Below are 72089 nucleotides of genomic sequence, written 5' to 3' on the forward strand. Positions count from 1 at the left end.
TAAAAAAGGTCCCTGTTTCAACAAAAATTATAGTGTACATGTAATCTAAAATTACGCTGATAATCCTCTGTACTTAAAAGTTATAAGTACAAGACCCACGCATTGGCTTGAATGATTTATTCCTCGTGAACCGAACATATATTATATTTTAGTAAACATTATACGCATAATTAAGTTATATTTGATGGCAATTACATCTGAAGTATAATAAACATAAATTATTAAAAACATCGTTTTGATTTTGCAAAATTTCAAAGAAGTCAAATGACAATGCTAAAACTTTATTTTTCAAGTAAATTTTCTTCTCTATGTTCACAAGATTTTCGGTTCCAGAACACAGAGCATTGACAAATGTTAAACAAAACAAGCTCTTAACAATTAGTAATTAATTTGATGATGGACTAAACGGAGTTTTGATTTCATCTCACTTATTATTATTAAATAAATTCCTAAAAAAAAGCGCACACTCATTTTATTTTGAGGCAAATATTGAATATTATAGCTGCGATGTTATCTGCAGAGGTTACCTAGCTTGGCCCAGTCAAATGGTAACAGCTTTACGTCGCTTTATCTGTACTGGACATTACTTTTCTGGCTGCGATGGCTCCCTAAATAAATAGCTTGTGTGATTTAACTAGCATATCAGGAACCTTAAATGACAATAATCAATATAAATAACATCATCAGCATCGATCTTAAAATGTCCTTGTGGCTTTCATTCCTTTCCCGTCGGTTTTTGTCTATTGAATAGAAATGCTTTATAACTTAAATGTTACTTTTATGATAATATCAATATTATTACACTGTATTTGTATATTTGGGTTACAGTCAATTGAGTGTGAAATTATATTTCAGGCCAAGGATATTTTGTATGCATTTGCACAAGCATCGGTATATCTTCTTTCCATTTAGATCGTTTATCCCACCCTACATTGATAATAGTTTTTGATAACAGATTTTATAAAGAAGGAATTGATTGATTGTTGTGTGCTTAACGCCGCATCAGAGCAATTAGTCTTTATCGCGGCGAATACAAAGAAAGAACAGCTGATGATACATGTAGTTACATAGAAAAGTATCTTTGTTGAATTGTTACTTGGTAAAGAAAGAAAGTAGACATGACAAAAAATCCAGTGAAATATAGTAAGTAAAAAACTGTAAAAGGAACACGTGCATTTATTGATGTTCGTCATATGGACAGTTGCTGGAGGGTGTGCAGTGATATAAAAAAGACGTTTTTCGTTGGACCATTGGGTATTTTTTTTGTATATACTTCTATTTCGTTAGATAATTTTTAGTTCAAATGGTTAATTAGTTTGTGTACACCATATTTTTAGTACGATGCCACAGCCCTTACCGTTTTATTCTGTATGACCGCTAATGTTGTAACACGACCCCAAATTAAAAAAAATGTATGAGAGTTACTCTTGTTGTTATACCATTGCTCTCTTCCGAAACCAGAACCAAATCACCAGGTCATGTGTGTGTTATCGTTTCTAGAGTTTCAGGAATGTTACAGTAGAGTGATTTCGTGGAATGATGCATTGTTGATCGTTATGAATTACTTTGAACGAATTTTTATTTGTATATTTTCACGATTTATTATTCATATTGACCTTAGATTTCAAAGTTAAGTTTAATTTGTTATCTTGTTTGGTAGTTCGCGTTGTCACCTTTTTTGTGAGGTGTATCTTATTTGTGGTTATGTTAATTGCCTTTGGTTATTGTTGTTTTTGTGTGAGGTTTTTCGCTTCTCTTTGTAATAAGTTTTTAGGGACACATTGTTTTAGGCAGGTTCATTACATAAAAGACTGATTTATCAAGATTTTTATTAACTTAGGGTCTTGTGCGTTGCATTGGAAATAACCATTTTTGTTTGTATATTTGTTTGGTAGTTTTAGTAGCTTATATTTGTTGGTATGGGTTTCTAGCTATTTGAAGGGCAACCATGATCAATTATCTAAGCGAATTCATGACGCAGACTACTGGCTTGCCCTCTGTATAATGTAGTATACACTGAAAATAACTCCTGCAAAAGGGGATGAGTTTAACAGTGTAGGATGTTGTTAGGACTGAAAATTTGACAATATTTTTACCCTAGTGATTTTATTTATTTCTTTAAGATAAGGGTTAATTAATACCTGCACAACTGTTTATGAAGTGAACGAACTTTACTGACTAATATGTCTGACTTATAGTTTTATACTAGAGCTTTCCCATAGCCATTGACAGAACTTTCCGGTTTTATAATTACAAAACAATTGAACTTTATAGTTGAAGGAATGTAACCCCCAGTGGTGCTAACTTATATATGCAGTGACAGAATACATTAATTTATATAACTTTTGTTGATAGAAGACCAAACCCTGTTCCGGTGAAGCTGTTAATTCTGCAGAATAAGCGAATATTTTACATTTCATTATTGTCATTTAATTTAATATAAATTTATGGACTTCCCACACTTTTCAGTTTCTCAGTTGCTTGTAGATGCATTCACGTGTTTTGTTTTTATATGTTATACACTTGTACCACGGATTGATAAATAATTATAATTTGTCTGACTTTAATACAGTTTTGGTGGTTTTATGTGGCCAAAGTATTTAAGGACAATTTTGCGTGTAACATATCTGGTGGCAGCGTACACGGGATCTTTATAATTAGAAAATTTTACATTTAATTCTGACAGTCGTACAGTTATATTCGTTATGATATAAGTACAGTTAGGACTAATCGTCGTAAAACTTCTAAATGGATACCGTGGATATTATTAGTGAAGCATCAGGATTACAAGTAGAGGACTCAATAGCTAAGAGTAAACCAAGAAGGGCTATAACAGCAAAATTAATCCAACTTACAGAAGATGAAAATCAGCAAGAGTCGGAGGAAGAGGAGATCTTTCCCGCCCCTAAAACTTTACCACCAAAACGTTCGCGAAAGAAAGATTCTACAAACAAGACATGGATCTTGAACGAGAGAAAATTCAACTAGAAAGAGAGAAACTCGCAGTTGAAATGGAAAAATTAGCCGTCGAAAAGGAGATAATTACACTACAAAGAACTCAACATGAAAGAAACGTACAAGCAGAAAATGATACACTACCATTTAATGTAAAACTACAACCTTTCAACCCAAAACATGATGATGTAATGACATTTTTATCAGAGTTCGATGCAGTAGCGGATCAGGCAAAATGGAATTCTAATTTGAGACTTCTTCAACTAAGAACATTGCTTAATGGTGATGCGAGACATGTATCATCACAAGCCTCAACTTCTTATGATGAACTTCGAAAAGCTTTGATCGACTGATACGGGAATCGACCGCATGAATATTTTTTGGATTTAGTCAACATTAGAAAAGAGAACAATGAAACATATAGAGCACTTATGTCCAGAGTAAATATCAATTTGAAACGTTGTGTTATGGATAGGGATCCGATTGAGTGTTTACAACATGAGTTCTTCTTGAAAGCATTACCATCTTCACAAGCCCAGTGGATCAGACGAAATAAAGGAAAAGGATCTATAGTTGAAGCAGCAGAAGATTACATTTCAACTCCAACAAATCAGAAATATAACGAAAGCCAGAAGAAACCAACATTTAATTCTAATAATAACCACAACAACAATAAGTCACAAGAGAAACCAAAAGCAATCTCAAAGGATACTATTCAGTTTTTTAAATGTAAACAGTGGGGGCATTATGCAAATAAATGCAATGGAAAAATTAACTTAGCATTAAGCTTCGTAAATATAAATGATGGATTTGTACACATTCCTGGAAAAGTGAATCAACAGGAAATATCTTTTGTAAAAGATACTGGTGCATCAATGACTTTATTGCGTGAGAATTTAGTTGATCCTAGTTGCATCTTGACTGGACAGAAGACAACCTTGCACGCAGCTATCGGTCAGTCATTTGAAGTAAAACTGGCTGTTGTTAACCTGGATTCACCGTATTTTAAAGGACATTGTCAGGTGGGACTAGTACCTGATTTAATGGCAGATGATTTGCCAGGCAAAGACGTCATTAATCGAAAATGTATTAATGTAGTAATAAGAGCTCAGTCCGTGAAAGACAGAATGGAGGAGGAAGTGTCCGCCAAGTTAATGGACGAGTGTGGAGTTGTCCCTCAGGAGTGGTTTGGTGAGGAACCCGAGGATACAACAGAAAGTATAAAAGAAGATTTACATGATGTAAATGAGGCGAGAGAGGATCAGGAACTCCAAGAAAATGACATTAGCATGGTTAATGCAGAAAATTTACCAAGTCTTCAGAAGGAGGACCATTCACTTAGAAACTGCCGTGATCAGGCGTATAAAACTCCAGGGTGTGAAGAAATTATTGCCAAAGGATTTTATTGGGAGAAAGATATTTTGCACCGGAAATGGTCGTCAACAGATAACATTAAGGTATGGCATCAAGTCGTTTTACCTGCATGCCTACGTTCTTCAGTTATTTAATTAGCGCATGATCAACCGTTAGCTGGTCATTTAGGGGTGGAGAAAACAAAGGAGAGGATTCTGAAAGCGTTTTATTGGCCGGGTATCTTCAGAAATGTAAGTGAACATTGCATGTCTTGTGACACAAGTCAGAAAGTTGCAAAAAGAAATAAAGTCAAAGCACCTATGATACCTACACCTATCATCAGGGAGTCGTTCAGTAAAATATCAATGGATATTGTTGGACCGTTATACAGAACAAAAGGGGGACATCGTTTTATTCTTATTATTGTTGATGATGCGACACGATACCCAGAAGCGTTCGCATTGAAAAGTTGTGAAGCTGAAAATGTAGCCAACTGTTTGATTGAACTTTTCAGCAGGGTAGGAATTCCAAATACTATCTTGACCGATCAATGATCTTACTTCACAAGTGAGCTTTTAAAACAACTGTATGAATTCTTGAAGGTAAGAGGAATAACAACATCTCCTTATCACCCAGAGTCAAATGGAAAAACTGAGCGTTTTAATGGAACATTGAAATCAAAGTTGAAGAAACTTTGTGTCGAAAAGGAAGTTGACTGGGACATCTTATTACCTAATGTACTCGTGTACCCCATGAAGAGACAGGTTTTGCTCTGTTTGAGTTTTTGTATGGTTGGCCTGTGCGAGGGCCAACTGAAATTTTGAAGGATTATATGACTGGGGAGAGGTCAGTTAATAAATCTGTCATTGAACATGTTGTTATTATTCGGGAGAAACTTGCGGAGATGACAAGTCTGGAAAAGAGCAATTTGGAACATAGCAAACAACAAATAAAGTTATGGTATGATAGATCAGCTGTGCAGAGAAGTTATAGTGCAGGGGATGAAGTACTAATTTTGCTACCTTCAGATACCAAGAAAATGGCAGCACAGTAGAAAGGTGATGTAAACTACAAAGTTAATATCGGTGGACGTCGAGGCAACGTCACATATCATATCAACCTTTTGAGAAAGTATACTCGTGCAGTTATGCATATTACAAATGACAGAGAAGACACTCATATTGAGCTAGAACTGGTATTTTTGTGGCCAAAGTATTTAAGGACAATTTTGCGTTTTTATTAATTTAGGGTCTTTGTATATTTTCTTGGTAGTTTTAGTAGCTTATATTTGTTGGTATGTTTTATAGCTATTTGTAGGGCATCCATGATCAATTATCTAAGTGAATTCATGACGCAGACTACTGGCTTGCCCTCTGTATAATGTAGTATACCCTGAAAATAACTCCTGCAAAAGGGGGTGAGTTTAACAGTGTATTATGTATAGATACACAGTCACGTCCAATCTGATTATGGACGTTAAATCAAATACGTATATGTGTGTGACTTTGTCAGAGTCTCTATTTGCAAAATAGCCCTTGCAGACTTCTCATGCTGGTGAGTGTCCATTTGGGACATTGTCTTCAACAAACATACGTTTTTCATCGGGACATTGTCTTCAACAAACATACGTTTTTCAATGTACATTTTTTTATTTCACTGCTTGAGATTTAAAGGGGTTGGGTGATTGACTGTATGTGTTTAACGCCATTTTCTGCACTCCTGGTTATTTCATAACCACCGATCTTCAGCAGCAAAACTGACAATCTTATTCAATTAATAAGGACCAGAGTCAAACGCACCTTGCCACGAGTGGGATTCAAACTCAAACATTAATGTTGGAAGATAAGTGATCACTGTTAGTCCAATCGACTACGGAGGTACCATTTAATGGGAGAGGGTTAAACGTTGGGATCTTAAAATAAACTTATTGAACCCCGACACATGTTCATATATGTCTGTTACATTTAAACAAATAATTAGATAAATAATTCAAATAATAAGAACATGATTAATCATTTTTGTCTGTTTATAATGCATGTAGCTAATGAACAATTTTCCGCAAAATATTGTAGTGCAGTCAATAAAATAAAGTAATAATAAAAACCATAGCAACCACAACAACAAACTTTTAAGTAAAATGATAATTAAACATAAAAAAGGTAGGATTGATTGATTGTTGGTTGATGAACGTCCAGTGGCAAATATTTCATGCATGTTCAGAACGAGAACAAATTAACAATAAATACAATAGGTAGGTCCTGTAATAGAGGCCGTTCGGGAAGAAGGTCGGGAAAATTTGGACTGCCACTGGAAAATGAGGGTATATTGGACAGGGACAGAAATTTAGCCTTGCAACAGGCCACCTACGGACCCCTCAAAGAATTGTTGCAAGGGTTCTTTATGTGCAAAGAGCCTGACACTCTCTTTAATCGAGGCATCGGATTTAACGACCTCATTCTGACCGGACGTAAAAAAAAGGGCAGGAAAGTATATACTTATTGAACAAGTTGACTATAATAGAACATATTTATAATTGAACATATATATAATTTTCAAGAGTGGTATTTGCGAAAAAATATACCAATTAAGAGAGAGTTATATGTCATGATCTACCAGGTGAAGGAAAGTTCTTCCCAAGTCGGATATTTTCGCAAATACCCAACCAATCAAAGCCCAGGGTAATGTGTAATTATCAACAAAATCAATTTGTCCATTTCCTGAAAATCATATCATAGGAAAAGTGTTACCAAGTAATATGTTTCTGTATTGGCCTTTGTACCTTTTCTCTTCCTTATTGCAATGATTTTTCATCGGTCTTGACGTCAATTTGACAGCTATCCTCGTACCTATACAATATTCTCTGATCTATATCCATATTTATCCATATACCATCTTCAATATAACAGATTTTTTACAACCCGATGATATATGTATATGTCGATCACGTGTGTATTCAGGAATAATTTTTCCAATATACCTGATCTTGAAATGTATTTTTTTATGTGATGATTTATTTTTCATAAAATTAATCACCATTTAATTCATTTTAAATTTATATTTCTGAAATATCGGGTCATATATTTACTTTAATAGTGATTCTAAATATCAGAACATTCCATTTCTATACTTGTAGCCGTTGCTGCATTTGTCCTTATATATGATTTACTGAAATTAATAAGTTTAGTTCTTTCAAATATTTAAATAACAGTACTAAAAGCAAACTATATATGTATTTAATATTATATTTATCTAAATGTTAGACTTATAGGTAGTTTGCTAACTTTAAAATGAAGTAGTTTTTATCTGAAGACCTACATTAACAGGTAGTGCTAATCTACTATATATCTTATTCACACCTTACATAGGTATATATCACCAGAGAGGAATTAATTTGATTGATATATTACAGTATTTCGAACTGTATGTGCGTAACATTTCATTGAAGTCAGTACTTTTATCGGTAAAAACGAATTCCGCTGGAATAGCAGCAAGATAAAGTAAAGTGCATCGGTTAAAAAAATCGACTCACACGTCAGAACTTTAAAATACATTCAGACAAGGGTTTAAGGGGGAAATTCCTTATTAATGTACCTGACAACCATATCTTTTGATCTTATGTCAAGGCATTACGAAGTGGAATGTGTACTGCATATAAATGTAACAAGTTTAATACTGTTTAGAAAACGATAATATTATAAGCTTTTAATATTTTAAAATGTGCACTGTTTTCTTAAGGATAATCTCTGCTGACTTTTTAAAACTAGATAAAACGCAGCAAGGTCAAATTGTATTCTATTTGGGCGGCTGTCCATCAGTATGTATATTTTTAATCTGTTCGACACATTTGGTGTCATATGCAAGATTAGGATGAGACTCTTCCGTCATCCATCCGACAATACATTTTGATGGAGTACAGTTGACAATACAAAAAAGTCGACACACGATTATCGAAGATCATTTAAAACCATATTTATGAAAATTACAAGAAAGAACAAGTCTGTTACTTCTGGAGATTTTGAAGCACAAAAGTCATGTGTTACGAGCCCATTGACTATGTTTTTGCGGATTACAATCCTCGCTTCATCACAAGTTATAAGGATGTGGGAGTGTATAATTCCACTCGTCAATGTATTGTCATGAAAAAACTTAGTATGATTAACATGAGACCTGCCGTAAACGTTGCAAAGACAATTACCCGATATCTAAATAGACATGAAGATATCACATGGTCTTTAACTATGAATTAGAGACAGGTGCCACCTGATATATCAAGCCATAATTGCCTCTAGAGAGGACTTTATTACGATAACTGCTGACGGATTTCATGAATTTTAAATAAAGACATATGAAATTGTTGCAGGATTTAAATAAGTTTGGCGAGAGGTCGTCCTTCTCTAACTAAGTTTGGCGAGAGGTCGTCCTTCTCTAACTTTCCTCATTTGTCAGTGAAAGAACAACATACACAACGGATAAACAGCTTCGACAGAAGCACATGATATGCACGTCTTGTGTATACCGAAACTATTACCAGAATAAAATGGATAACGTTCGAAGGCATTTAATCAGAAAGAAGTCAGTAAAATGGCGCTGCTATAAAATTGCCTTAAAATTGACGATTTAATGACCCATAACTCTTCAAAAGGAAATCATTCCAGTCTTAAAATAAAAAATTAGCTCACATTCACTAATCCCAATAACAGTGTAAAGCTTCGAGTAAATTAATCCAAGCATATTCGAGTTAGGGCACGATGTTTGATAAAATTGTCTGAAATATGACGGTTCAAAGTCCCGTCTCTCTGGATCACAAACACGAACATTTTCATAATGAAAAAAATATCTAACCGACCTTAATGTCAATAATTGTGTAAAGTTTTAAGTAAATCGGCCCTCGCATACTCAAGCTTGTGGGCAACATATGAAAACTAAAGTACCGTAACAGTCTGCGACGACATCTAAGAAAATTCAAAATCGATATGGAGTTTTCTTTCACCAAGTTAAATATTCCTTATGAATTTAAGAGATGTGGTATGATTGCAAATAAGACAACAATTCACCAAAGACCAAATATGTCGATACTAGCATTTATTATAGGTCACCATGCGGCCTTCAACAATGATCAAATCCCACACCGCATAGCAAGCTATGAAAGGCCCCAAAATAACAAAATGTAGAACAATTCAAAGGGGAACGCCAACATTTGTGTACAAACTGATAAACGAAAAAAATTATATACAGCAACAAACGACAACCACTGAATTACAGGCTCCTGATGTGTGACAGGAACATACAGAATGTGGCGAAGTTAAGCATGCTTGCGGGCGCCCCTAACCTTGGGACAATGGTGTAAAAGCACAACAAAAGAACAGCCTTTAAAAATCTATTGAACATGACTTGACTCATCAGATCGATGCAAAGCATAAAAACAACTAACAAAAACACTTAAGACACAAATTACCGATATGAGAGTGCTCGCAGTTACCGAAAGCTAGTTCCAAGCCAATAACAACTAAATAAAAAATCACGCATTCAAGACAAAATATCAATTAGTACCAACCATTTGTATAAAGACGTCAAAAACAGTCTAGGAGAACATGACCTTGTGCAATGCCAAAATCTAAGTAATGACAGGATGTATAGCAACTGCATATCAATGCATAATTAGTTATGGTTTTAATCTATTGATAAGAAAATCAATGTTAGTATCAAGAAACAATATTCAGAGATCTTATTACAATATAAAATTGATAGCCCTTGAGAATAAGACTATGCGAAGGATCGATAAGCTTAAATGAATCTTTTCTAAGTTTAAGGGATCTAAAATTACCGTAAAAACTAGGATTCGATAACCCGTTAGTAATAATTTTTCTACAATCAGTACCAAACTTACAAACCAAATCTGTGTATCTATAAATGAATTTAGTAAAAGTTTTAACTAATTTGTGGTAACGAAATTGTTGACTTAATAATTTACCAGTCATACACATATTACGTTCATTGAAATTTATAACGTCACTACACACACGGGCACAGCGAACGAGTTGGGATATATAAACACGATAAGATGGAGCCAAAGGAAAATACCTGTCTAAGAAAGGGAAATTAAACAATAGGGTCCAAAAAACTTGTATAGTATATTAAGAGATTTTTTTTTATTATTCAAGAAAAACATATCAAGGTGACTGTAGGTGTTGTTAAATTTATCAATTTAATGTAATTCCGACGGATCTTTGCTTATTTCTGCCATAAACTGTGATTCATAACATACAGGAAAAAGTCTGCTTTTAAAGGGGCGCAATTGGTACCCAAAGGAATACCTACATCCTGTCGATAAATTTTATTGCCGGAACGTATAAAGATGATGTCAAGGAGAAAATTTACAGCTGTTATCATCTCATTACACGTCCAGTAAGTATATCTAGCATATTTACCTCTTGCATTACAGAACAAAGCTATATATGAGTTTAAGCAATTAAATGTTTGACGTTTCATCAAAATTGATCTGATATAATTCTAATATATTTGTACGACATGTGGAAAGACGGACAGATGGACCATAAAATGATGGCCGTATGAAAGCAACAGTAAAAATCAATCCAAAAACTCCATCGTTTGTGTTTCGCTTCAACAAAACATGCATTTGATAACATAAAATAATTAGTAATGCTGTAATCGACAAAGGGACAGTGCTGTAATTTACATGAAACAGTACTGTTTTTGATTGACTGGTGTTTAACGCCAATTTCAACAGTAATGTGCTTTATCGTGGCTGTCAGTTTTTATTGGTGGGTGAAGCCGGAGTGCCTGGAGAGAACCACCGACCTTCGCTTAGAAAACTGACAATCCTAGTCAATTTAGATTGGAGTCGAGCGATTATCTCATTACCAACCTAGCTGAGATCGGACTTCACTTTCCATCTCGTTACCAACCTAGCAGATTGGACTTCACTTTCCATCTCGTTACCAACCTAGCAGATCGGACTTCACTTTCCATCTCGTTATCAACCTAGCAAATCGGACTTCACTTTCTATCTCATTACCAACCTAGCAGATCGGACTTCACTTTCCATCTCGTTATCAACCTAGCAGATCGGACTTCACTCTCCTTAGTATAAAGACATGTCTTTTCCCCCACACTTGTTGATTTAAAAACTTATGCATTTCCCCGATATAAAAATTTCTTTATAAATGCATCTCCTATCACTGCATCACTCCCTTTATTATCTCGACATTGGGATAAGGCATAAGGATAATAATAACGAGAGAATTTAGAGATATTTTAGGATTTCTCTTCGATATGCATACATTGACTGGTAGTGGTCATAGTGTAGTTCAGTGGTTGTCGTTGGTTCATGTCTGTCATATTTGTTTTTCGTAAATTGTTTTGTTATAAATTAGGCCGTTAGTTTTCTCAATTGAACTGTTTCATATTTTTCATGTCGGGGCCTTTTATAACCAACTATACGGTAAGGGTTTTTATCATTGTTGTAGGCCGTACGGTTGCCTTTAATTGATTACATCCACACCATTTAAATTTTGGTGGATATAGGTCTCAATAACAACCATACCACATCTTCTTATTTTTATATACATTACTGCACGATGTATACAAAATAACTGATATTACACTTTCAAGCTTAATTAACATGTAAATTACCTTGCAATTACATATATGTGTAGTTATGCGGCTTGTATATTCTTAGAAAAATGTATCAATGAAACTAGTGGTAAATTTTTCATATCAATGGTAATGTTCAATCTGAACGTCTTTTCTAAACATCACTTAATGTAAAAAAGTAGGATATGCACGTACAATGAGCAGTCTATGTTTTCAAATGGACGTAAGATAATAATACAGTGTGTGCATCCATGTAAATTTATTACCTGTAGAAACAGTTATTTTTCCAGAATGCATGATCAATCCATTGGAAGTAGTCTTTAAAATCATGATAATTATAAGTGAGGTCTGATTTAACATATTTTCAGTATATTGGTCTTATTTGTTTCACATTCATCTGACTATTCGCTGAGTAATTTCTAAAGAAGAAGAAAACAAAAACACCAAATAAAGCATGCATACACTTCTGTCAAATAGGAACATTTAATTTCCTGAACGAATCGTGACTTAGTGTCTTGATTTCTGACTAGGTTAATATAACACTGATGATTAATCAAGAACCTTTCTTTGTTTCCGTCAGTCGGATGTCGTTTTTTTAAGAAAAAAAAAATGGAAGTATTTCAAATATTCTCTCTATGTTTTTAAATTCCTCCCAGTGTTACGATATATGTTGTGTTGAACATCTTATCGTGTACAGTTTGGGTTGTACACGTGAACAAGAAGTTTTCACTTGTAAAGTCACAGGTAAAATGCCCTGCCAATCAAAGTATATGTACAGCGATTGGTAGCTAGTGAAAACGACTGTAAGATCAACCTGTTCAAAAAATTAAATCTTCAAAAACTATTATAAAGTTAAAGTACGATTAAGTGAATTGACGTTAAAAAATAAGACGAATTGAAAATGCCACATTACATATAAGATATATTTGGATTCTATCTATATATAGATTTATTTAAATATCATTAAACAGTGGTTATTAGTGGTTTTTGGATGTATCATCGTTTTTGTATAGTAGAAAATTTGGTGCAAGGAATACGTGAATCTCCTAATAGGATTATGTAACTGTTCTATTTTTCTGTTAATGGTTTTGAGGGAAGAAAAGAATATTCAAAGAATTTACAGGTAATTGTAAATTTCAATAAAATATTACTTATAAACACACTTATATAACCATGTATCTTCATACCCTGAATCTATACCTATTTTGTGTAACATATCTTTCAAAATAAATCTTCGTGTAATTTATGCAGGAATTTAATCACATCAGCTTATTCTAAATGACATAATATTTTTGCAACAGAAATCTTCTTTCATATTCTCATTATATTTCGTGAGGTGAATGCCACAAAGCCATAAATATAATTCGGTAAAGAAATAAACTACCTTATGGAGATAGATGAAAAGTTAGAATAATTATTTAAAGCAAGCATGATATCTTTTTGTTTAACCAGTGATGCGTCGGTAGAATTTGGAAGAAGAGCAAATATTATCACATGCTTGGGTTTACGTTGAAGTATAGTTTCAAATTGATGCACATGAATGGTTCGAACAGTCGGTATTATCATTGGCGTTTTAATCCAAAGATATAATCTTTTGATTTTACACTAAATCTACCTAACTATAAATGTTAAATGAAATGTAAATTCTTCTAAAATGCTGAACTTTCATACTGAACATAAAACTACAATAAAAAGAGGGAAACTAGTAGAATATACCACAGAGCACTATATTTTATGAAGAAAGGTGGAAATTACAAGGGGCTACTCAATTGCTATCAACAAATGGACTGAACGCAAATGTATTTCCATGTTACTGAACACTAAAGAAAATAATGTCCCCAACTGATTTTATGTTAAACAATTATCAGGGATAGGGAACTGGGAACAAAAGAAAATCGGGAACTGGACAACTGTATTTCAACTTGTTATACTGGTGAAGATATTTACATAATTCGAGCTTTAAATCGAGTATTGCCTTATCAAACCATAAAACGAAAGTACAGAATTTTTCTTCATGTAATGGCAAAATCTTCATGAAATATATCCGAGCCCGGTCATGTGTACAACGTTATTGCTTGTGCATTTTTGTACGTAATTGACATATTTTTAATGTGGATTAAACAAACGAATAAATATCTCTAAAGTCAGCCGTTTAAACTCTCCGCCGTCTAGTGACGAATTGTTCAATAAATTGAGCTTTAAATCGAATACTGCCTTACACGATATTAGAAAGAAACGACAGAAAATAAATCCAATAAATGGCAAAAATTCTGATATAAAATAGCAGAGCCTGCATGGTCACATGTGCAACGTTATACTCCGCGTGGTTTTGATTTCGCATAATTTTCATTTTAAAAGTGAATTTGACCTGAGGAGAAGATAACTAAAGTCAAGGAGAGACGAAAGATACCAGAGGGACATTCAAACTCATAAGTCTAAAATAAACTGACAACGGCATGGCTAAAAAAGAAAAAGATCAACAGACAAACAATAGTACACAAAACACAACATAGAAAACGAAAGACTGGACAACACGAACCCCGCCAAAACTGGGGGTGATTTCAGGTGCTCCGGAAGGGTAAGCAGGTCCTGTTCCATATGTGGCACCCGCCGTGTTGCTCATGTTAGGACAAACCCGGTAATAAGTCTAATTCGGTAGGTCACATTTGGGAAAAGGGGACGGGATTGTAGTTACGACATTAGGAACATATCCGCTATCATCTGTGAAACGGATATTCCTTAACGGTCAACCAACTCGTGATGGCGTCCACAAAATTACGAAGGGATGATTTCAACTTCACCACTTTGAACTCTTGGTTTAATAGTTCCTTGTGAGAAGCAACCCTCTATCAAGGATATCATGATTGGAAATACAATATATCATGTTCAATGTTTAACTAACGCATACATCTTCAGAATCCGCCGAGATAACTCCCGGTTTTTGGTGGGGATCCTGTTGCTCAGTCTTTAGTTTTCTATGTTGTGTTTTGTATACTGTTGTTTGTCCTTTGGTCCTTTTCTTTTTTTGCCATGGCGTTGTCAGTTTAATTTTGACTTATGAGGTTGAATGTACTCTTTTGCCTCTTTTTTTAAAACTAAATTCCTTCTAGTAACGAATTTTTCATATGAGATCTTACCGCCATTGTAAGACATTGAAATTTCGATAAGTAAATCACGAATGAAATTATATTCTCTAACTGAAACGTAAAATTCAGTTTTTTTTAAATCAAAAGCACGTGGTTTCGTATATATCTTAAAACGATATTTTCTGAAAGCCACTTACTTTTTTTCAAGAAACTGTAAGCAAATATAGATAGTTTTATTGAAAAATACAATTTTTCAATATATCCCTTTAAAAATCGGATTTTACTATGTTTTCATTATAAATTGGTGTATAATAAACTTAATTTCAAATAAAACTGAGACTACACAATAATATTTTAGCGAGTACGTATATACCGCTATTAAACTTGTTAGCTCGTCAAATAAGACAATTTTGAGGCCAAATTCAATCACATAGGCTTTTAATTGTTCTTTCTAATGTATCGAGTAAGCTCTATGGAGCTCTGGTAACATATATCAGGTCAAAGTTGTATGATCCATGATTAGATAATCAGCAGTTCCCCGTAGCTCCGTTCTGCAGCTGCGTATATACTGGTTATCACTAGTAATATCTTGTATCTCGAAAATATAATAGCTAATGCATACTTTCGATAAAATACATGATCATACGTATAAACTTAAGTTTAAAAAAGATAAAAGATATGGTACAAGATTTACCTTAGATTCATGTTCATATTACTTGCTTACTATTTAGAACGAATAAAGATAGATGCACAACAAAAGTTCTAGATAAAGGGCGTTTTCTTTCAATGCACAACAGAAACATTACACAAACTGTATATATTGTTCTATTATAATGGGTTTTGGTTTTATGCGATAATAATAATAATACTTAACGCTTAATATTTCTTAATATTTACATTTTTTTTCATCTAAATAAAAAGATGATAAAATTCACATCCTTTTATGGATCAGAGAGATATTGACAAAACATAAACACTAACTTGAAAGAAATATATGTAAATGCAAAACATTTGTTACAAGTGATATCCATCTATACAATAACAAGACAAGTCATTTTGTTATTTTTGTTTTATGGTTATTTTTATGAACAAGAAAAAGTCCGAATATCTTGATATTCAAAGTCTTTTCACAATTTCACGATATTTGTACTAATTCTTCATTTATTTTTTTTTAATAAAAAAATAAATGAAGAATTACTACAAATATCGTGAAATTGTGAAATGAAAAGACTTTATAAAAAAAAATCGACTGCCTCAAAATAATATTAGATTAATTTGCTTTTACATAGTTATTACCTCTATATGTCCTAAAAGCTATAATGCCATACTTAGAGCAATTTATGACTGCTTTAGCTGATCCAGTACGCAGTCTTAACTCATTTCCATAAATGTTTATCATCGTGTTCTGATTAACAAAATGAAAAGAATGGGCATGATAATTAAATTCACTGTTGTTGATTTTTCAGTACTCAATAACAATAATGTCATGCATATTCAGCAATCAATCAATTCAAAATATAGAAAAATTAGTATGACCTTGTAATTCTGTTGACAGAGCGAAAAGTGCAAACAATTCTACTGTCTTCAAATAATTCTGACGTTTTACAGAAGATTAGAAATCCAGTCTTTCAATATGCAAACTAACCCCTCAAAAGAGTTTAACATGCTTACAGCGTTTCATGCTATCAAAGAGACCCTAAGGCGATTGCGTGATCACATCCCAAAATAGTTAGATCCAAGCCCGGACAACATACGTACTGTCACAGTTTTACCCTTTGCCAGGAAAAAAATGACACTACATTGTAGTAATAAATCAACTCATATATATTTATTGTGTAAGAGAAAATCGATTGGGTTTTTGCAAATCCTCATCTTTTACGAAGCATGTAAGTATAAAAAATGAACAAATATAGGCAAAGCCATGATCGTTTTATAAGCAAAATAGTTTAACTGAGACGTAGAATTCGTCATTCAATCACTGTGGAACTTTTTGCTAGCATTTTAAACTATATGTGGTACTAAGAGCTCTAACATCGTTCAGGCTCCCTCCTTATTATCAAAAAATGATTGCTTACTTGTTGACACATCTACAAAAAGAAAAGTACATGTTAAAATTGCGGAATCCATAAACAATTGAGTCATATTTTACTAAAAGTGCAAGTTATGGAATGTTTGTATGATTCAGATAATAGAACGACTACCAAATCAGACAAAAATTATTCGTTCAATGACCATTTTGTTTCTCGTATTTCTGTAGACTTAAACAATAATTTAGATATATATCTGATTGACCTTTTAAGATAACAGTAAGCAGATTTACGCAAAATTTAATACGTAAAATGATACGTCTGTTAAAACATTACCGATATTTTATAAATTAAAATTATCCCGGGATATAGGTACATACAGAACATAAGAAATCTGTTCAAATTAGTACTGCATTCATGATTTGTGCAATCGGTTGTGTATATTGTTGTTCTCGACAATTAGTGTGTTGAAATTGCATACCTATTTGTAAAATTACAAATTTCGTGCATTTTGCCTATCAAAATACAAAGGAGTTTATTAACACACGGATAGTATAGGCTACCGTTTAGTATTTAAACCATTTAGAAAACATATTAATTATACTTGAACATATCTTCACCTTAAAGATTGACTGATAACGGTAAACGTGCGAAAATACCGCACACTTAGTAACGATCTTTAAATTAGTTCTTATAACTAGAACTGTAAAGCAAATACTTATAAGACTTTCAGATTCAGTACTCTGATGATATACGAGTCTATATCCAGACAGCCTCTTTTTCAGCTTTCACCACGTGTCAACATGATTTTAGTTGGTTGTTTACAGACCAGCAGCCAGTATAACATGCTTATAGGTTAACGATTCTGTATTTGAAAAGTGTTGAGTGAATGGATGCTGAACAGATTCTAGATAGAACAGTACATTTTGGATGTTCAAAAATAAAAAAAAAAAAACGTTAAAGGGCCCCTTATAACATTGTTAAACTATTTTACAAATCCATCATGACATTGTTAAACTATTAAGCAAACACAAGTAGGAACAAAAGTGTTAGAATATGAAATCAAATGTTACACAAGTCTATATGGAAAGTTTTGTTAAGCAGATACTGGGACTTCAAATTAAAAGTAACATGTCCAAGCATATTCATACTCTTGCATAGTAAAGGAAATGCATTGGCATACTTTGCACTGTTCGCATACAGTCGTTTGGGTGAGTTATGGGTGATCGCATTTGCATATAATTTGACCGTTGTTATTTTGGTTTTCTATGCTCTTCGGTTGTTTTGATTCTAGCGCCACTGTTGACTCCAACGCAGACGAAACGCACGCCTTTTGTTCTAAATTACACACTCAAAACTTACTAGTAGAAATTAAAATTATGAGAAGGACTAGTAAATAAACTAGAAAGACCAGTAATTTTAACTAGAAAAGACCAGTACTTTTAGAAAGACTAGTAAATTTACAAATGTACTAGTTGTAATTTATTTCTCCTTTACTAGGTAAGCTAGTACATCTACTAGGTATTTCTTTCAGTGTATCAGCCTGGTATCCTTATGTGAACTTTATCTGGTATTATCAACTTTATCACGTTGTAGCAATGGATATTCGTCCATTTTCATGGTTCTTCATTACAAGCTAATGGTAAGTTTTGCTTCGCGGTATACCCAATGATTCTTTAGGTGCAAAGATAGTATTGATTAGTATTAATCATGTTCAGATGATAACTTGTAATTGAAATATGTCGGCTTACATATTCAAATAAAGATAATAAGTAATAAAATTTCATACTCGATTGTAAATAAATGCTCACTTAAAATGAAAATGTACTGAACGCACTGCTAGTAACATTAGATATTGCATATTTCTGTCAAACCAAAGGATTACTTTTCATGAGAATGTGATATTACACAGCATTTGCGCCTCTTTAAAATAAGATTCTAATAGTTGAGTATAGTCTTACTTTTGTCATTTTATATAATGATAAAACCTATTCTCGTACAATTCGTATTATTCAATATTGAACCAATATCACATATTTGCATGGCATTTGAAGTTGTTAACCAGTCAAATAATAACCTATCATCGGATGCCATTTTTTTATTTGATTATTTTTTTGAATATAGGTATGTATACCATACCAGAAACGTCTTATTTGTAACATAAAGGTCGGTCTAGTTGTAGATTTCTTTGTTTTATACTACATACAGAGAAGTATGTTTACGTTGTAGATACGATCTTTGAATAGTTAAGTGCCCAAAGATCAAAAGTCTTTGTCACAGATGACAACGGCAACGGACCAGTGCCACATTTCGTAGCCACAATACCTACTTTTTATCCCTGATGGTCTCGTTTTCGCGTGCTCGCCTCGAGTGCGGCAGGTCGTGGGTTCGATCCGCGGCCGAGCCAAGCAAAATACTTTAAAATTGGTAAATGCATCTTCTCCGGTAAGCATGCGGCATTTAGGAGTAAAGCAAAAACTATAGAGTTACAAGTCTTCCCATGTGTAACCTTGTGAGCTGAACACGTTAAAATCCGACGTAGCATTTCTAGTACAAAGCATGGTTGATGTTCATATTCATATCCCATTAACATGTTCTCTAATATTGATATGCATGTAATATTTGCTACCGGATATGTAAACCCAATGCATTATCATATTTTCCTCAATTGCGATACTACCGAAAAGATAATGATGGAGCACCTGATTTAACCCCAGTTTTAGATATGGTCTGTGATGCGAAATTTCTACTTTTTGTGTAATATTTTATGGACTGTTGTATGACTTTACGTTGTTTTCTTTTGTCGTTGTTTTGTCTTTTTTTTCGACGTACGGTTTTTGTTTGCCCTTGGTATTTTCTCTCAATTTTTCACAACTGTAATTGAGCAATACGAACACCCCCAACGGATCTCATTTAAATAAATACGTTAAATAGAAATATAATTAAACAAAGACAAATGAGTGATAGTTGTATCATTGGCAATAATAACACATCTTCTAATTTTTATAGATAATGTAAATCATATTTTTTTTTAATGTCAACGTTAAAATAATAGATGATACTAATGTTTACACATCACAGTATGCAATCACACTAAATATGTTTTAAGTTCCATCTTAAATTGTACCAAGCGTGCCACGTGTGTTAAATTGTTCAATGATTTAATACAGAATGTTGCAATACAAGATCATGCATGTTAATTTGATCGTTTTAATTGTAGTCCATCCACCCTTTATATAAACATAACTTGTGCATAATGTATTTCTGTCAGTTTTAGTTATACGAGGTATTTTCATATTGGATGACACTATCAATGCCTTTTACGAAATAATGAAACACAGGGCGTGGCATCAATGAACCTTTGTATAGTGCCAAGGACAGACACTTTAGCTTGGAATGCAATTTGCATCTGCTTATTATCAGATTTAAAAAGACATCAGATTATATAATTATTGCATGCTATTTAACCTCGCATTCTGCAGATAATGCATACCTTGTAGTAGTCAAGATTCCTTTACATGTATAAGATCATTTTTTAATCGTGAATTTCAGCAATTTTATTGAGCTTTCGTTGCATATTTTGAATACCGTGATCGAACTGACTGTTTATTGACCATTTCGACGTCTAATGCCTCAGTTTAAAAATATATCAATAAAAAAGCAATATTTCCTCACACGTATTAAAGAAAGGTGAAATAAGTTGATCTTAAATCATATAAAAATACTTTCCTGAGATATCAGTTAAATTAAAAATGGTGTTTTACTATACGAAGAAGATTCAAAATTCCAAAATGTACTAAACAGATCCCTGGAGAGTAATTCCGTCTTTTTTTAATAATGTTATTTCACAAGTACTCGCAAAATTAACACAGGGTTATCATGATATATTCAATTTAATTTGATTTCTTGTAAAAATATTTTCAAAACCAACAGTGACCTTAACCATTGTTAAGAACAGTTCTAGTATTGACATATTTGCAAAAAATTCGTAGACTTGGAATTTCTTACCGCTAATTTTGCCCCCTCAGTTGTTTAATATTCAATTACTAGTAATTTGTCAATAAAATAAGTGTTTATACAATAAATTTACAACTAAGTAATTTAAATATAGTTTGAATCGAGGAAAGTGTGAGTGAGATTTCCACCATATCCGCAGACGATTATTCAGATTTCAAAACAATTTGAATGAAGGATCATTAAGAACTAAAATGTCAAAATTTGAAACCATCTTCAGTCTATTGACCTGTAATATTAGATAAGATAAAACGTGGATTTATGATGGAAAATATCTGGGCGGCAATCGATGCAACTAACGCACTTTGGTAAAAAAAAATCGAATCCTGATCACCTCAGAAAACAAAATAGTTTATTTGTAAGAGTATGGGTGCTCCTTTAGTATAAGGACTCAATCTGTAGGAAATCATCATTATGAAGTAATTGGCTAGAAAGTTCAAACAGATATAACGTATGAAATTTATTCATAATCTGTATCGCTTTTTAAAAAAGTCAATGTTTACTAAGCGTAAGGATATATTATAAATTCCGAGGCAATAAAATTCAATCGTAAACAAGTTATATGTTCCCCGCGGGTTAGCTATCAAAATCGTTTATTTTTCACAGTATTTAAATTTGGCTTTAATTGAAAATTCATCAGTATGAAATATCGGAAAGATTTTAAAATCCAGTACAATGCATAGTGAAACATATAATTATACACGGGGCAATGGGGTCGTTCACACTTGAACAATGGAAGTTGTCCTTAAGTGACCATACCAAATAACCGTATCAGTTTAAAGTAAATAAGGTATGATAAATATAACTGATCGTCGAAAAATCATGTATCCAATGGCTTAAGCAAACAAACTGTCGTTCAACTAAATTTCAAGACAAACATTTGAAAGACCATATGACAAAAATGATCAGATATTTGAAAAGGGCTTATTTGCTCATCATTTATGCGGATAATTCAATTTTATGCTACAAACCACTCGTTATTCTATATTAAAACAATCAAAATACCATAACATGTAGCATTATTGGCCTATTTATGATCGTTATTTGGTTTTTAGTTAGAGCACTCTGTCCTCGGAATGTTTTCCTTAGAATTGACACGGTCACCTTATACTTTCAACATTTACTATCTAATCAAACAAAAAGGTAAAGTTTTATATAAATATTCAGACAAACTTTCTACTTGATGTATTAACTTTGATGTTTGTTATGTTCTAAATAGTATTAAGATATTGCAATAGTTAAATAGTCTATAAAGTAACTCATTCCGATCCAAGTTTTTAATAAACAGTGTATTTTAAAAACTTTTATCATTAAATCTTAATAAAAAAGGGCATTCGAAAAAATGTTTCAGAAATATGCCGACATTCTGTCGAGAATAATAATCGATTTTAATTTGTTACGTCATCGAAGACCCTCGGTCAAATCATTTGCATTTCGTATTTGAATAATGAATTAATCTCAAGTGCATCTTGCAGTATGCTGGAATGTGTTTTCCCGCCAACTTCACCATCGTTCACTAGCATTTGACCTAGAAAGCTGAGTGTCATATCTATTTGTTATGGTAACGACAACATTTAAGGTGCATACCCATCATAGTTTGGTCAGTGCATGATCTAAACATTTACAAAAATCTCACATACAAGACAAATGCTTTTAAAAAATACATCCACCAACGTCATAAAGAATCATAACTGTTTATACATAAAGATGACACAAGTAAAGAAACACCCAAAGACCTCGCCGTAGAGTAGTCGTTATCAGTGCAACGCGATCTAGCATGTAACATATTACTTAACAGTTTGGAACCTACTTGTGAAAACCACACCGGCGCACGTTTTGTATTTACCGCATCAACACTCTCCGGTGTTAATCCGTGCACATATGCAAATTACTGGTATATATATTAAATACCATAACATACTTTATGGTAATATTATGCTGGTATCTTATTGTTATGTGCTACATAATCTCCACGGATAATTAAGGTTTATAATCCTGTAAAAATACAAATTATTGTATCATATGTTGTTAAATCATTCCAATAAATAAATAACATAGTTGGGTCTTTAAAAAATGTGCATATTTGAGTCTTGCAATTCAGAAAAACAAAATGTCTCAGAAGTAATTTTTTTTCAACATGGCAGCTCTTGTTACCATAAAAAGACAGTGAAATAAAGATGCAACATTAATCTCAAATATAAAGGATCGTCTGGTAACAAATATGACAACCGATAGTGTTATTATTCCCACTACATACCAGTTTTAAAGTTATCATTTATGAAACACTAAAGAGAAACACATTTTATCGAGTGCCAAATTTTAACCTCGCAATACAGATGGTACTCATTTTTTTTTCACATCACAACTATTTTGAAAAGCCACATCTATTTGAATATGTATTACTTATACTAACGTTTAAATGTTAAAATATGAGGCAGTTCGTTTTTATAGTTTAACACGTATTAAAACTACTTCTAATTTAGATGTGTGCGAAATATATATATTTTCAAACTAATTGAAAAAGCAAAAAAAAAAAAAAAAACGGTGCTGTTAGTTACGAAGTGGGGTTAATGTAGATTAACCAGTTAATAATGCCTGCAGTGTCCAAGTTATCATATTTCTTCATGCAATAATTGTAAGATAATTCGTCAAAAGAATAAAAATATACGGCGAAGAACAGGTACTTGAAGCCGAGATGAAGCAAAACATAAAGATTTTTATGTAGGTTACCTAGATAATACATGAAAAGTAACCTTAAGTTATAAGTTGACCCGCGGCAGTGAGATATGTAATGAGTGTTATCTTATATACTCGCTATAAAAAATCGAGTGCTTTCGATATATTTAACATTTTATTCCTATGAATACTTGTGTATTGATTGATCATTATTACCTTGAAAAAAAACCCAGCCCTTTCGTAGACCGCTGTATTTTTTTTTGTAAAATCTGAATATATATTCTTCCTTCTTTCTGCTCGACAAGAATCTTTCCCTAAGTATACCTAAGTATGTATACTTGAGTCTATTCAAAAATATAATTTAAGAGGATGAAATAGTTGATTACATCGCATACTTCGTACCCGGAAACAGGAATTGTGAAAACAAATAAAGGAAAAACCATCATATGATTTTCTCTCAAATCATAAGGAATAAGGTTTGCGATTTGGGCTGACCATAAACAGTGTGATATCCTTGCTGGTATAGACAGCAATGTCCATATCTGCTTCATTGAAAAAACCCATGTTCTTAAATTGTTATGCAATCTTTATAATTCAACTGCTTAAGGGTTTGTAGGAGTGATTTGTCTGAGTCTCCAATGAATCTGTGTACTTTTACATGAATCTCAAGCAGAGCTTGCATTAAGTTGTCATTCAAGAAAACGTTTGCAGCTTCATCCTCATTGACATGTTGGTTGAGGGAAGTTTTACCGACATTATGTAATTGACTTGAGAAAATGACGGCCATATTTAGAATTCATAATATTTGAATTGACATTTGACGGCCATACAAGCTGTTTGACCAAGTTATTTTTCTATATTATGATACTGAGGAACTTTTTTTGACGAACCTTTTCAATTCATAGAACCTGTCAAGGGAGTATTTTAAGTGGCTACCACACCAGTCACTTTCTATAACAATGATTATTATTTTTTTATTCACAGACATGCATATATAGCTCATTGACATATTGGGTAGTTCCGGCGTATCATACCTAACATTTTATAAATACCTCCGTTATTTTATCAATGTTTGTCACAGTAATAAAAGCTTGGGCAACAAACTTCCGATTTGGTCAAATTCATCAATGTTTGACATAAGGTATGTTAGAAAATTTTCTTTCCCTTTTTTTAAAGAAAACATGAGGTTTTTTTTCAGTTGTAAAACACTTATTTTGATTTCAAGAAGAATTGGTGACTGACACGTGTATTTAGTATTCCTATATTGAAATAGGTTCTTTTAAAATAATTTTGAAGCAAATAGATTCATAGAATGCATCCAGTTTGTGGATATTTTTTGTGATTCTGGTCCTTATATTATCTAAATTTAATATGCATCAGCATTAACAAGGGTAAAACACAAATTCGCGTAAAAAGCAGAAGAAATCGAAAGGATAGTTTGCTTGACATCCAGTGGAAAATATTCTATAAATATTCATTACAACGAAGAAACTAAAGAATACAAGCATAAAAACAAAAGAAGATCATACATAAAATACCGAAAACCGAAAATGGTATATTCTTCAAAGAAATACAACAACCGCCATAGAGATTTGGAGATTTTTACATATACCTAAATGAATCAAGCTTTTTCAGATTTATTATGTGTTATTTATTTAATTCGACAACAAAATATCAGAATTGAATGAAAAAATACATTGGAGATGTTACTACTTTTTACATAAAAAGAGAAACAATATCCGGTGTATAGGGATCTGTAAAACTTATAACTGCTCTGCACTGACACTCCTTTCCAAGCAAGGCCTTCTCCCATACTTAACCAATTAAAATTTGATGTTATACTTAAAAATCCTCAACTATAGTACCTGAAAATTATTTTCACTTAACTTTATTATAAAAAGATATGATAAAATCAGCCCTAATACATTTTAATCGGAATGTGCAGCACAGATAAAGTTATAGCGTTTCGACCCATGGGCTAATATAATACAAAAGATATATAACTTCTGGTTGTATACGTTTTAAGCCTTTTTAACTTTTAGACGTACTTTAATGCATATGATACATTTTAAATACTCAAAATTACATCAAAAAAATAAGTTATGTTCCGTGCTTAGTTGAGATTTGAAAAGGGAAAATTATGTAAACTTTCCATGTGGTAATTTTGATTATCAGTACATAAATAAAGAGGTGTGGTATGTTTACTATCCACAAGAGACCAAAGGACATAGATTTCAGCAACTATAGATCACCAAATAGCCTTCAACGATGAGCAAAGCTCATACCGTTAATATAAGCCTATAAAAAGCCCCGGCATACCAAGTGTGAACAATTCAAACTAGAAAACCAACGGCCTGCACATTTTGTTTTTATTTCCTTCAACTAAAGATGCAATAACGGAAACGATTAAGAATGGCTAAATGTCTGATTTATTTGGCTCACTAAGTATGTTTAATTTGCTTGATACAATGAATTGTGTTACCATATATAAAGTTATTGGACGGAAAATCATAAGTATCATCAGTATTGACACAAATACATTGGACTGATCAATAATAAGTAAATTTAAAATAAAGAAACACTACAAAGATTCAGATCCTTCTATTCGTGGGTAATTTCAACAAACCACGAATATATATCCTTTTCCAGGTCCAAAACACCTAATCAAGAAGCTATTATACCTTATACCAGGACCAAAACACCTTACCACGAATCTATACCTTATACAAGGGCCAATTCACCTAACCACGAATCTATACCTTATACCAGGGCCAATACACCTAACCACGAATCTATACCTTATACCAGGGCCAAAACACCTTACCACGAATCTATACCTTATACCAGGGCCAATACACCTAACCACGAATCTATACCTTAAACCTGGGCTAATACACCTAACCACGAATCTATACCTTATACCAGGGCCAATACACCTAACCACGAATCTATACCTTATACCAGGGCCAATACACCTAACCACGAATCTATACCTTATACCAGGGCCAATACACCTTTCCAAGAAACTATACCTTATACCAGCGCCAATACACCTAACCACGAATCTATACCTAATACCAGGGCCAATACACATAACCACGAATCGATACCTTATACCAGGGCCAATACACCTAACCACGAATCTGTACCCTATACCAGGGCCAATACACCTAACCACAAATCTATACCTTATACCATGGCCAATACACCTAGTCTAGAATCTGTACCTTATAGGAGGGCCAATACACCTTTCAAAGAATCTATATACCTTAAACCAGGGCCAATACACCTTTCAAAGAATATATACCTTAAACCAGGGCCAATACACCTTTCCAAGAAACAATATCTTATACCAGGGCCAATACACATAACCACGAATTGATACCTTATACCAGGGCCAATACACCTAACCACGAATCTGTACCATATACCAGGGCCAATACACCTAACCACAAACCTATACCTTATAACAGGGACAATACACCTAGCCTAGAATCTGTACCTTATAGGAGGGCCAATACACCTTTCAAAGAATCTATATACCTTAAACCAGGGCCAATACACCTTTCAAAGAATACATACCTTAAACCAGGGCCAATACACCTTTCCAAGAAACAATACCTTATACCAGGGCCAATACACCTTTCCAAGAAACAATACCTTATACCAGGGCCAATACACCTTTCAAAGAATCTATACTTTAAACCAGAAACCACTACACCTTTCAAAGAATCTATACCTTAAACCAGGGCCAATACACCTTTCAAAGAATCTCTACCTTATACCAGGACCACTACACCTAGCCACGAATCTGTACCCTATACCAGGGCTAATACAGTTAACACTTTATTTTGAAATCGATTTTGAAATAATGACTATATAGCAGAGCATGCACTTATAATAGGCTGCAGAAATAACAAAAGTGTTTCTTACATTTGTCTTCGTCTTCTAATGAAAAATTATGGCATAACATTGAAATTGTTTTTACACATTTCTTTCTTTCAGGCCTGTAAGTAGTTTTCAAATGCATGTTTGCAAATACAACGACTTTACTATAAAGCGTTACTTTGAAAAGAAAAAATGAACTTTAATAAAAAATTTGTATTCAACATTACAGTATTAGTTACTTTAAATTGTAATTTAGAAAATTCTTCAGCGTAAAAAAGACATAAGGTAGAAAGTGTTATCAGTGATTAAAACATTCGTACTGGGAGGTACAGTTTGCAAATCCTTTGGAATCCATAAGGTCAGATTATACGGATATTCTTGTAGTGTCTGAGACCAAAGTGGCCTGTAGATGTAATCATGAAATACTACTCTGTAGGATGTGCAATACTTATGTACATTTTCTCATGTATCAATTAATCCACTAAATGTTTTAACGTCACTTTTTGTTTTTTGTAAAAAAAATTCAAAAGAGTTTTAATCAGACTTTTATTCTTTAATCTTACTTTTAGTTAATATGCTTACTTAAGGTTGTATATTTTAATTTGTTTCACCAACAGCTGTAAAAGAACGCATTTGTGTTATTTTGTTATTTAAGTAAATCGGACTGTTGACGCTTGTCTAATTCGTACTTTTCCGAATCCAAAGGCCGCTTTATAGCTATATGCACGATAAGATTTGTATTATAAGACTTGAATAATTGATATTGTTTGTATATATGTAAATATTGTATTCCTCTTGTTACACGTATGTATTGTGTCTGAGTGATCAAATAAAAGTTGAAAGTTGAATAATAAAACAAAATCTTACGGCGTGTGCATTCTTAATACAGTATCTTATAAGATTGTATTAAGGATAGAGCAATCATGTTATATCCTTGATACAAATCTTAGCTGACTTTTTACATTCATCCAATCAATTTGTTCCATTATTGTGGTCATTAAAGTACCGTGGGTTATTTTATAACTTGTGCACCACAGTAAAAAATATCGTAATGCCATTGCCATCCAATCACATTTTCACAAGTCAGGATCGCCGAGCTTGTATATATGATGCTTGTAGTTTGAAATTCTTAGACATTGTAGGCTTCCTGAAATCACTTAAACGGTTAGTTTTATTTATTCCCAGTCGCTGTCTCTGCATGGAGGCATACCACAAATATGGAACCAAAATGAAATTCAAAAGTTCTGATTTTTTTTTATTAGAACCGAAATAATTCTATCATGCCATGCTCTATGCCCATTTTAACATATTATATATAGCGTAGAGCATTCCATGACAGAATTATTTCATAAACAATTCAAACGGGGAAAAAAAAAACACAACCTAACAGCGGACAGCACAAATTTAGAACAAACTATAACACCTGTCGAACAATAAAAACCCGCGAAAATGTAGGTCGCCCTTATGCTTCAGCAATGCGTATCGCTTATATGTCACATTGATTTTATAGATATATCATATAAAATAAAAATGTTTTTTAAAAATCATAATTAGGGTAGTTAATAACCAAATCTTAGTAGGTTTAGAAAAAAACTTCCATTTTTTGCAAATGCAGCGAATAGTGACCATATAGTTATTTTACTATTACTATAAAATGTAAACTATAAAAAGATGTTTTATGTCAAATTTTCTTGGGTGTTTTTGGTAGGTTGATTTTGTGTCTATGGTCGTGAATTTTTTCAGCAGTTTTCAAGACTTGACGGGTTGTATAAAAACCGTTATTTATTGTTGACCGTATGTTAACTTCTAGATATATTATATTTTTCTGCTTGTTCTGTGTCTTATTGACGTTTACCATTCATCACCTAAGTGGTCTTATAATGTTAACTGTACCATGGAAACGATTTCCAGACCTGCCCGACAGCTACTTCCTGTTCGCCGAAACCCATAAATACCGGGGAGCAACTGTCTGACGTTTTTTTTTTAATTCATTTAATTCATTGTTCATGATTATTGTTTGGCTTTTATCGATTAAATCCACTTGATGGTTGGTATTCAATTTTGCATATTTTATTTTATCCTTGAAATGTAATGTACCCCTTTCTTCCTCTTTTAACAATTCAATTCAATTCAAATTCAAATCTATAGCGTTTAACACATAACGCTATGTTATGATAATATTTCTAAAGCTGAGGCTATTCAAACAGAGTAAGAGTTAGCCTATGTATACCCATTATGGTAGTATGTGTAATTCCATTTAACGGTCTTCCATCTCTCATATCATATACATTTTAAAGCATTTTTATTTTGTTCTTTATGATTTGTCTGAAAAAGTTTGGTCGAAACACACGTTGAATGAACGCATCTTAGTGGTAGTAATAAACAATTCACATTACTACCATCTGAACAGTGTAAGGAAAGTAGTAAAATGTATGTTGTATCTAAAGGAGATGTCATAGCAGTGTTTTACACATGTAAACATGTATACCGGACGTTTACAACTTGGTCATTGGTAGGCGTTCTATATGTCAGGCCAATGTTAAACATTTATAATGTGTTTACTATATAATGGTCAACAGTTACCATGATATGCGAAACATGTATACTAAACATTTAAAAGTTATATCAATGAAATCTTGGTTTCAAATGTACGTCACACATACCTTCCATTGAAATATTACCAATTATGATTTTCGAGCAGGGTCTCCGATGCGTTTTGAATTGTTGTAAGATAAAGATTGAAACACAAGTATTCTCGTTATCGGAGTACCATCATCTCTTCGTGGTGGTCTTTTAACGCGTATTTAGCACAAAAAGTAAAATACGGTAGGCATTTAAAACAATCTGTAGAATATTTCAACATAATAGTATTTACCTGAGGATTATCACGCAATGAAATGTCAAGAAAGATATGAAGATTATCAGTTTAATAGGATGAAAATAAAACAAAACTATATTTATCTTTGTGGTTAGGTGTTGATTCACTATGCCATGGTTAAGGACATCGAGTTCTCCGACGCTTTCAAACGATGGACATCCACGAATAACCCATTCTTCATTTTACGTTAGACTGTTCTGGACAATGTGCATCCGCACCCTAATAAACGATTTAAGTATGACCATAAAAATAAACAACTTACCTTTAAATTAGACTGCATGATTGTCTCGTCAGCGAACTTTTGATCCCAAAATTTCATGTTATAATACTGCTTAGGCTAAATTGACAATGAATAGTTTTGAAAAGATAGAATAAAATTATGGTTTGATTTCAATTCGCACAATACGTGTTTATGGAACAACTTCCTGAAAGACAAAATATATATGAAACTTCCAAGAGCACAAATCCAAAATAGCCTTAACAGAACGGTCAAAACTATAATACTAAAGGTTAATTTAACCTGAAAAAGGGGGGAGGGGTCACAACCTTTGCTTAAGCGCAAGAACATAATTTTATGAACTAAAAATCTGTTAATTTGAATCATGCCACTACCGAAGTAATGCATGGTTCCTGGGCGGACGGATAGTCAACCAGTAGAAATACCGAAACGAATTTTCAAAAATAATATCTTTCTATTTGGCTATTACTGATACTGCGTGAAGGTATGAAACATATAAAAATGTGAAATGAATCCCTGATGTAAAATGGACCAATACGCCATAGTACACAGAGACTGAACGAATCCCTGATGTAAAATGGATTAATACGTCATAGTACACAGAGACTGAACGAATCCCTGATGTAAAATGGATCAATACGCCATAGTCCTACACAGAGACTGAACGAATCACTGATGTAAAATGGATCAATACGCCATAGTACACAGAGACTGCTGAATGAATCCCTGATGAAAAATGGACGAATCATTGGTGTAAAATAAATTAATCCCTTATGTAAAATGGATCAAAGTACACGAAACGCGAGATTCCTGACTATGACCACGTAAAACATTATTTAAGTTTGACGAAGGAGATTTGTGTTATATTTACTATATCTAAACAGATATCTTCAAAAAATCTCTACCACTTCTTTTGGTGATTATTCAATACCTTTAATGACAGGTTACGTAATATTGGGTTTTAATATGAAGACGGTATGCACATATAAAGCACAACCAAATACGTACCGTCGCATACCACCCGTTAGAAATTGAACCCTGTGTCAAGTTTTAAGGAGATAATGATCGAAGTATTGATATGTTTATAGGTAAAAATCAAATGGTACCGTGCAACCGGTATTGTAACAAATATTTTAAACGGAATACTTGAAAACAAATGGAATTTGAAAAATTTATTTCTTGTATAACTTTCTACCATTATATATGTTCCGTTGTGTATTATTTCTAATCTCTCTGCAATATGCTTTCGGAACGGACAATTATATTTCGAATTTTCTAAATCTAAATTGTTAGGAATTTGTATATGTTTTTTTCTTTAATAATCAACTATACATATCAGTGTTGTTACATGCTAAACATTTGTATTCATTCCTCTTACAAGTTTTTCATCAGAGCAAAAAAAAAAATTACATGCATATATTACGAAACAGTTAAAAGTAATACTTTTGTTTTTGAGATATAATCTTGCAATGTCCGTGGGCATAGAGCAAGTACAACTAAGAACTTAAGAACTTCGGCTTATCAGTGAATATTTAGTCGCTGAACTTGATTTATAGACAGAAATCCAAAGTTATGAAATCATTGTATTAATCATGTTAATGCAAGATGATATTGCAGTTGGATAATCTTTACACCAACCCACGTTCTTCTTGTTACTCATTCGATTTGCGGTTGTGGCAGAAAATATTTCTTTTTTGGTATTATAGAAGTAAAAAAAAAACAACGTGCGATTGAACTTCCCATTTGTATACTAAGTGAACGACCATTTAACTTCAAGGGGGTTATGGTTTTTTCCTAAAAAATATTCTGATCCCCAATTTGATGAAAAAAAATATTGTGGTCAAGCAGATGACAAAAAAAAATATAAAGCAAACACATAATTTTGCCGTTTCACAATCTAAAGAACTATTGGTAATTAATGTACATTGTTCGCCATTTGTGTGTTTATTTCACTGATTGTTGTTTGGTTGTACCTTGATTTATAGTTTAAAGTCTAATTTTGGACGTTGCAAAAAGATGAAATCTGTGTGAAGCATGCAGTAGCTCATTAAGTTCATCTATTTCATATATATAATTTCAAGTTCTTCGGAAAACTTCAATCTAAATATTTCCACAAATGAAATGTTCGTAAAGGTGCAGATACGTTCGAGTAGACAAAAAGACTCAACGTTTTGCAGCACACGATTTCAACGAATTCACAAAGTTGTAAAGCGAAGGGATGTTACATTTACAGGTTATTTTCACTTTCAGCATTCAAATTATTGTTCATCAAAGGCCATCATACCGAAACGGTGATCCTTTAGTGGGAAAAAGAATACTGACTTTATATACGATGAGCTTATAAATATAATGCTGAAATCAAACTAAAACAAATCGATTTTTTAAGAAAATTTACGGAGGTGATCACTTTTGGCAATTGCTATAAAAGCTCAAACAGGCGACAGAGCAACAGCCGTTAAATTGATCAAGTTACAAAATTCCTAAATTAACTATTAAACGTTTTGGAAATACTACAATATTACTACATACATAAATATTCATAAGGATACGACAAAACTGGGTAATATCAGTCTTTGTAGTCTTTTGGTTCGACAGTATTGAATTTGTGAGATACTAATTATCTAAATTGGCAGACTAGGAACAGGTGAATAAACTAGAATTTGTACTATTTCCAAGTCAAACCATTTCACAGGTACATCATCATTTTTTAATAAAGCATTTCAGATATGAAAATAAAGGCTAAAAGGTTGGTGACATTGATAGGAGCTATTTACATATGTTTACTTTTCTGGTTCTATCAACTAGTATCGTTACATATGTCAATGTGTGGAGTTAGCTTTGTTTTTTTTGCATACTCAAAGAAAACCTGTCAATGCACATCTAAGAGCTTATTCAGATAAGGTGAACATATCAATCCGTAGCGTAATATTTAGGATACAGTAAAGTTGGTTTAACATTTGAAACCAATGTCACGATCTGCAAATAAACTCATCATAGATACCAGGATTGAAATTTTGTATTTGCCGAGACGCGTGTTTCGTCTACAAAAGACTCATCAGTGATGCTCGAATTAAAAAAGTTAAAAAGGCCAAATAAAGTACGAAGTTGAAGAGCATTGAGGACCAAAAATTCCTAAAAGTGTTCCAATTGTTTTCGTGATTCAGTAAATACTTGTGCCAAGAATAGGATAGTTGAAACCAATATGCATACTGTTTATTGAAGGGGTTTTGTATGAAAGCACAAACAAATGAAAATATAAACTTCGTTCGTCCGAAGCGCGTTTCTGGTTTAACCTTCATCAAAAATGCTCAAGCCAAAACATTAGAAAGCCAAGGAGATATAAATACCCTATTTTTAAAAATATTGTTCAAGGACATTGAATTATGTTGTAGTATGTATTTTTTTAAAAGAGAAACCAATGTATTCTCCATAGAGTGCAGTTAGTCTGATACCTCAGCAATCATCAGACCTTATCCACATGAAATCAAAAGTTAACAATTTGTGGTATATCAAGTTTAAAAACCGATATCACCAACTTATCAAATTGAAAAAAAAAATAATTAAAAAACAGCCATTTCAAAAAGATATGTTGGTGTACTTGTAGAATGTTTTAAATTATCATCAAGTGGTACTACACAAAACCCAAATATAATAAAAAAAACTTTTGATCTGTGTATGTTTTAGTTAAAGTACATATGTTGATCATGTTGGTAATATCAAATGTTAAATAAACCTTTTCATAGTACAACTTACATTATAATAGATGAAAGAATTGAAGGAAAAAATATATTTGCTTGTTTGTAGTGAACAAATACTCAATTTGAAGGCCGAAAGACTATGAAGTGTGTTTCACCGACTGCATTACGTGTTTGTATTTATCAAGCACCCAAATTAAATACATGTAGTAAATAATGCATTGATTTTTTTTACTTATTTTTTGAATTGCGTCTGTTACGTGTTTCCCCGATGATGTCAGACAACGTTTGATATTACTTTGGGGTTACTACATAAATGATATTTAAGTTTTTTGTGGGTAATAAAATGAATACAGTTATTGTTCTATAAATCCAAGATTCCTACTTCTATCTATAAATCACGATCAGTGCTGAAGTGCATTTGCCTATGCAATACGCAACTTGTAGTTTTCCGGGTATATAAATCATTTTATTTTTTGCATAAAAATCATTGATGACATCGTTCTATGACTGTTGGCTAAAAATTTAAAACAAAATAAAAAAAAGTTACCATAAACTTCAAAGGGAAATTAAGTTTAAGATTTAAATCTGAGAAAAACAAACCTACAATATGAATTTTAATGTAAACAAGTAGAACTTCTTACATGCATATCTTCAGCCATGTCATTTTAAAACAAATTTATTGATTCCCACACAAAGGAGTAGTTTGTGATACAATCAAGTATAAATACCCTTTAGGGTAAATGTTAACATGAGACAATTGTTTTTAAAGAATAGCTTGTTATCAAATTGGTTCATTCTCAATGCATATGTATTAATGTTCACACCTCTTGTATAAATCATACCTAAATTGTGTCGTTTCTCGTTGACAATTGACAGGTAAATACACACACAGAATTCATTACTGTTCGTGCTTCCACATTCCGACAGCTATCTGACACTCTGTATACAACGATTACTCTACCAAACTAGGAGAATGAAAATTTAATATGATTTGAACAAGATTTGAAGAGTTAGCTTTAAAATTGTAATAGAGTTCATATTTCATCGATTATCATACTGTAATGTCAGACGTGAAATTTAACACTATTCTAATCATAAAAAGAAATAATTATCCGGTCACCCATTTCAAACGGTATGCAAGTTCAAGGATTCATATCATACAGTGAGCACATCAGTTTTCACAAACTATTGACTTGTTGCCTTTTCGGGTTTAAACTTTGAATGTTTATCATTGAATGTAAATAATGACTATCTATCGTTTAACAACTCATCATTGAAGTCCAGTTATTAAAGGAACAGTTCAACAACCAGCTATATAAAACAATTAAAAACTGAACTTCGAGATTGGACCCATGAACATTGAAAGCTCAAAATTCTTTAAATTACTTTTATTGACGATAATATGATATAAACATGCAAATACATTTGTTATAGTCTATACTACCCTACCAGATCCATTTGTAACATAGTGATAATTATCTCCTACCAAAATCCATCTGTAAGGTGGAGATATTCTATCCTTTCCTTTCAGACCCATCTGTGTAAATCAATCGAAAGTTGTATAATGATATCTACGATATATACGATACCGTACCTATGACGAGACACTTTTAATTGTCATAAATCAACACTTTACTAAAAATATTGCACGCGATCTTGTTACATTGCACATGCATCTGAAGCATTTAAGATGTTTTTTTCTTACCTTTTGTTCCCTTTAATCGACATTTAGCAGGTGGCCCTGATACATTACCGAATTCAGTTTTATACTTTTTTTATTATTAAATTCGACAAAAATGATGAATGAGCTCTTCTATAGTTTTGTTGAAATACATTTGAAAATAAAAGGAGTAAATTATTCTAATCCCAAACAGAACTAACTATTTTGGCGATTATAGGAAGTTCACATGGTTTCAGAGTCACATATTTATGAAAACTTTAAGTACAGTCAAATTGGCTTTCAATGATAGGTTAGCTTAAGGGCACTCTAAATCGATGAAAGTCATTAAGCTGGTCTTATCCTTAAGTAAGTTGTTTTTATAATAACTACAGCTCTCGATTTACAAATACGAGAGATATATATTATACTCATAAATTTAAAGTATAAATATACGCAAATATGATGAATTAAAGACGTCGACATAAAAGTATGGATTACAACTGGTATTTTCTTCGTGAAATAAATGTTTCTAAATCGCTTTCAGACATACAACTTGAAAAGACAGTAATTTATGGATTATAATTTTTCTAACTGTTTGATAGATTAACGATGTCTAGTTATATGAGGTTAACAAGGTCAACACTTAGGTTGATTTGTAATAATCATCGTTATCTGGCTAATTTCTTTGTTCACTGAGACTTGTAAGACAACGCACGCGACTTCTTGTTTGACATTTTATATGGTGTTTAACACTATATTTTTTGTACAAAAAGTCTTTGACCTCTAATTACAGATATAAACTTGTTGCTTGATAATAATTTGAAATATTAAACAATATTAACCCTGGCTATAGGACATCACATTGTGTAACCTATATATTAACCCTGGCTATAGGTCATCACATCGTGTAACCTATATACTCATGAAGTTCAAGTTGTTGATTGTTGGACTTTCTAAGACTGTTGTAACAGCAAGAAAAGCTATACTTGTCGCAAGTATGGGAAATCGTATTAAGAGCACTGTATGCCATCTAGTGTTTAGTTTGAATGTCATGTTTTATGGACCATTGTATCCAACTCGTTTTTTTTATGGACCATTGTATCCAACTCGTCTTTAATTTTACTGTGATGTTTTATGGAGTAGTGTACTCCTCTTGTGTTTAATTTCAATGTGATTTTTAATGGAAAAGTGTATGCCTTCTCGTGTTTAATTTTAATGTATTGTTTTCGCGAGAAGTGTATACCTTCTCGTGTATATTAAATGTTTTGTTTTATGGAGTAGTGTATGCCTTCTCGTGTTTAATTGAAATTTGTCGTTTTATGGAGTAGTCTATGTCGTCTCGTGTTTAATTGTAATGTATTGTTTTATGGAATAGTTCATACAGTCTCGTGTTTAATTGTAATGTATTGTTTTATGGAGTAGCCTATGCCGTCTCGTTTATATTTAATGTTTTGTTTATGGAGTAGTGTATGCCTTCTCGTGTTTAATTGTAATGTATCGTTTTATGGAATAGTCTATGCCGTCTCGTGTTTAATTGTAATTTATTGTTTTATGGAGTAGTGTATGTCTTTTCGTGTTTAATTGTAATGTATTGTTTTATGGTGTAGTCTATGCCGCCTCTTGTTTAGTGTAGTTGTAATGTTTCAGGAGTATTGTATGCCTTCTCGTTTTTAGTTTTAATGTAATGTTCTTTTGAGAAGTGTATGCCCTCTCGTGTTAAGTTTTAATGTAATGTTTATTGGAGTATTGTGCCTTTTAGGGATCAGTTTTGATAGTGTTTATTGGGTATTGTATGTGTATCTTGTGTTTAGTTTGAAATGCAATGTTTAATTGGGTATTATGTGCCTTCTCATGCTTAATTAAGATGTAATGTTTGATGAAGTATTGAATTGGTTCCTGTTCAATTGTTTTGTTCATTGCATTGTCTGTCCTTTTTCGAATTTACTAAGTTTTACACCTCCTTTGATATTTTCATATTTCTCTTAATACTAAGTGTTATCATTTACTAAGGCATACTATACTCTTAAAACATTACATTATAACTAAACACGAGAATGCATACCATACTCCATAAAACATCACTTTAAAATTAAATACTGAATATTAAAGTGAACGACAAAAACTGCGACGAACATAAGATAGCATCCGTTGAGCTTAAACTTTATAATTCTGAAATATTGGTTCTTTTTCATTTTTTGCATGTCAGTGCCTTTTATAGCCGACTATCCGGTATGGGGTTTTCTCATTGTTGAAGGCCGTACGGTTGCCTATAATTGCTTACATCCACTTCGTTTGAACTTTGGATAGTTGTCTCATTGGAAATCATACCACATCTCCTTATTTTTATCTTAAGGTTGTTTTTCAAGGATTAAACTTGAAAATCAGTTGACTAAAACAGATTTTTAAAGAACCTGCAGTTTAAAGAAATGTAATACGCTCAATTGTGCTTAACATTAAGGGCATACTATGCAAATATTCATTGACAAGGAATTTTGAATAGCTCGTAATTAAAATGCATTGCTGTTGTTGGACATCTTTAATTGTATACTTTGATTGTTCAAACCATGTATTATTCATTAGACATACATTAAATACCAAACTAAGTACTTGAATTGGTCCTGCTCACTGATGCAGGTAAGTAAAACACCTTGTACTCAAATAAAGGTAAACCACAGCTTGCTCATTTAGAAAACTAAACACGTATTCAGGAATGAAAATAACTGGTCGTGGAATTTCAATGTTTAAATAGCTTTGAAGCAAGAACCACGAAAAGAAATCTCCTTACTTTTATACCTGTTTGATTTTTAAAGCTTTTTTTGTATATCTATTTGAAATTGGTATGAAAAGAATTAATATGTTTTGCATTCCTTGTTTAAATAATAAAGTCATAAAGAGATAGATCTTCACTCTCTATCGTCATATCTTCCTCAAATATTTGTAAACATTTAACCAATAAATAGGAAATTTAAAACCGATTTATTTATACACTGTTTAGGCATATTTTTACTGCTTAGTTTTTAACATGAATTTTTATTGAAATGGCTTATATGGTTATGAGATTGTATATTTTACCTGAGAAAAAAACTGCACACGTTGAAGTAGGGGTGTTATTTTCTTTGCATATATTTGATATGACAGGTTGTAAGAGCATGTGTGAAAGGTCGTGAAATTAAAAACATATTTAGCTTTTGATTTGGTGTTTGAAATTATAAGGAGAAATTTATCTTGAAAGCTACTGGTATCAAATTATAGATATATTAAAGACCTTAAGACATGCCTCTTCCACTGTACTATAGGTACCTTTGACTGTACTACATTTATCACTGTCAAGGAAAATTACTTTGAAATTTTAAGACCTACATTTTTATGTGCATAATATGTTTGAAATTACATGTAGGGTAAATATCTGTATTGTATGTGCATATTTTTCAAATGATTTAAAACTAAGGTCTAAATTCTGTACTGTCAAAGATGCAAGTGAAACTTTCGGTGCTATGAAAGGCAAATTATGACATCACGGATTCGTACAAAAGCACGGAAATACTAAAAGGTATATATCTTAAAGAAGTGTAAGATTATACCCTTTGTTAGTTAACACAAAGTACATACTTGCTGGTCGGTTTAAAAAAACCGAACTTTTTGTACTTAACAAGGTCTAAGGTTACCGAATCATTATAAATGGAAGGAGAAATCCAGACAGCAGCACTAAAACGAGACAGTCCAAAAAGTTCAATGATTTAGTGATTATTTTTTACGTCAAGTGGAAACTATTTCATGCATATTTAAAACGAGAACAAGCAACCAAATATAACAAAATGGTACTCTCTGAAAAAATATTGGAGTTATAAAAACTATACAACGTTCGCTACGGATCCCTTGGTGGGTTGTTGTACGTATTCTTAAACGTACAATAAGTGATGCATTCTTTTAACTTGTGCATTATAATTATTGTCCCCAATCATATTCAGACATACAGTCAAATATACGAAGCCGGAGTAAAAATCAGAAGCAACATCAAACTATGGCATTTTGAAGGCAACACATATGTGTTAGTTCGAACTCACACAAACACTGATATTATGTATTCCGAAAGGATTCACATGGTCAGTCCGCATGGGGCACCTTGTCTTTCCCTCGTTTGCATACGAACTCTGTGAGTCATATAATTTGGCCGGTTTCATTGGTCTGGAGTATTTGAGTAAAATGATAAAATTTTGGAAAACGGTAGTTATTACCTCGGCTAATACGTTTACCAAATAAAAGTATGCTAAACAGATGATATGAAAACATTTACCCTAAAAATGGAGTAACGGTTACAATGCATCATGTGTAAAACGAGGGAGTATATGGTTACTCAAATTATATGTGTTATTTTAAATGTAGTGTTTTTCTAGTTTATGTGGTTGATTGATATTACTCAAGATGAGCAAGATGTCATATGCAATTTTTTTAACAGTGGTAAAATCTGACTAGCTTGTGAATTTCGAATATATGCGCTTCCACATACCAGTGTAATTTTGAACGGATCCGTAGGTAACGGATTTCGCTCTAAACAAAATTATGTACCCACTGTATATAAAAGGGGCGAATAAATGGAATGTATAAACACAAAATTCGATATATTGTATTTACATTATGCATTCGTATAAAAGTGGTCCTCTTGTAATATTTCATTAAAAAGAAAAAAAAATATATATCGTATAAAACGAGAGGACGGGGGCAAAATATTTCACCTTTCTTATACGTCCTTGTATAACACTCTATTTGACTTTGTTGTGAAGTGATTTTTACCACACGTAGTTCATTATGACTTTACATAGTATCAAATCAAAACAAATACATGTCTTTGAATAGATTCTCTTTTTTCTCAAACTGGTGTTATATTCCATGTGTAAATATCCTTATGAAGTCACACACAAATAAGATGCAACAAGGTATTTTAAAAATTTCTGATAAAGCAAAATCAGCTGTTTTAAAAAACCTTGTCATTCACACAAGCAGGCTATTAAAGGGTTTGATTATGCGAGGAGTCTAAAGTATAAAATTATTGCCGCTCATACTTGCGTGAAATACTTGTGACACGGATTACAAGAAGACGTTCAGTTATATATATAATTTGTCACCGAGGATGACATGTAAATATAAGGGAATATAGTGATAGCGATTTATGCATGTCTTTGTAATGTGTTTTTGAAAGTTAATATTAGTTGAATATATATATATATATATTATATACCTACACAGACAAAGGAATAAAAATTTACTTGTTTATGCGAGTTGGAAATAATATCACTTTATTTGGTGGAGAAATTTAGTTATTAAGTTGCTATAATACAGTTATTTATAAGTGAAAGATGAAAATGTGTTGAAAATATCTATAGGAGTTTAGTATTACTTGGATTTAAGACACATCTCAAGTACATTCAGTTTTGGATAAACGTACATTTTAATACAAACGGGAAATTCGGCTATTGATTTATGACAAAAGTATTTTGGAATGCACACTTAAAAGAATTCAGTTCGTTGGTTTCATAATAAGGTAAATATTTAGCAATTTTGTCACATGTAGTTTTCTTTGTTATTTGTATATATCCGCCTTCACAGTGCAGTGAAATGCAGTGGAAGTGCATGTGTGTAAAAATGCATACCTTTGAAACAAATGGAAAAAAACACTTTATCTAAATTATAGCCATATGAATATTATTAAGTAAAAAGATTCATTATTTTACATAATGCATATATTTCATATACTTCTTTCATATTTTTCTGTATTTAAACATCTCTTTGAAAGTAAATACATGATTGTACAGGGTTTTTAAATAATGATTATTAGCATATAACTAAAATAATCTTTTAGTAACTCTTTATTTTGGACAAAAAAGTGAACTATGCGAAACAGTTAAAATGTTCTGGTATTTAAAATGAAGATGAATTGATATATAAGAAAAAGTCTACATATATATCCTGATTTTTGATAACCCATATAAATCACAGCAGAAGTACACACTGTTGTATAACATATGATATAATGATGATCATCAATCTCCGTTAAATGACATTGTCTAATTGATTTTGGCAGCTACTGGTTTCATCTTGTTCTCGTGCAGGGAAAGGGAGTGAACTCGTACTACTCGCGTGTCATATACAGTTTAAATTAAAGTATATTATATCATCAATTTTTAATTCGATAATCCGTATATTATAATCTTGTCTTTTATTAATTTTTTTTATTTAGTTTTTTTATGATAATCCAATACTCAGACAGATATTTTGTTTTCTCTGTCAATTAAAATGTCTGCATATGGATTAAAAAGAAAACAAAAAAAAAAGTGAACTAAAACACCGTGAGAATAAAACACCAAACAACAATATTAAAACCTTATTAAAAACATAAATTATCATATACAACAGAGTACCAAAGAAATGAAAATTTTAAAGCAATGCGAGTAAAACAGAAAGTAGATTTTTTACTTTAAAGGTTTTCTCTAAGGTAAGTTAGGACATGACGTTCTTTTTTACACCATCATTACTTAAATTGTTTCAGTTAAAATATTATTATAATGAAAGATATCCGTTTATTAGTTTTGCTAGAGAAAATTATGATATGATTCATTATAAAAGTGAATATATCATATACCATGCAAATACAAGTATTTATTTGGCAGTATGTTTATACTATCAATATTCAACCGATTTAACAAACATATTTATGATTTTTAAGACAGTTTTTCCATGCTGGCACAATTTCTTGGTGAACTAATGTTTTACCTTTTGACAATGTTCTTAGTCTATAGTAGAACTTTATTCAAGAGTCTTAACATACGTCAAGTTATATTCGATTTCATTTTCCAAGTTTCTTTCAGAAACTTTGGTACAATTTTTAACGATTTTAATTTATTCACTGTCACGAAATTCATGAAAACATTTATTATTTGTATGTGTAAATGGAATATATATATATTTAATACTTTTATCGAATATAAGTGTGTGTATTTTTGCTATCGTTCTTTTACTAGGTACAAAAAATCTCGAGCCTGGGCTTTTTGATTAAAGAATGATAAGTGAAAAAGTAATATACTTCAAATGATGAGATCAAATGTTCATTACATTTTATCAACAGCTCGTGAATTTACTATAACTAGATGTTTTGACTGTACATAACAAGGTTATCTGATCCAATATTTTGACAACATACTTTTTAACCTACCAATATTCGATTAGAAAACAAGATGAGTCTTAAATGTGTGCAGTTATATTTCAGAACGTGTCTAGTATTAAGCTATGTTTATATCCGTTATACAGATGACTTCTGTTTTTTTTTAATTCGTCATCACAAATAGTTTAAATAATTCTAAATTGCAAGATAAAATCTTCTATCTTCAATCATTATGATTTTTTTTATTACGTATATCAAAGAATAAGAGATACATGAAGAGTAATTGATTTTTCTATTACACTTTTGAAATTGAGACGCGACTTGAAGAGCAGTGTAGTATTTCCTAACTATTTGTACATATTCGATATAGATTTCCCCGCCTTTGTAAACATCGTGGCTTAGAATACGTAACCAAAATAACAAACAACTCTATTTATTCTATTTTTTACTCTATGGTACTTGATCAAAAACTAAAATTCCGATCTAAAACCTCATTAGTTCATTTAAGGTCTAATGTTTGTCCGTCACATCCAGAAATACGAAAAATGCACCGTAACTGTGACGGGTTTAGAATGTATAACCAAACATTATGGGAAAAAATGTCTTTTAAGGCGTCATGAGTTAAATTGTTCACTGCTTCGTCAATATTGAATTTTATTTACGCCTATTTTAGCGTGGTGATAAATTGTGACACCATCGTTATTATTTTGTAGTTCTAATTAGAGACCGTTAATCAATTTTAATCTGAAGTACTTAGTAATTTAATATTGACAAGTTATGCTATTTTTATGATTTTTAGTCACCTCTTTTGATGGGACTAATTATTCGAATGTATTCAGACCTGTCATTGTAAGGAAATAACAAACACGTGGATTATATTTTGAAACATCTCAAGACCTTGTAGTTACCTTGTAAGTTAAATAATACTATAATTCTAAAAGGTACGTTATATTAATGTTTTGGAAAATAGAGAATGGGTATTAAAACTGATAAAATACATTTGGATTTAAAATGAAAAGTTATCAAGGACAAACGTGTAAAAGTTAAAAATTTAAGTGAGTCTTAATGTAGAAATAAACAACAAAGAAAACACTTTTTATAATGATGTACATTCGTTTGATTTGAATTCGGTGAAGTAAAATTTATGACTAACCTCTTAAATTATACTTATAACTCAATCAAGTGTTTTCCTGAAAATTTAAGTAGTCACTTATCCATATCATATACTATAACTATAAACCGGCTTATTTATCGGTAATCCTATCACTTTGATATTAACTCCAACTAAAGACAGACCTCTCGAAGAACGATATTATCAATTATTGGAAACCCAACTTTCTGTCGTTAATGTAACAGGATTTTACCTTTTGTCAATTTGAGTGTAAATGATTTGCGGGGGATGAAAAAGTCATGAATTAATGTAAAAGTGAGGTTTTGAAGAAAAAGTCAAAAATGAACCACCTCCAAGGGCGTGCTTTCATTTGTTGAAGGTGTGTTTTGACCACTAAATTTCTGTCCATATAAATTTATGCATTATACTTTTCCCTTTATCGATGAATTATCTATCACGAATTTATATTGGAAAATGCTATAAATATTCGTCAAATTTATTTTTCATTTATTGATATCTTTCAGCATCAAGAATTATTGTGTCTGAGAGAAGTGTTGCGTGGGAGTCTCTGCTGCCCTTATGACCCATTCGGATGTGTTATAAAAGTCAGCTCTAGCCGAAAGTTGAAATGGTATTTCCCATCAGACTGCTAATTCATATATAGTGAACTTATCTGGATATCTCTTTGAATACGATGAATGGAATATAATATTATTTAATATGAGAGTGAATGGAACGCTTCAATTGAGTGGACGGTAGCAGTAGTTGTAAACAGCCTTAGAACTTATAGTTGTATACAAAGAGAACAACCAAAGGGTGAAGACGTTGAGAGATCTATAAACCCAACTGAGAAGTTTTTTTTAAAGCATAAGACAATAATGTTCCTGACAAAGTTTCCTCGGTTAAGAGGAGACTGATATGGTTTCACTGATATTTCTGCAAGGCGAAAAGACGAAAAGTTACCGTACAAATGTTCGTGAAATGTGTTCTTCGTCAACATTACTAAAGGTTGGTATATGTATATATATCTTATCAATAATGCATAAACAGTATATCTAATCGTTTATTAACTTTCAAACTTGCATGAAAAGTACGAATTTTAAAAAGTTGCTGAAAAAAATCTTCGAATTGCCTGAAAAAATGTTGTTCTAGGGAAAGTTTTGAAACCTAATTTTAGTATCATTCTTTCAAGAATAAGCAAACGCTTTTTTCTCAAATGTACACCTATACGATAACTTTGCTCTTAAAAAATACAATGGTAGACATTTGATAATTGCGATGTTCTAAATCGACAAAATGATGATTTTGAACGTATACGAATTTTTCGTAGGCTATGCATTCTTTTATCAACAACATATAAAACCCCATCCAGGATGAACCTTCATCAGGTATAGTTTGAAAGCCTAAGAAAGAAAGGAACAGTGTGGGACCAATAAGCAAAAGGAGACTAACATCAAAACTGATAATGTGGGGTACCGATGATCGCCTTTGTGTATGTCCTATATATATAGTGCTTTTGTCCTTTATGGAATTTGTGTCGATGGCAGAATTTGTGTTTTATTTTGTTTGGTTGCTGCCAACTAACGTATCAACCCATTTTCTTTTAACTCATAAGACCAACTTTCCATGTGGAGTTTAAATACAAATCACAAAAACTATACATTGGAGTCGTTTAAATCGCGTCAGTGTTAGAAGCCAGTGGCTTACTGGATTCGTGTTACTCTCGGATACTAAATGAAACCAATATCTTACAGAATCATCAAGGCGGTTCCCATATCCTTAAAACGAACTACACTCTAAAAAATCGTTTCTTTGGAGAGGATTATATTTAAACGTTCTACTTTCAAAAAAAATAAATGGCTGACAAGTTTCGTAATTTCATTCTGAACTGAAAATTCATGAAAAGAATGGTATTTTTAAGATGTCGTACATTTAAACAAAATTGTTACAAGGACAACAAAGTGTATCAATTAGCGCAGAAAAAAATCTGAAAATATATAAACACGCACCTCTCAAATTATCTTAAACGACTAGAGAAATTTTAAAGCGGGACTAAAATTACACTTTCAAACAATGTTGCATTCGTGTTGACTTGAATTCCTGAACATTGTCGTCGGACATTTGCTCCAGGCACGCGCGCCTGTTATCAATCTGTCAAATACATGTACTAATACTTTAAATGCACAGAAAATAGCAAAAACCTACAATAAGATTAAAGTTTATAAAAGTTCACAAATTCATTTCTTTAAAAGTTAATTGCAAAGAGACAGTTAGGCTGAAACCACAAACATTTATCACAGAATGGATGTACAATGTGTTCATGTCAACTTAGACACAAGGCCTCTATTAGTAGCCTGTTATGTAACTCGCTGCCTGTTACCTTCGTCAAACCTGAATAAAAGATAATTAAAAATATCGGATGTTAGTTTACAATGGTTAAACATGTCAAATAAAGTATTATCCATTTTTTTTTCTTCAGAAATCAGAATTTTAAGAATGTCGATATTATATTAAAATCTGCATGAAAATGTGCTTATCTGGGGTTACTTTTATGAGGGTCTTAATGGGGGTCCTTCATTTCTGTATTCTTTATTTTTTCTAGGCTCGTTTTCTATTATTTCTTTAATATTTTCACCCATTATCTCAGCCCATTATTCTCTGTTCTTTTTATTTTAACACCCCATTATTTTGTATATTTTACTATTTTGGTCTATTTTTCATTTTTTTGACCATTACTCTTGATTCCTGTAAACCCCATCCAGTCCCACTTATATTGTACATAATTACGCAACTCTCCAAAACTACGTACCTTCTTTATATAGATGCCGGGCCTTTAATATTTTGGCATTTCCCTGATGCTTTAGATTGCTCGAGTATTTATAGTTATATTCAATGAAATAGCATTATTTTGGCTTCGGGTTACTTTACTCGATTTCAAGTCAATGGTGACTTTTCCTTTTAGCCAAATTTACTTATTTTGCTGTTGTGTTAGGTTACCTTGCCTTCTTTTACCACACGAAAGATAGCGCTTTCAAATTAATCTATTTAAACTAGTAAAATATACGTGTTAAATTTTCTTGTAAATTACCCTTTTAAACTGAAAGCAATAGTCTTAAGCAGTAGATTGAAATAGTTGACCTTGGATAGTATTAAGTTATAATAAACCACTTAATAAGTTTCTATCTTAGATATGAATTCATTGATTTTGCAGACAAATGAAATGCAATAGGAATGTCCACCGACGCATTTTATGTAAACATATCTACAACCAAAAACAAACTAAAATAAATCTAATTTTGTCCAATTCATTTTCTACTGTGCAGTGTAATAAACAAGTTGTCAGAAAAGCAAACGTTGATGAGTCTGAGAAAATCAAATCAGAGCTGACTCTATCTGATTTTTGATTGGTAGCATGGAGTCCAGAAATTGGTAATCAAAACGATTACGAAATCCCACGTGCCGTTTTTGTATCATTAAATATGTAATTCTTCCCAGTCATTGTCTAGAAGCTTTTAACCTATAGCAAGCTGAAGAGCAAATAGAAAACATGAATGAAATAATTCAATAATTGCAAATAGCATCAAATGGTAATAAATATACGTTTTGTATGAAATATTTATTGAAATCGTGATAAAAATCTAGACAAACTTTTCCAGTTGAGCAAAAGACTAAAAGGTTTTAAAATTGAATGAACATTTTTTGAAAAAAAAAAAAAAAAAAAATAAGAGTTGAAAATTCTAGTGAAGTACGTTGATCCGTTCATTCAACAACAAAACTAAATTCTTGCATGTCAAAAAGTTCGATGTCATTGTATCGATATTTAATGGCTATAGAAGAAATTAAAAAGTTAAACTAGAACGTCCTGTCACCGGCGTAATTTGCATAGAAATCTCATTTCATAGTGAGAAATTGCAGTTCCAAACATTGTGCATTTTAATGTTTTACATATTTTTACCTACAAAATACAACAGAGTCGTCATAAACAGAGATAGAGAAAAAAAGAATGAAAAAAATCCGACATAAGTTAAATACTTACACTACTATTTCCTCGTGTCAATCTTTAATTGTGCATAAAACTATTGAAAAAAAAATATTGAATAAATGAAAACGAGACAAATCCCATGATGCAGCACTTTTATTTCTGTTCTCCATCTTGAGAGATGCTGATAGAACGGCAACGACCAAATTGGACTGGCATCGACTGAAATGATTCTCTTTATTATTTATCGATTGATCGATTATTGCTTGCTTAACGTCCGGGGGTGAATATTTCATGCAAATTCAAGACGAGTTATTTATCGATATCCTCTATATACTTTGTTGAAGGTTTACATGATTATCTTAAATTTAGCAATTTCTACATCTTTATAAGTAGTAGTTATTAGTAGTGCAAATGTTGCATAAAACAATTTAAAATGATCCTCAAGTACTTCTAGTACATAAAATGTAGTTTTACTATTAGTTTATTAAGTAAATCTTACTTTCATAACAGTACGTTGAAAAAATAAATAAAGCATTTAATCACCAACGACTATTACAAAGGAAAAACAAGTGATTATTATTATATACATTACAACAATTTTTAAACAATTTTCTTTTTTTTCAAATCATTTTAGAGTAATGTAACCTAAACCTAAGAACATTTAAAATCTTGTTTCTTGTGAAACATATGTATAAATTCGTTTTCCTATACTTCATAAGAAAGTTTATGTGATTGTCTATGCCTTTGTTTTCTCAAGCTTGAGATTAAAACAACTCAATACGAGAATATATATAACGTATTTGTCTATTGATTACCACCGTATTTGCTAGCGTTGAGAATTTTGGAGGAAACCTGACGCTGACCAAAAGACGTGTCCTTGTACAAGTTATGATTCATCCCGATGTCTTACTCATACTTTTGATCAATACAGTTATAATATAAGTGTCAAACACAATCAAATCTTGACAAATGTTTGAAGAGTAAATTGGAATTATTATGTATAGTCTACATTAACTGAATGATTCTATCAAAGTTTTCCTAATAGAACAGTGATATACACCAGACTTTGTATACGTCGTGCATAACTGTTCCCATTGGGTAAAAGTCAAGGAAAAAAACAATGACGGAAAACTGTTTTGTTGAATCTTAATTTACCCTAGAGATTATCATCGTTATATGCTTTCAACTCTTGATTAATATCACAAGATCAAATGAAAAAAGTTAAATATATACTTCCATGTTTAGACCAAATATGCGATTTTATTATTTGTTTTCTCGCCCTCAACCTCTGGTCTGGTATGTAGTCATTTAATTACAATTTCTGCACATTAACGTCTAATAAGATAGATTATGCGACAGACCATTATGTAAAGTGTCATAACTTGCGCTTTTCAGTTTTTAAAGTAATTGAAAACCGCAATTCAAAACACCCACCACCAATGTTAAGTTGTTGAAGTGGTGGTACTTAAAGAGACAAACGCTGATACTATATCCCAGTCACTGAGTCAACATTGATTCATTTAATAACTGATTCACGGACTTAAGCTTTTTGCGTCGAAAAGTTCAAAAATGAAATTATTTTTAGATTTTAATAGGTCTTTGAAACGTTTGACCACTGCACCAGTTTATATGTTGTTGTATGCATATAAAATACTCCTAATAACAAAATATAAATGTAATGATTGTATAGAAAACATAAACAGTTATCATTGTCGTTGTAAGAAAATCCGTTTTTGCTTGTTTGTTTGTTGAATACAATCTTTTGCGAGGGCCTATTAGACAAAATAAATCTTTCATTTATATTCTTTAGCATTAACCATGAACTTGTAGTAAATTTGATGAAAATAAATATAGTTGTTTCATGAATAGGCTGTCAGCATATAATTCAACAATCTCTTATGAATGTTCTTTTTTTTCAGATCAAGGGAACCAAAGAGCTTGCTTATTTCGTATTGTTTTCCGTGATGCTAACAAGCTCATCGCTGGCCGCCCCAAATCGAGGCTATACGAATATTGATGCTGGTGGTCAACAAGGAATATTATTTCACAATTGTAGAGAAGTGGACTTTGAACATTTACAATATCTAATGGGAAGTTCGTTCGACTCGAAAAGAATGGCAATGGATAAGAAAAGCATAGATCATAATTCATTCACAGAAAGATCGATTTCAAATGCATTAGACAATGAAATAGACGATGACAATTCAGACTATTTAAATGATATGCCATATTCAAACACAGACGACGATGATTTTGGGGACTTTTCTGATTTAGAACATTCTGAAAATGGACTAGACGCACAAGATGATGAAGGCTCAAAGCCGGATCAAAATTCAATAAATTATATGCGTCGGAAGCGACAAACAAAAAGTAACTATTTAAATGAAGACAATGAAATAGATAGAATTAGATCATCACGTAAAAATTCAGGTGAAAAACCTCAAAAGAAATTATTTAGTGATTTAAAAAAGTTTATTCGAAAGTCTAAAAAAGGCAGAAAGGTGAAAAAATTGCCGTGGGCTTGTCATTTGCAACAACAGTGGGTTAAAAGGAAAGACACTTATCCACCATTCCTTTTATCAGGATCATGCCAAAGTCAAAAAAAGTGTTTCTATAATTTGTATGACTGTAAGCCAGTACTGTATGGTGTAAAAATATTACGAAGAGATCCTTCTAGGTGTAATCCTATACCGGCATTGGGAAATAGCACAGTGTACGAGGAAGTTTGGATCAAAGAACAGGTTGACGTAACAACGGGATGTGAATGTGGCATAGGAAAGAACCGGAAGTCACGACGGAGGAAGAATAAAGGACGACCATAATATTTTCACATTCCTTTCATGCGAAAAGTAGATTTTTATTCCAGTATATGTGATGCCCACGTGAAATCCACTCACTGGAAGTTAAGAAAACTCACCGGAGTAAACTATTTTTATATACATAACCAGTGCAATGTATTTCCCAAGTGTTACTGTTGTGATATTCAAATGTTATTTCGCATTTACTTCCATTTTTACTGCCAAAGTTAGGACATTCCTTAATGCTCTGTTGGACTAGAGGCTACAGCACTTAATTTCAGAAATCCAAAATCCGTAGCGATAGGGATTGAACTGTGATCGTGTGTTCAGCAAATATCATTTGTTATTTATACATTTAAACTTTTGCGGGTAAACTGGACCTTATATCGTTGTAATACATCCGATTCGGCAGACCGGAAGTGTACAAACATTTGATATAAGTTTTGTTAAATAAACCGACATCGGCAGTGTTTGCTGAATATAAAAGACATTCCTGTTACTAGCTGTTAACTGTTAATTAGGAATGGGTTCATAATGAGAGCACCATTGGTGCTGAGAAAGATTTAAGGCCAGCAAAGAAACTCGTGTTTCTCAAAGTATTTATCCAATTGCGTGAATGAGAGAATGTTTGTTGATGGATGTTTGTCCTTGTTAATACTTATTTAAATTATTGTTGTATATTTCTACAAACGTAAAATACATTTATAAAACTATAATTTTGTGTTTGAAGTTACTTTGACTGTAAGGCATACCAAAGAACGAACGTAATATTTCCCTAAAGTACAAACACTCAAACTATAGGTGTAAATCTTAAATTAGCCACAGAAATAACCATATTTATATATGATTTGATATCTTAATTTTAAACCAAATATTATCGTCTCGAGCAATTAGATGCCTATTTGGACATTTAAGTCTTCTAAGCACGAGTTCCTCATTTAATATAGGTCGTTTTCAGTGAAATATAAACTGGATATGGAACTGCTGCTTGCAAAAACCACAAAAAAGATAAAAAAAAAAAAGAAAGGAGGGAGGATGCATGTGATCTTCACTACTATAACATATATTTTTACTCCAATCACAAACAGTTTTGATCATTCCTTTAAAAAAATGTTCTGGCAGCACGATTGTAGCTGTATACAATATCATTTTAACTGAAATGTAGCATTCTTGAAAGAATGCTCTCCGAGGCATATTTTCTAACAAACAATATACACTACATATGCACGCTGTTCACTCAGCAAAAGTAACACAACAGACCTACCGCTATGTGTTTGTAAAATACACTCTATATATAAAAAATATTAAGACGTGGAGTGATGGCAAATGTGACAAGTTTCAACCTGAGACAAAATGACTTAGAAGTAAGCAATCATAGGTCACTGTACGGCCTTCAACAATGAGGAAAACCCATACGCGTGTTGATACGCAGCTGTGTAAGTTTTTTTCAAAGTTTTGATGAGCATGCTCTATTATGATGCTTAATATGAAACGGATAGGAAAACGTCAAAACAAAATAAATACAAGTGCCGCTTTATATAAATGACATGACATATATAATACAATAATAGTATTGGTTTCTTCTAGCGGAGATTTTTTTTCGGTTGGAATATCGATATTATAGGTTTTCAGAGTTTTCAGGAATGAGGTATATTCCTCGACCTTTTTATAGTCTCTGTTAAATCATGTCACAACTTCAGAAGACTCTGCATGACATATTGCAAAGACCTATCTATTGTTGAAGACTGTATGTTTTTTGGTTATTTGTGTCGTTGGGTTGTTGTCTGTTGGTTATTTGTGTCGTTTGTTTGTTGTCTGTTGGTTATTTGTGTCGTTGGGGTGTTGTCTGTTGGTTATTTGTGTCGTTGGGTTGTTGTCTGTTGGTTATTTGTGTCGTTGGGGTGTTGTCTGTTGGTTATTTGTGTCGTTGGGTTGTTGTCTGTTGGTCATTTGTGTCGTTTGTTAATTGTCTGTTGGGTTATTTGTGTCGTTGGGATGTTGTCTGTTGTTGGTTATTTGTGTCGTTGGGTTGTTGTCTGTTGGTTATTTGTGTCGTTGGGTTGTTGTCTGATGGTTATTTGTGTCGTTGGGTTGTTGTCTGTTGGTTATTTGTGTCGTTGGGGTGTTGTCTGTTGGTTATTTGTGTCGTTTGGGTTGTTGTCTGTTGGTTATTTGTGTCGTTGGGTTGTTGTCTTTTGGTTATTTTTGTCGTTGGATTGTTGTCTCCTTCAGCCATACCCCGCATCTTCTTATTCATATTTATCTATGGTTACCTACCTATTTTTGACCTAAAGATGTTTTTAATGATATATATATATACATATATATATTTTATACTGAATGAAATGTGCATTAAATATTGAAAAACTTCATAAACCATGGCAATAACTTTTAAACACACAATAATAACTTATCTTATAGGAGGAAAATATTAATTTGGAAACACACATTAACACCTTGCCTTATAGGAGAAACATATCAATTTGGAAACACACATTTACACCTTGCCTTATAGGAGGAACATATTACGAGTCGGTTGTTACTAATTGTTTCTAATGAGGTTACACTTCTTTCTTATAGACAGTAAGTCAGTGAATTATGTAAAAACTCGATATTGAGTCTTGGTTTAGTCAGGTGTTTATCCTCTTATCACATATTAATGCAATGCACCTCTAAAGTTGGTGGTTGCTGTCGTATATCAGAAGTTTCGTGGGACCATGACTTTAAAAAGATCCTAAATCAGAATATAGAAACTTATGAAAGGGAAAAAGAAAGGGATTCATATTCAAAAATATATAAATAGTTATAAAAAAGGAAATATAGTACAGCTTTCGAGGAAGACGATTTGATATTTCTTCATATGCAAACACAGATGGCGTTTCACAGTATGGTAGGATTTCATATGAAGACATGGAAACATTCCATTTTAGAACCATACACTTATTTATTAACTTTAAGGAAATCAAAGTAAAAAAAAACTGCACTGCAAATTGTGTATGAAATTATTACACAATTCAAATTATAATTACCAAAATCATATTTCGCTGTTATACATTTAAAAAATCGTTTATTTCACAAAAGAAAATAAATTCGCTACTATTAGTTAATATTATACCTTATGTGCCTAAGATTTAAAGGCAACGACAGACAAAATGTAAAACAATTCAAACGAGAAAAGTAACGGCGACTTATAACTAAACAATTAACGAAAAATCAAATACGACAGGTATAAACCAACTGTAACCACTGAATTACAGGCTACTGATTTGGAACAAACACATTCAAATTGTGGCGAAGTTAAACATGTTTGTAATCGAGTACTGTTACAAATGTAACCCTCGCCTAAACAGAGACAGTTAACCCTCTCCTAAACCGAGACCGTTAACCCTCCCATAAACCGATACAGTAATGTTAAACATAGAATAAGAACAAACTGTAAAAATTAGTTGGAATTGGTTGCACTCAATAGATCGGTACGAACCACGCACACAAAAAAAAACCAACTAACATAAAATCAATAGACACAATGCACCGATAAAAGAGTATACTCATAGTTACTGAAAGCTAGCTCAAAGCCTATTACAATTAATAAATAAATCATGTTCTCCCAGACGAAAGTATAAACCAGTACACATCCAACGGATAGTACAGATGGATCGTTTCTTAATTTATTCTACAGGGACAGCCAAACTTCAAAACCAAATCTAAGTTTATCATATGATTCATTTGTGGTAACGAAATCCCTGACTTGATACTTTACCAATTAAACAAAGATTACGTTCATTGAAATCTAAAACATCACAACAGACACGGGCATAGCAAGATAGCTGTGGGTGCTTACCTAGTCAACCCTCCTAGTCTCCATTCTTTGATCCCAAAGGGGAATAAACGAAATTTTTATTGGATCTTTTTTCTCCCACTCTGAATACGAGCCCAACTACGGGCGTCAACGGTTGTGAAAGATATATATCAAAATACGCAACCTGTCCGGTTTGAATTGACGCGTTACATCTGAGAGGAACCTATATGTCTATGGTGCGTTTTACGGATAAATATTGATCCCCAGTTTCCAGTGACAGTCAATGTTTATTGCCTTCCACCCTGGTCGATCCACTTTGCAATACCTAATAATTTGAATAATTTGGCGTATAGCTGAATTTGATTCCCGTTCTGAAAATGAATTTCACACATTCATTGACTTATTACCGCTTCATTAGTATATCATGTGACTCCGTTGTTTTTATCTGTTTTTATTTAAATCTTTGGAATGTATGTACACTTTATTTTATTTCAGAAATTCAACACAGGTTCTATGGCGAACACTGCGGTTTCATTTTTTTCTCTCTTAAAAAGTTATATAATATTTGACCCAGTTTCTGGTGATTATTCATACCTGTTGACACGTTATTTCTAAGAATGTTTCATAGGCATGTACTCCTCACTTAAAAGCTATCCCCAGCAAGTTACGAAGATAAAACCCTCACCTTTACAACTCTTACAGTCGTAATCACGTCTCTGATCCTGTATGTCAATTTCTAGCCATCTAAGTCTGTTACTTTATTGATTTCAAGTTCGGTTTATACTATGCGAATGACGGGTGATGCATACGATGCAGGAAATGCTAATGCTGCAGACGTACTTGTTCTCATTCCGTTTTCCAGTGTCTACTCCCCAGTTTATCCAAACTACCCGGTAGTTCCAGCTCCGATCTTAAAACACGCTATGCTTATGTGATGTAGCAAAGGAAAATAGTTCCGGAACGGAATTGATCAATGTACGGAGTTTGCTGTATTTCTTTATCTGGAAGATAAAAAGATCGTCAGAAGAATGTTTTGATATAAATCACATCACAAGTTTTTAAGGGTCGGTAGGTTACTACATATGTTTCTGTTTCATATGATATGTGAAGTCATTAACACTCAATCCTATTGTTGACAATGTTACGTCATTTGTACATCTAAAGATGGTATACAGGTAAACAGCACTATCTTTACCATTGATAAAAACATTATCTGATCGAACCTATGCATCTTTTACCGTGACATGAAATAGATGTTTCAAAACCGTATAAAATCGTCAGGGGGAAATATCATATTTTAAATTAAAACTGGTTGGATCCTAATTATTTATACAAAACTCTCTGAAAAATATTCAAATCTATGAGAATTCAGATAAAGTAACTTGTAACAATAACACCAGAATTATATTTCAGATCCCATATGATCTAAAGGTCATATTCAGCACAAAATCGAGGTATTGCTCTTCCAGCGGCGTCTGCCTTTTTCGAATTAAAGTGCACCTTCAAGAAGACAAATGGACAAGAGTCGCATTTCAATTGTATAGAAGTATTTCAGTTTAAGTCATTAAATTGAATAATGATAATAGAGGTAACTTATATGATATCGAACGCAAATATAAAATTACGATCATATAAAATATCGGATCTTATTTTCCAGTTTAAAAATGTTCATGTGTCAAGAATTTAGAAGATCTGTATCGAATCATGCTTGATTTAGTTAATGAATATAGCTTAGACGTCTTGCTCCAAAGCTGTTTACTGACAAATTCCATAAGGTCCGCATACATTTACATAGCTTAACGTTATAAATTTATCAGGTCAAGCATACTGACACAAAAGAAAAACACACGGTCTGATGATTTGAGCTAACAACTTCCATCAAATACCATTTTGATAGACAGCAACCAACGACAACCTATCGGCTATAGGATACTGGCTTTGGAAGGCATATACACAACTTGGCGGAGTTAAACATGTTTCTTAGTGCTCAACCACCCCTTACGCTTACCTTGGACAACAGTGGTTACTATAAGCACGAAACAAATCGACTACAATGATTAAAAACAGAAAGACTGGTACACGAGTACTAGCAATAACTGAAAGCTCGTTCACAGTCCAGTTTCAACTATCAAACAGAGCATGTATTCCAAGACTTAAATATCAGTCAGTACACCTCCGACGGATTCAGTGTAAAGACGTCATAAGCAGTCTGAGAAAAGCATGATCTTGTGCAACGCCAAACATAAGTAATTACAGGGCACAGGACAATAAGTGTTAATAACTGGATAGCAATATGTGTTTAATGATGTATTACACCGTTGAAGAAAATCATAGTTGATACCGATTACAGACAACTTTCAAAGATCTGACTTCAAATGTTAAATTGATAACCTTTAAGAATACATATTTTCAGAGAACCAATTAGATTTCGAGGATCGTATTTTAATTGAGAAGCTCTACAGACAACATTACCTTACACATTATGATGTGATATCCCATTTATTATGATATTTCTGCTAGTACAACCAAATTCAGAACTAAATTTTTATTTCTACGAAAGAATTTAGTAAAACATTAAAGCAATTTATGTTAAAGCGATCCCTGATTTACTCATTTACCAGTTGTACATAGAGTATATCCATTTAAACACAAGAAGTCACTACAGACAAAGGCATATCGTAAGAATATGACAAAGGAATAGCACCCTCTTTAAAAAAGTAAACTTGACATTTGGAGCGAAAAAAAATCGTCTCTTTAATCGTAAATGTTACATTCAGGTACATGATTGTGTATTGAATTTCCTCTGTGAGACAAACGTATCCAAATCAAGAAATGGGCATTTATTGCTGTTCATATTAGATTTATTGAAAGTCAGTTCCTAAATAAAAAGAAGGGTTTTGTGCTTGTTTTCGAGATATAAAGCCAATGAAAATTTGGATTAAACCAGAGGATTCCAAATATCTGTTAAAAATTCAAAAACAAGAGGAGCGAACACCCTAAAGGGGTACTATGGATGCCTATAGAAATAACTACAACCTGCCAATGAAGTTAACTGCAGAAACGAACATAGATGTCATGGAAAAAATACAAGCTTTAATCATCGTATCAAAGTTCTAAAAAGTATATTGCATATCTTGTTCATTAACGAAGAAGATTTAATATGGATTGCTGCAAATTTATCCGCGATCAGAAAAAAATTGAACCACATTTGGGCCTACCGCACTTGATATTTAGTCACATAATCATGTTTAATTCCAAAAAAAAAGACGATTGGATTAGATGTGAAAACAATGCATCATTGTTCAAAGAAATGACTAGATAGAAATAGGTCTTATGTTTGAAAATTAGCATAAATTTCAATTTCCTATCAAATTCAATAAAAAATCAAACGAATTTCCATTGGTTTCTCAAATCGGAAACATATAGCCGTTGCGTCGACATATAAGATATTTTGACAATATGTTTGTTGTTTGTTATTACAATTAAAAATATGTGACTTAAATATTAAGTGCGGTAGGCCCAAATGTGGTTCTTTTTTTTTCTGATGGCAAATAAATTTAAAGCAATTCAAATAAAACCTGTTATACTCTTTAATTATTAGAAAATCTTTCCGTCAAGAAAATTAAAACGTCATTACATTTTTTTAAAAACTCATGACATAAAGATCATTTTGTTCAATAAAATCATTTTTCGTACAATAAAGACTTCATGTACATGTAACTTTCAATTTTCATTTTCTAAATTTCTAACTTAAATCTATGCATGTTTTCCAAACATAAAAATTCCTTTCCGCAATGTTGGCTAGATGTCAACTATCACAGTGTAATATTATAACTCTAATTGTCTTATTAAAAGCTCGGAATCTAGTTTTCATCTCAATCACAGTATCTTCCATTTATAATCAGCAAATGAGCCATGAAGGAAACGACCTCTTGCATCAATGCCCCTCAATGATAAACAGCACAAGGTCGTGAAGATAGAACAGTCACTCGTATCATTTCAATCTTCCTGGTAACTCAACCAGTAATTGTACTGAATTTATAATATACATCATGTATCAGTATTATAGTTTTAGAAGTAGAAAAGTGGGGAATTCACTATTATATCCATTTTATAATCAAATATATGAATAAAATAAAAAGAAATTTTGTAAGATATGATAGTTTACATCTTATTGGAAAATCTCGAAAGCAATAAATAACAAGTCTGTTGAAAGTTGATGCTCCGCCCTCAATTATTATCTAGATATTTACCTAAAGAGGCATAACCCAAATAAAAACAGTATTTTATGTAAATTCATATTTCTGAAGGAAATCTTAAAAGCGATATTCTTAGGTTTTGCATTGGGGTATTATTTACTGTTATAAGAATTCTGATTATCTTATATTAAAATTGACATAGTTCAGTATATATTCAAAGAAAACTTTACATAGCTCAGTATATATTAGAATAAAAAAAAAATGAAGAAAAAGTGAAAACAGATACACGAAGATATGTAAAATTGGATAAATAGACATTTGGTTTAAATAGATCAACGTTTGTTTTTTTTAAAGTAAGTCAGGCTTTTATCAGAAATACAAAAGCAGTGTCTACAAAGTATTATAGCATAGATTACGTTATTACAACGCCGTCTTTCAAAAAAATGAAAACAATGGGCAATAATTGAACTTTCACCTTAGCGTTTACACTTATCTTCCATGAAAATGTATCTTTAAGTTGGTTTTAGTTGTGATTAGATTTTTTGTTCCCGATTGTTAAACAGAAGGTCGCTTTACTCGATCATATAAACCAATATCACACGAATTCTTTACAATTGTTTACGTTATTGTCCCATGTAAGGAATATCAACAGTGGATGTCTCTCTCGCTGCATATATTTGTCCACTTTGAGTTACAATGTATATGTTTCCACCGTTCAATTGATTCCTACTTGTTTTGATGCATTGCTTATGGGAAGTTTACTGTCATGCTGATTGGTTGCTTTACCTTATCTGTTGTTGAATACCATAAATATTGTGACCTTCAACTGCTAATTTACCTTGCTAGTGGTGTTGGGTTGTCGTCTCATTAAAGTTTTTCGAAATATCCGTTAAAATATAAAAATGGACCAAAAAAAATAAAGAATAGAGAATAATGAGGTGCTTAAATATAAAGAATAGAGAATAATGGGCACAAAGTATAAAGAATAGAGCAAAATGGCTTAAAAAATTAAAGAGTACAGAAATTTGTCAAAATCCATTTTTTTCGACTCTTTGGTAAAATTAAATCTTATAAAACCACCACAGTGTCATTTTTATTGATTAATCGGACAGTTTGAAGAGAAGTGATGATTGAACAATTATAACGATGAATGTGGCAAAACTTGTATCAATGAACATGGCAAAACTTGTGTCAATGAATGCGGCAAAACTTATATCAATGAACATGGCAAAACCTGTATCAACACATGCGGCAAAACTTGATTCAATGAATGCGGCAAAACTTATATCAAAGAACATGGCAAACCTTGTATCAATGAACATGGCAAAACATGTATCAATGAATGTGGCAAAACTTGTTTCAATGAACATGGCAAAACTTATATCAATGAATAAGGCAAAACTTGTATCAATGAACATGGCAAAACTTGTATCAATGAACATGACAAAACTTTTATCAATGAACATGGCAAAACTTCTATCAATGAACATGGCAAAACTTTTATTAATGAACATGGTAAAACTTGCATCAATAAACATGGCAAAACTTTTATCAATGAACATGGCAAAACTTGTATCAGTGAACATGACAAAACTTATATCAATGAACATGGCAAAACCTGTATCAACACATGCGGCAAAACTTGAATCAATGAATGCGGCAAAACTTATATCAAAGAACATGGCAAAACTTGTATCAATGAACATGGCAAAACATGTATCAATGAATGTGGCAAATTTGTTTCAATGAACATGGCAAAACTTATATCAATGAATAAGGCAAAACTTGTATCAATGAATGAGGCAAAACTTGTATCAATGAACATGACGAAACTTGTATCAATGAACATGACAAACCATGTTTCAATGAATGTTGCAAAACTTGTATCAATGAACATGGCAAAACTTGCATCAATGAACATGGAAAAACTTCTATCAATGAACATGGCAAAACTTTTATTAATGAACATGGTAAAACTTGCATCAATAAACATGGCAAAACTTTTATCAATGAACATGGCAAAACTTCTATCAATGAACAGGACAAAACTTTTATCAATGAACATGGCAAAACTTCTATCAATGAACAGGACAAAACTTTTATCAATGAACATGCCAAAACTTCTATCAATGAACATGGTAAAACTTGTATCAATGAACATGGCAAAACTTTTATCAATGAACATGGCAAAACTTTTATCAATGAATATGGCAAAACTTGTATCAATGAACATGGCAAAACTTGTATCAATAAACATGGCAAAACTTGTATTATTGAACATGACAAAACTTTTATCAATATAAGACATACATAGAGAACATTTTGGGTCTATAAAAAAGGGGAAGATAACAGGGGCAATATACACAATAAGTCGAATAGAAATAGAAATAAAAGAGACTAAAAGACTAGGGGGTGACTTCATATATTCCAGTAAGAACCCTTTGGTTCAATAGCTTTATTTGTAATCACTAACTCTCTAAATTTGGGGAAATCTTGATAGGAAATGCAAGTTCTGGAATATCGTATCAATTTTTAGATATACCCTCTATATCCAGATGCTGCCAACAAGATTACCATCAACTTCAGAAAGTAAATACCATACGTTTGAATTCTGCCTTAAAAATTTTAAATTTACTACTAATTCAAACTTGAACAATTCAATTTCAAATTAGAATATATAAACTGATTTTTTCATGTTTTATAGGTTCTAAAGACAAGTTTCATTCAATTCTTGGTTGTTATGAGAATAATAGGTAGAAGTTGTAGTGTATGAAGCATGGTTTTCATAAAAACAGCTATCAGAACACTCTATGACTTCAAGATGTTGTTCCCTACAATGAAAATCTCTCAAGATAGAAATTGCATGTTTTTCATAAAAGACTTCTGGTGTGACAATAAAAATATACTGTACGGCAGAATTCACATTTAACCAAGTTTACCAATGGAAAATATTATCACACGAAATATCTCCTTAGATTCTAGGTAAGAAATAAAGTCAATCTTTTAAGCTGGTCTTTCGGAAAAAAAATTCAATCGTTATTTGCAGTAATATGCTCTTTGTGTTCATTTCTATTTATGACTATGAATAACGAAAATAAAAAAAATGAAGAAAAAGCACTATAGTGTAGATTTCACATAGGCGAACAGGAATAAAGAATTTTCACATTTACTGTAAAGATTACCCAATTGTTAAGTATCTTAAATTATCTAATGGAACAATTTTCAAAGATATCAAATATTCTACAATTTAACGTAATGTACTTTCGTTATCTGATATTGCTCAAGTAGTGTAAAACTATATGTGTCAATAAATTAACATATAATGATTTAATAATGGTAAAAAAGTCTCCATTTTGATAATCGTAATCGCATTATAACAGGAAACATTCCAGAGGGAAATTGATCTCAATATTTGTAGTGTAACAATTGAGTTAATCGTAAAAAGAAAACGAATTAAGCATATTATATGCACTGCAAAAAATTACAGTATTAAGAGTGTAGGTTTTAAAATACTTTGATCATGGTCACATGTACTTTAAGTCTGCAAAATCGGGTTTAAGCATTTGTACTTTTCAGATCAAGTTATTCTTTGATAAACAAGCCAAGTACAAAACAGTCAGCTGCGTGATATTGTCGAAAATGTATTCATGCAGGGAATTGAAATATTGAAAAATGCAACTAATGGATTCAATGTTGATTATATGGCCGATTTGATATATTAATATGACCCCAAAATAAAAAGAACAAAAATATTTCATGGAATCCGTAAATAATTGTTCAATACAGGAGAGTGATGATCTTGTGCATGACCTCTATTCTGTTTATATTCAGGATTTAGTACATCTGTACTCAAAATCACATCCAAAAAAGTAGAAGCAATTAGCTCTCTTGAACAATTGACAAATTAGATATTTATGAGGAAACAATTAAAAAAATTGAGTTTCAATGACTTTATAGACTTAGATATATAGACGTTACTTATCGGATATTATGCATTACCGTCTATGATGGCAAAACTTTTACTTCCAATACATTCAATGATTGATGCTACAAACGGGCAATAAAACTTACACCTGTGAAATCATGGGCATTTATTGTTGATATGTGTATATATCTTTGGGCTTTAATTTTGTGAGTTGAATCAGTCTTAGTTGAAATTAAGATGTCTTTTGGTCACATAAAATAAGGAGACGTATGATTGTAAATGAGACAACTATCCACCAGAGTCCAATAACATGGATTTCAGTGATGTAAAACCACAATACGACCTTCATACATGAACCCTATTTCTCGTATTATTCACATTATTGTTTTTACTTCGAGTTTTTTTATTTTACAATGTCTAGTAAACAGTTGTTTCGGTTCTCCTCTCTTCTCTTGTCTTTACGTGCTGAGTCGCAAAAGAAATCAAGGTATTCCGACAGGAAATTGTATCTTACTTTTTTCAAAACAAACGGTTTCAATAATCATAACCAAGTATTCAAGGATTTATACATCATTACCTTTCAAAGTTTTGGGTTTGAGTGTTGCCGATGAAGATAAATCCAGAAAAGCGGTTCGGAAACGCCATCAACTGGTATTTTCATTTCTTAAATCCTCCCTCGCCATGCTTCGTCCGATTTTAAATTATTTCATTCCTAAATTCCTTCGTATAAATAAGACAAAACTCTAATATAGATTTGGTTGCTAGCAATAACTTATTCTTTTCTCTTAAAAAAAAATTCATTATATGATTTTAACTAAAAAATATGACAATAAACGGTAAACTGTACGTTGTAGTTACTGTGAGCACCTTCGATGAACAATTTCTTTATTTTATATAATGGAACCCCACACTTTAAACCGCCAAAAGATTTCACGTGCATATATAACCAAAATATCAAAATCCAAAATAACAATAACACGTTTTACGACTTCTCTAACCAGTTTTGAATATATTTAACTATATTTAACACAGGGGGAATCCCTAAAGTCAAACGAAAAGAAATATATATATTTTTCACTAGACCGATATCACTCCTGATGGACTAATATTCCCCGATGGTATCATCAGAATTTGTTGTAAGTGCTACGGTAACATACCTCTCATAAGTTCGCCTTGATGAATTTATAAATTATTTAGAAACTAAGGTTCCAACTACCTCAGGCAAATTTGACCTTAAGTGGATTTGTCCTTTTTCTTTAGGTCTCATTCTTCATAACGCACCTCAGGTATTCAAGTGTCAAGTATTCAAGTGTCAAGTATTCAAGTGTCAAAAGTATTCAACTGTCAAGTATTCAAGTGTCAAGTATTCGTGTGTCAAGTATTCAAGTATCTTTATATCCTTGGCTTTCAAAATATTTGGATTTATCCTTTCTGACACGGTATATCCAGAACAGCGCGTTGGACGTACCAAATTTATAAAGTGTTACTTTAATCATTTGGTATATTTGATTCAGATATTTATTTATGAACACCATTTTGATATTTCTTTTTTTTAGCTTTTGAAAATTTAGTTAAACATTGAAAATAACAATATTGTATGCGTCCGAAGCGCTTTTCTGGCATTACCTTCAGCAGGAACGCTTAAAGCAAGTTATTTGAAAGTCAAGGATAATTATACTTATACTAAGTACCAAAACACATAAAGAGCTATATGACCAAATGCCCAATTAATGCAGTGATTTTAAAAACTCATTTTCTGGTGCATTAGTATCATCCTGAAATGTTATTGTTTCAACATATGAAAGTTAAGTTATAAACGGCACTTTTGAACTTATTGTGATTGTGGGCATTAACATCATGCTCTTAGCACTTAAAAGTACCAGATCAAAAACTTTGGTCTGTATAAGATTGCTACACTCCTTGCAAGTTTTGAACTCGTCGGAGGACTCCATAACCTTTAAACTAAATTGCAGATCCAAAGCATATACATTTTTGTATAAGTGATGTATTGATAGGTATAAACCCTTTTTAGAATATCTATATTACTTAAAGAACGAGGTCCAATTTGTTAGCAGGCATGACGCAAAAACGACGAATCAAAGAATTCAACTGTTTATATAACTATTATAGGACAATGGTGTTGATTTAAAATTGCACCATTCCGTGCCCTATTGTATTCCACAAAATTAATTTTACCAGTAATTAACAAGTTCCAGGTCGAATCCGATACCGATACCAATAGTATATGTCACATGCAGTTTCCGGTTGTAGTAAGAAAACCAGGACGGGTTCAAACAGAAAGATTTTGAAAGCAGAGAAAACTGTGCACCTTATAATCAGCATGACTTTATCAGATGACAATACGAATACTAAAAACCCCGCCTAAAAATGAGGCATAGGTACTTTAATTCAATCACGGAGCCGCGATGTCCTCGGGTGTGTTAATTCTTGCAAAAAATAAGATTAATCACAAGCAAGACGGGAGCACACCTGTTTTTAGAAAAATACCGTTTAATCACATTACATTTTTCATACATTTCTTTTATTTTTCAAAATGCAATATGTGAAATTACATAATACAGTATTAGGTACAATGTATACAAATTACGAAACACTTGTAAAATTGATATTTTGAATATTCTAACCCAAAAAATGTTTGGGCAATACATTCTTACATCTACACTGGTCTATATAGTATTTAAATTGCAAAAAACATATTATTTACTGTTTTACTATTAATAAAAACTTCAGATACACAGATGCATCAAAAATAGTTTCTTTTTCGCAAAACGGCAAGGACATGTCACTCTAAAATGGATAGTCAAAAATATAGTAACACATTACATTCCCATTCAACAATCTTAAAATGGAAATATGTAAAAACAATTTCAGGTCAATCACTCATTTCATGGTTTAGGAGAATACGGATATTTTACAATCAACCTGCAAACGTTCATATTCAGATATTTGGATTTGGTATTACAATTTTTATTAGTCAAAATATCCTTTAGACGATGATTATACCCTAGGCTTTTGGCCAATTTGTTTAACATCCTTCAGACGCTCAATTTATATTCAGGTGAAAAAGATGCAACAATTATGCTCATAACTCATTGTAAAAATGTCATAAAAATTCAACTGAATTTTTCTAGAATCGACTTATCAAAATATCTACATAGATTTACATGTCATATCTGTTTTTTGTTGTTGTTTATTTCGGACAATTATTCAAGACCACGTTTGAGAATAAAACGAAGAACGAGACGTCATATATAGAATGCCGGAAGTAAATATTATTTATTACAGGAAGTAGATACGGTATTATCGCCAATACTCACGTAAGTAGAAATTAATGTCAGAGTTAATTAAACAACCCCATAAATCTTGATCTAAGACATTTGATGGCGCAAAGGGAACAAGCACATATAAACTTATACAGGAATAAGCACATATAAACTTATACAGGCATATTTATACTTTGCTAGAATACATCCTTTTTGTAAGATCAACCTTTTATCTTCCTGTGTTTTTTTCAATGGAATTTATGAATATGCATCTTCAAGATGCAAAAATGATTTGCACCTACCAATATCAATTGTTGTATGACTATTTGTCTTTTATTAAAAGATAAATGATATATATAGCTTAATACTATGATTTGTGTATTAAAATACAAGGCATAGAAAAAAATCCTAAATTATACAGCTTTATTAAACTTGTTATGACCATAGAAACAGATGTAAACAATCCAAATCCTTGCAAGGATTCTTAGTGGTAAAGTTGAAATCATCGTTTTGAACATGTTTAGGCATGCCAGCATGATTTTGGTTCACTGGTATGGAATATCTTTGTCACAAACGACCACGGATATGTTTCAACTAATGATTTGAAAAACTGAGACAATGTATAGATCAACCAATTCATGATGGCGACCGAAGAAATCGTGCAATGATAATAACCTTACTGTAGTAGTTTTTGAGTAGAGAATAAACCTCTATAAGGGAAACTGCCACAATGAGAACAAGCTCTAATGTTTCTTATCAAAAGATATATGCTAGATTCATAGGTTTGGGCAGATGGTATATTTATTTCAAGAATGAGAGATTGACATTATGTAAACTGAATCATCGTAATTTTCATAAATTCCTTTTTTTAGATATCCATTAGCAAAAAGATCGAGATATGAAAGCAGACCTTGTCAGTGTGGTATCCTAAAATTCAAGGCACATACATAAATTATCTTGCAAGATCTTTCTTTGTTTTCTTTTTTCATATATTATTAGTTGCAAAGTGTGCTAGTGACCTAATACTTAGAGACGCACACTTTCACTCATATTAATGACTATAAAAACAACTGAATTTTTTTTATCATTTATTTACAACTATACCTCTCAAATCCCAAAATTAGATAGTCGGTAAGATAAATTCGCTACACAGTGTGCTAGTGACCTAATAAGATATATACAGGGTCAGTAAATTTGACATGGGGCGAGAGCGAGCGTCGTCACGAATTGGTTGACCGATACGATGTGTCTGTGTCTCATCTCACATGTGACATGTTTTCCGGGTCTGAGATCCTAAGATACAGAATAGTAGTCTGATCTGTAAATTCATCAATTGTGTTCTTTTTCCTATTGTGGCATTTTGAATTTAGGTGATGATCCGCGGGACGGATGATGCATGTATAGCAAAAGACGCTTACTTGTCGACGCACCATGTCTCGCTTCGTTGAGTTTTGAACATCTTCCTACTACTGTTGCCTCGTTTATATATAAGAAGTTAGCACTCACTGGAAAAGGGATTATTGAGTGAAAACAAAAACATCATCAGTTTGTCTATTATCAGGTAAATTAAAATATTTTCTTTTAAGTTTTCTCTTGTTATCTTTTGGAATGGTTCAGTATCAAATGTGCTTCATAAAAGTTACAACCCCCCCCAAAAAAAAAATCATCTACGAAAACGATGTCGTATAAATGCTAAATACAAACGTCAAAAAGCAACACTCCTTTGAGGCTCGCAATCAAATAAAAAAGATATTTTACGGTTTCATAGAATGGTTTTTCCATTAATCTGAGTTTCCTTAAAGTTATTACAATACCCGTTTCCATTAAAAAAGGACAATAATTATAAAAATAGATGTTAGCGTTTTAAGGGACAATTACCTAGCAATATAAAACGAAAGACAGATAAATATACGACCTACAATAATGAAAGAAAAGACAAGAGTCATGATTTATATTATGCTCTCAATCGCCTAGATACTAGACAAAATGTTAAAGGAATTCAGGGAAAGCTAAGAAAGATCTGGAATAGACAAACAACTTTCTACAACAAAACTCATTCAGTAAAACAATTGTATTGACGTTATCCATTTCTATCTATTTATGACAAAGTCCGTGTTTTGCTACAAGAAACAAAACCAATTCTAGTATTGATGATAATGAAGAAGACGATGAAAAAAACCCAATCATATATACCAACTGCAAACAACGCCCTTTTAAACTATGAGTTAAATGAATATAAGACAGTTTTCTTGAAATTCAGCTTCACTAAGCACGTGCATAAAACAACAATCAATAGTCCACAAATCACTAACCAGAAAACTTAAGACTGAGCACACGAACCTTTAAAAACTATAATACAGTCATTTGAAAGCTCTGGAATAGACAAACAACTTTCTACAACAAAACTCATTCAGTAAAACAATTGTATTGACGTTATCCATTTCTATCTATTTATGACAAAGTCCGTGTTTTGCTACAAGAAACAAAACCAATTCTAGTATTGATGATAATGAAGAAGACGATGAAAAAAACCCAATCATATATACCAACTGCAAACAACGCCCTTTTAAACTATGAGTTAAATGAATATAAGACAGTTTTCTTGAAATTCAGCTTCACTAAGCACGTGCATAAAACAACAATCAATAGTCCACAAATCACTAACCAGAAAACTTAAGACTGAGCACACGAACCTTTAAAAACTATAATACAGTCATTTATTCTCGCCCCTACAAATGACACCTACAACGATAATAACATGTAAAAATCCGCTTATTAAAATGACCAAGGAAAAAAGAGAATGGGATTGTGATTCCAATAAGAGATATATTCGTGGTCACCTGTGACAATAATATCCTATATAGCTATATGGTTCCTTTAGGAGCGGGCTGTGCGCCTCTCCTTGCCGACCTCTCTTCTTGTTCCTTCGGAGGCTTTTCAGAAGTAAGAAGATCGGGGTCATTTGGTTTCGCATTCAGATATATTGATGATGTTCTTTCCGTTAGCAACAAAACTTTTATGATTGGACTCCATTGATATATCCTCCGGGGCTAGGGATTGGAGAAACAACGGACACGGCTTCCACTGCCTCATTTTTTGACTTGTTCCTCAAATGTGACAAGGTTAATTCAGTGCCAGAATCTATTACAAACGGGACGATTTTGATTTGAAATTATGGGATTCCCTCAGCAGTGTGCCGGCTTCGCCTACATGTGGGATGTGCATTTCCCAGCTCGTGCGGTGTTTGGGGGCTTGCGGCTGCTGCTCGTACTTTGTGGGGCGTCACAGGTGTCTAAGCGGAAAGTTGATGAGTCAGAGATATGTCAAAGAACTTCTCGTCCTTTTTCCAAAAAAAAGTTCATCGAATGATACCGGAACCTTGTTGGTTGATATTTCATGTCGGATTCACAAATAATGCATGATGGTCTTGAAGTATAGATTCTAGGTTCATAAGTGTTTCTCGTTTCTCGTTTTTTATATAGATTAGACCGTTGGTTTTCCCGTTTGAATGGTTTTACACTAGTAATTTTTTGGGGCCCTTTATAGCTTACTGTTCGGTGTGAGCCAAGGCTCCGTGTTGAAGACCGTACTGTGACCTATAATGGTTTACTTTTATAAATTTTGACTTGGATGGAGAGTTGTCTCATTGGCACTCATACCACATCTTCTTATATCTATTGACGTTGTTTATCATCTTAATTACGTCTTATAGTGTTCGTTTTATTTGTCTTTATATATTTTTAACCTTTGCTGTTTGGTCCATTTTTGGTAATGTCTGTTTGGCGTGGCTCGGTGTTTTGTGCGTCCCGCCGATGTGTTATTGTGCTATGGTCAATTTTGTATTCTTGTCTTTTAATTTTTGCTTGTGTGCTTTATCTATGAAGTGTCTGTGTGCCGTTTTTTTGTTGTTGAAATGGTTATTTGTTTTTATAGTGATTGGGATTATAACACAATATTGACTGCTGTTTCCCAATTTTGACATTTTTACCTATTATGTCCGTTTGTTTTACTCTCACGTTGTTGTCAATATAATGGAATTATATGGAACTGTCATACAAGTGAAAGGTTTAGCTATCTATAAAACCAGGCTTCATTCACCATTTTCTACATAAGGAAATGCCTGTACCAAGTCAGGAATATGACAGTTGTTTTCCATTCGTTTGATGTGTTTGAGCTTTTGATTTTGCCATTTTATAAAGGAATTTCCGTTTTGAATTTCCCTTGGAGTTCGGTATTTTTGTAATTTTACTTTTTTGATAGGGGTCTTTCCGTTTCGAATTTTCCTTGGAGTTCGGTATTTTTGTTATTTTACTTTTTCATTAGTTTCCTTGTTAGTAGTTAAAACATCTTCCAAGGAAATCATAATATGAAACAATATATCGTATCAAATGAGTGATATTTACTCTATATGCAGCTGCAGCTTAAATTTGGTACATAGAAATGGAGACTTCATAATGAAAAAAAAAAAAAGCAATATCTTTTATTGTTAAGTTTTGCTCACACACAAATTTAATATTTGTGGCCTGAATATCCAGTTTATAGCTATATGCAGATACCAACATAAATAAGACACAAACCCTCTGAAAAATCAAAATCATGCTTTAATTAGTAAGTTATATCTTGCTTCAGTGCTATAAAGATAAAGTAAATAAGGAGATGTGGAATGATTGGCAAATGAGACAATTGTCCACCAGAGAGCAATGCACCAGGGTGTAAAACACCATTCTTTTGTCTGATAATTTTTCAAAACTATTATTGAACCTATCACATCCTTGAATTTTGATTGGTTGCACATGTGACAATAGACAAAATTCTTACACTTGATGTCATTGTAGCCTGTTCTTCAAAACAGCATCGTGCGACGCAGATAAAGACATGCTATTGGTCTTGTTTATGTTTCTGATTTTTTATGTGTGTGTGTTATTTAAGGAATAACTGTAATATTTTTTCTGTCTATGAAGAAAAAACATCAAAAATGTGATGCACACTGAATAACCCGCGTAGCGGGTTATTTTAAAGTGTTCATCACATTTTTAATGTTATTTCGAATAGACAGATAAAATATCACAGTTATTTCTTATAATTCAATTCTAAATTCCATTTTAAACCGGAGTAAACAATGAAAAAAAACGTTAATGACGTCACGGTCACATGACTTAATTATGTCTATGAGCTGATAAACAAAACAACGTCAGCCAATCAGCAGACGCGTTACATCCAAAATTAAATTATATCCTCATAGTACAATCGTATAAAAATTAATGTATTTTATGCGACTAAGAATCTATACGCATGGTGGGTGATGCATGCATAGCAGGAGACGCTTACTCTGTCAACGGACCAGGTTTCGTTTCTTTTGGAGTTCATCCGATTCTTTCAGTTTTATTTTTTGGTGCCTTGATTTGTCTCTTCTTAATCGATTTACGAGATTTGAACATCAGTAAACAATTGTCGCCTCAATTTACTCCCAAATTCATCACATATTTTTACGTAGATTACATAATATTTAGAAACAGACGATACTGACAAATCAACATTATTGTTTTAACCTGTTGTCTCTTAAAGAGGTACGAAAGATGTCAAACCTTTAGATTTATGCATTTACCGTGAAGAAACGTATGAATCTGTCAGACGCCTACAATCACATTTAAATTTACCTGTCAAAATGAGCAGGTATTGCATATTTCCCTCTGTATACAGCATTAAAGAGTGATTGGGAATAAGCATTTAAAAAATAAACTGATAGTA

The 72089-nt window shown here is 32.3% G+C and overlaps 1 protein-coding gene and 1 long non-coding RNA gene across 4 annotated transcripts; one reads left to right on the forward strand and one right to left on the reverse strand.

The window, feature by feature from the left end:
* Positions 1 to 12769: 12769 nt before the first annotated feature.
* On the forward strand, positions 12770 to 52160 carry LOC127722430 (uncharacterized). 3 transcript variants are annotated; one of them, XM_052229303.1, is made up of 3 exons: positions 12770 to 13045; positions 44879 to 45362; positions 50256 to 52160. In XM_052229303.1, exons 2-3 carry the CDS (start codon positions 45273 to 45275, stop codon positions 51156 to 51158), a joined length of 993 nt encoding a protein of 330 aa, XP_052085263.1. In that variant the 5' UTR covers positions 12770 to 13045; positions 44879 to 45272; the 3' UTR covers positions 51159 to 52160. The 3 variants fall into 3 exon arrangements, with proteins under 3 accessions (XP_052085263.1, XP_052085268.1, XP_052085258.1); XM_052229308.1 differs by lacking the exon at positions 12770 to 13045 and adding an exon at positions 18574 to 18677; XM_052229298.1 differs by lacking the exon at positions 12770 to 13045 and adding an exon at positions 41121 to 41626.
* On the reverse strand, positions 16559 to 35969 carry LOC127722456 (uncharacterized). Its single transcript, XR_007991744.1, has 3 exons — positions 35914 to 35969; positions 35270 to 35392; positions 16559 to 17095 (listed from the first exon to the last, which is right to left on the reverse strand). It is a non-coding gene; the product is annotated as an uncharacterized LOC127722456 (long non-coding RNA).
* Positions 52161 to 72089: the final 19929 nt, after the last annotated feature.

Source organism: Mytilus californianus, unplaced genomic scaffold (genome assembly GCF_021869535.1).
Source record: "Mytilus californianus isolate M0D057914Y unplaced genomic scaffold, xbMytCali1.0.p SCAF_1, whole genome shotgun sequence".
Lineage (NCBI taxonomy): Eukaryota > Metazoa > Mollusca > Bivalvia > Mytilida > Mytilidae > Mytilus > Mytilus californianus.

Excerpts from the sequence above, each read along its gene's own strand:
- LOC127722430 (XM_052229303.1), top strand. The coding sequence starts at position 45,273 with ATGGTTTCACTGATATTTCTGCAAGGCGAAAAGACGAAAAGTTACCGT. Across the intron at positions 45,363-50,255 it reads CTTCGTCAACATTACTAAAG|ATCAAGGGAACCAAAGAGCT; the intron begins GTTGGTATATGT and ends CTTTTTTTTCAG.